This window comes from Ahaetulla prasina, chromosome 7 (assembly GCF_028640845.1).
Source record: "Ahaetulla prasina isolate Xishuangbanna chromosome 7, ASM2864084v1, whole genome shotgun sequence".
Classification (NCBI taxonomy): domain Eukaryota; kingdom Metazoa; phylum Chordata; class Lepidosauria; order Squamata; family Colubridae; genus Ahaetulla; species Ahaetulla prasina.
This window is the reverse complement of record NC_080545.1, coordinates 48,873,919-48,930,431: the sequence shown is the minus strand read 5'-3', so window position 1 is coordinate 48,930,431 and position 56,513 is coordinate 48,873,919. Positions and strand designations below refer to the sequence as shown.

General features: G+C 39.4%; 1 protein-coding gene across 7 annotated transcripts; it reads right to left on the bottom strand.

The window, feature by feature from the left end:
- Positions 1–2,292: 2,292 nt before the first annotated feature.
- On the bottom strand, positions 2,293–50,237 carry RAP1B (RAP1B, member of RAS oncogene family). Of its 7 annotated transcripts, XM_058190077.1 has the most exons (9): positions 50,091–50,143; positions 46,920–47,012; positions 26,949–27,032; positions 16,214–16,282; positions 15,750–15,806; positions 13,977–14,117; positions 11,695–11,838; positions 10,716–10,831; positions 2,293–3,531 (listed from the first exon to the last, which is right to left on the bottom strand). In XM_058190077.1, the coding sequence occupies exons 3-8, from the start codon at positions 27,003–27,005 to the stop codon at positions 10,745–10,747; spliced, it is 555 nt and encodes a 184-aa protein (XP_058046060.1). In that variant the 5' UTR covers positions 27,006–27,032; positions 46,920–47,012; positions 50,091–50,143; the 3' UTR covers positions 2,293–3,531; positions 10,716–10,744. The 7 variants fall into 7 exon arrangements, with proteins under 7 accessions (XP_058046060.1, XP_058046059.1, XP_058046063.1 ...); XM_058190076.1 differs by lacking the exon at positions 46,920–47,012 and having other exon boundaries at positions 50,091–50,235; XM_058190080.1 differs by lacking the exon at positions 16,214–16,282 and having other exon boundaries at positions 50,091–50,150.
- Between the last annotated feature and the right edge of the window lie 6,276 nt (positions 50,238–56,513).

The following is a 56,513-nucleotide window of genomic DNA, read 5'->3' as shown; positions in this document are numbered from 1 at the left end:
AGGTCCTGAGCAAGAAATCAAAGCACCTGGGATTTGTGCCAAAATTGTGAAAGTTGTTCACTTCTCTACAGCTTGATTAAATCTTGTCTCTACAGGTAAGCAATTAAAGTTTTTTCAAATTTCTAAGTGTTTTTATACTGTTCAGATTTCTAGCACAGCAGGAGTCAAAAAAAAAGGCATTTTTTCTTGCAATTTTGTAGAAAATCATATAGAGAAAGGCAAACCAAGTTACAGAGGAATGTGACATTTGCCATGGAAAAAAGTGGGTGGATACACAAGCAGATAAGCAGTATTCTGATAAACATGAATGTCTTACAATCAGTGATGTGCTACCTTCTTAATCCATTAGTTTCAAAAAAGCCTGGGAGCTAAGGATACTCCAAGAAAACAAAGCAGTCAGATAAGGCACAAAAGAAACAATTTAAGAGAAACAAAGTTATCTAGAATGAAAGAAGGGAAATGACTGGAAGGAATGAGGAGACAAATACGATAAAGGTCTTGTTATGCATTCTTTCCTTTCTGGGGCACAAGAGAAAATCAACCTATTATGTTGATTTCTTCAGTGCACTAGCCATGGAATATTCACATTTCTCAGTGGATTCAGATCAAACTCTGCAGAATTTCTATTGTAATTAATCATAGGTACCTTTAGTAGTATAAAGCCATGATTATCTTAGATATATAGACAATGGGAGATCCTTCAATATTTACACTACTCTTCCTACAATGTTTCACCACTGGCTATACTGGCTTGTGCTTATGGAGCAGAGATACTAGTTGGGGCTACCAATTGGGTCAATGGTAAAGAGGTTGGAGGTGTATAAATGTGACTTAGGCTTTTTATAGAATAAATTCTGCTCTTTGGATCATGTTAACATTTCATTAATGAGCTGATTAAAACGTTACACAAAACAATCTGTTACAGAACAGGTAGTTGTAATGCAAGCCCTTGCATGGCAATCCAAATTTATTGAACTACTGATGCTAAGTCATACAAAATTGCACCACTTTTAATTAAGGCTTTTAGTTTACATTTGGCCACCTCAAAGCATTGTAACATTTTGAATTGTCGTCTGTAAATATGGAAGAGTCAATATATCAGAAACTGTAGAATCATGGTTTATACCTTACGTTTTTTTCCCTTCCATTCAATTGTATCAGATTCTTGCAGACTGTCTGGACAAGTTCCTGCAGTTTTCTTGTCAAGATTTTTCAGGTTTGCCACTGCCTCTTTCCTAGGGCTCAGAGAAAGTGACTAGTCCAGTCACCTAGTTGGCTTTGTGACTAAGGTAGGACTAGAACTCAGTGTCTCTTGTGTTCTCTCTAGCCTGGTGCCTTAACCACTGCACTCTCACCCAGGTCCTGAGCAAGAAATCAAAGCACCTGGGATTTGTGCCAAAATTGTGAAAGTTGTTCACTTCTCTACAGCTTGATTAAATCTTGTCTCTACAGGTAAGCAATTAAAGTTTTTTCAAATTTCTAAGTGTTTTTATACTGTTCAGATTTCTAGCACAGCAGGAGTCAAAAAAAAAGGCATTTTTTCTTGCAATTTTGTAGAAAATCATATAGAAAGGCAAACCAAGTTACAGAGGAATGTGACATTTGCCATGGAAAAAAGTGGGTGGATACACAAGCAGATAAGCAGTATTCTGATAAACATGAATGTCTTACAATCAGTGATGTGCTACCTTCTTAATCCATTAGTTTCAAAAAAGCCTGGGAGCTAAGGATACTCCAAGAAAACAAAGCAGTCAGATAAGGCACAAAAGAAACAATTTAAGAGAAACAAAGTTATCTAGAATGAAAGAAGGGAAATGACTGGAAGGAATGAGGAGACAAATACGATAAAGGTCTTGTTATGCATTCTTTCCTTTCTGGGGCACAAGAGAAAATCAACCTATTATGTTGATTTCTTCAGTGCACTAGCCATGGAATATTCACATTTCTCAGTGGATTCAGATCAAACTCTGCAGAATTTCTATTGTAATTAATCATAGGTACCTTTAGTAGTATAAAGCCATGATTATCTTAGATATATAGACAATGGGAGATCCTTCAAATATTTACACTACTCTTCCTACAATGTTTCACCACTGGCTATACTGGCTTGTGCTTATGGAGCAGAGATACTAGTTGGGGGCTACCAATTGGGTCAATGGTAAAAGAGGTTGGAGGTGTATAAATGTGATTTAGGCTTTTTATAGAATAAATTCTGCTCTTTGGATCATGTTAACATTTCATTAATGAGCTGATTAAAACGTTACACAAAACAATCTGTTACAGAACAGGTAGTTGTAATGCAAGCCCTTGCATGGCAATCCAAATTTATTGAACTACTGATGCTAAGTCATACAAAATTGCACCACTTTTAATTAAGGCTTTTAGTTTACATTTGGCCACCTCAAAGCATTGTAACATTAGGTTGTCAATTTAAATACTGTGGCTCCCTGTTGGATTTTACACGCAATCTTTACACCCAAACAATGCATACAAAGCAACAAGGCATTGTTAAATAAATCTGCAAAAAGGTAATTACTGCAACTTAGGCCTTGGGACCAATTACACATGATTAAAATTACTTCCCACATTCACATCCACAGTACTCGTCCACCATTTAACATCTCAACCAAAACGTTACACATGTAAAACAATCACTAACAGGCAAAAGTACTAAACCTGTATATTTGGTATTGCAAATACACTTATGCATGAGCAAGCAAGGAATTCAGTGAGAATCTACAGCTGCAGAAGCCCAAAAATGATTTACAAAAAATTGTTAAATCATTAAAAAATTGTTTTAAAATATACACTTCTTGTTGTAGACCCCCACTGTACACACAACTATAAACATTGTTCCCTATGTAAACAAGGAAAAGGAAACATACGATAAAAGGTTGAAAAATCTGGACATTTCCTTCCCAACAGATATTAAAGGCAATGTCTTTAGGCAGACATTATACTGAAAGGACTCGTGTTAAAGACACTAATTCACTGTCTCCACAGGTTTTTTTTTATCCTAAAATTAAAAAACTATATAGCTGTTGTGTTAATCAAAGCGCTTTTGTACAATACAATGATGATCCTGTATTTTTTTAAAAAAGTTACAATAAGCTACAAATACCAATGAAGCAAAGTTATCTGGAGTAGTCTATATAGGAGCTCTTTGGACTTTCTTTTATTATGCTAAAATAGTGGTGCTTTTATGATTTACATTATTGTACTCTCCAATAGGAAGTATGGGGTTTGTTGCAGTATACAGTACAGATTTCATACATGTACAACATTGGTAGATGAACAATGTCTCTCACTGGTAATACTGGATGTAGGCTCTGGTTTTACCAGTTGCATACACTTAGATTATGTATACGTAAAAATCTCTTGTGACACTGGAAAGTGATTAGAATGTGCAAACTGATGTAGCTGTCATCCATTTTATAAGGGTACCACCACAGGAAAGTCCATTTAAGATGTTGGTAGTTTTAATAAAGTTGGAATGCTGGCACTGTTGTAGTCGGCAACAGTTCTTCAGACCTGCGACAAAGGCAAACAGAAAATTAGCTGCTACATTTACCTAAATAGTTAAAGAGAACTCTTGCTCTTAAATTTTCAAAAGCATTAGTTTTATCTTCAATTAAACACAATTCAATCACTCAAGCATGTGATCCACAATAATCATGAAATTGCAGGAGCTCCTTGCAGGAAACAGATTTTATGAAAAAGTACACTTAAAATTCTTTTTATTTACATTATCCTTTTTATTTAAATTAAACAAGTAGATATTTTGCCTAGTCAAAACTGAAGAACTACATCTAATATCGCATTCACCCTCTATAGGATTCTCTTTGTCCCCTACCCTTTTTTTTAACCCCCCAGATCTTCTAACATATATCTATAGTCAGGAAATGAGGATTCTATTCTTCCACTGGCTGGTGGACACCAACAGATAGAAGTTCAAACACCAGTTCTACAAATACCAACCTAAGCAAATGAACAGGAAGATAGTAATGAAATTTATTTAACTAACTGAAGAATAAAAGTGCATAAAACGTACGCACTTCCATGTTTAATAAGCCCAGATAAAGAACTGAACACCAAATGAGAATATTGTGCTGTAACTATAAGAGCAAACAACTGTTGGTTAAATTAGAAGATGTTATTATTTCAAGATAACATAGCAAGCACAGTACAGTAATATTTATTCAACTTTGAAAACTTCACGAGATAATTATAAAACCTAGGAATTATGAGCTGCTTTGAAATATTTTAACTGCTAGGTAAAATATGATTTAAAATAAAATGCTGCTTTACTTCAATCAACAAAAATAATTTGTCAAATGAGGCAGGAAGGGGGATACTCCACATCTTACATTATTAATAGCTGTTCTAGAGAGTTTGTTTTTTTGGGGGGGGAGGGCAGAAAGACAGAGAGGGGAGAAAATACAGTACTTCTGTTCCAGTGAAGTCCACTAGTATGATAGTAGATACTACCCAGTTGAGTGTTTTAATTCTTTTACAGCTGCTAAATCTTCTAGTAATAAGAAACTAACTTCATTTTCTGAGAATTAGTCTCTGCTCTTCTTATTGAAGCCTAATTTCAAAACGGTATCACTCTCATCATATAAGCAGTGCTCACAAGGGTAAGCAAATTATTTTAGTGAAAATGCTTATGATTCATTGAACATCAAATAGATGGCTTTTTTAAAAAAGGATGAAATTAAAGAAATGGGCACATGAAAATTCCCAAAGTATTTAAATCCAAGTGGTTTTACCATTAGATATGTGTATAAAATGGAAATAACATCAACATGAGATTCACTTCAAATTATACTTTTTAGTACTGTATTTTCACCAAGCTTTAGTATACTTTTAAAGATATTTTGAAGCATTCAAAACAGGTAGTATAATTCATGAGCATAATTCTTAGGCTGCACTTTATTCATTATGATCAATAAAAATGAACTGATCAATAAAAATGAATTAATTAGAAATGGACGTTTTAAACTAATCTAATTATGAAAAAAAAATCAGCTTGGTCCCATAATCTAGAAACCCACAGCTTGTAAGTATTGCTTGTGGTTTGGTATAACTTTGGTGGAGTGTTCCTTAACAGATTATTCCAGCACTAAAATGAGACATTCTGAAGATTCTGAGTTTACAGCAGGCCTGTTTCCAAACCAGTGTGTTTCTAGAAGGCTAATCTGTGAGCCAAAACCTTTTGTGATTATGAGAATATCCTTATTTTGGAGGTGCCGTTATTCACTGGGGAAAACTAGTAGTACCCACAAGATTTCAATGGTCCAGCATTTGGAAAATGGAACAATAATCTGATTTAGAGAATACTGAAATGAATTACAAGACAAGAATATCTTTAAAATCTTATAGCTCAATGCACTTCTTTTGTGCTAGCTTGCCAGCATAAGGAAATAGGACAGGTTCTGAATATAACTTAATCTACTGAAGTGAGCTTAGCTCACTTAGTGCTGGAATTAGACAATTTTTTAAAACAAAAATATATTTTTAATATATTTTATATTTTAAACTATACATTTATACAAATACAATCACTTTGGCTGATAAAAAAAATTGGCAGTTACCAAGTTTACCCCCCTTGTTCTCACCCAGAACCTACCCATTTTTCAAACATGGCCTTCTGAATACCACACAATGTGAGATTCTACTCAAAAGTGATTATTCCTTTTTTTTTTTAATTTACTTAAATATTTATTTATACTTATAGACAGTATCTGTACTGGTATTTAAACATTTATGACTATAGATATGGTGATCATGTGAATGCATTCCAAAACAGATTTTATTTTTCACTGTTGTTGATTATTAGATACTAGAATACAAGATATGCCATCTTGCTAATTCTACATATTTGCAAGAAAAAGTATGTGAACCCCTTGAGATTACGTGGAGTTTTGCATGAATTGGTCATAAAATGTGCTCTGAACGTCATCTAAGTCACAACAATAGAAGAACAAAGTCTGCTGAACATAATACTACACAAACATTAGATGTTGCCATGGTTTTGTTATTTGTTATTGTTATTTTATTAAATTTTTATACCGCCCTTCTCCCAAAGGACTCAGGGCGGTGTACAGCCGGAATAAAATACAAAATATATACAATTAAAAAAATTTAAAATAAACTATTACTAAACGGCCGGTAATTTAAAAGATTTAAAAATTTAAAATATTACTAAAACCCCAATTTAAAATCAACTATTTATGCCAGTCCTGCTTGAATGAATAAATATGTTTTTAGCTCACGACGAAAGGTCCGAAGATCAGGCACTTGACGTAAGCCAGGGGGGAGTTCGTTCCAGAGCGTCGGTGCTCCCACAGAGAAGGCCCTACTCCTGGGGGCCACCAGCCGACATGTTTGGCGGACGGCACCCTGAGAAGGCCCTCTCTGTGAGAGCGTACGGGTCGATGGGAGGCATAAGGTAACAGCAGGCGGTCTCGTAAGTACCCGGGTCCTAAGCCATGGAGCGCTTTAAAGGTGGTAACCTTGAAGCGCACCCGAAAGACTACAGGAAGCCAGTGCAGACTACGGAGCAGTGGTGTTACATGGGAGCCACGAGTGGCTCCCATTACCACTTGCGCAGCTGCATTCTGGACTAACTGCAGCCTCCGGGTGCACCTCAAGGGCAGCCCCATGTAGAGAGCATTGCAATAATCCAGCCGAGACGTAACCAGAGCATGAGTGACTGTGCATAAGGCCTCCCGGTCAAGGAAGGGACGCAACTGGCGAACCAAGCGAACTTGGTAAAAGGCCCTCCTGGTGACGGCCGCCAGATGTTCATCAAAGGACAGCCGTCCATCCAGGAGGAAAGCCCAAGTTGCGAACCACCTCCTTTGGGGCCACTAACTCGCCCCCAACAGTCAGCTGCAGGAGCAGCTGACTGTACCGGGGTGCCAGCATCCACAGCCACTCCGTCTTGGAGGGATTGTGCTTGAGTCTGTTTCTCCCCATCCAGACCCGTACGGCTTCCAGGCACCGGGACAGCACTTCGACCGCTTCGTTGGGGTGGTCCGGGGTGGAAAGTACAGCTGAGTATCATCAGCATACAGATGATAACTCACCCCGAAACCACTGATGACCTCACCCAGCGGCTTCATGTAGAAGTTGAACAGGATAGGCGAGAGAATCGACCCCTGAGGTACCCCACAAGTGAGGCCCCTCGAGGACGACCTCTGCCCCCCTGTCAACACCGTCTGCGACCGGTCGGAGAGATAGGAGGAGAACCACCGTTAAACGGTGCCTCCCACTCCCAATCCCTCCAACCGGCGCAGCAGGATACCATGGTCGATGGTATCAAAAGCCGCTGAGAGATCTAATAGGACCAAGGCAGAGGAACAACCCCTGTCCCTGGCTCTCTAGAGGTCATCCACCAACGCGACCAAAGCCATCTCTGTGCTGTAACCGGGTCGGAAGCCGGACTGGAACGGGTCTAGATAGACAGCTTCCTCCAGGTGCCGGGGAAGCTGCCATGCAACCACTCTCTCTACAACCTTCGCTAAAAAGCGAAGGTTGGAGACTGGACGATAATTTCCCAAAATAGCTGGGTCCAGGGAAGGCTTCTTCAGGAGAGGTCTCACCACCGCCTCCTTCAAGGCGGCGGGGAACACCCCTTCAACCAAAGAAGCATTTATAATCCCCTGGAGCCAGCCTCGTGTCACTTCCTGAGCAGCCAGTACTAACCAGGAAGGACACGGGTCCAGTAAACACATAGTTGCATGCAACCTCCCCAGCAACCTGTCCACGTCCTCGAGAGCCACAGACTCAAACTCATCCCAAATAACCTCAACAAGACGAGTCTCTGCCACCTCGGCTGAATTAATTGCACATAACATGTAAACATTCACAGTGCAGGGAGGAAAAAGTATGTGAGACCCTAGACTAATGACTTCTCCCAGAGCTAATTGGAGCCAGGAGTAAGCCAACCTTGACTCCAATCAGTGTGATGATATTGGATGTGTTGCTGACAGCTGACCTGCCCTTTAAAAACACACACCTGTTTTGGGTTTACTGGTTTCAAGAAGCACTGTCTGATGTGAACCATGCCTCGCAGAAAAGAGCTCTCAGAAGACCTACGATCAAGAATTGTTGACTTACATGAAGCTGGAAAGGGTTACAAAAGTATCTCCAAAAGCCTTGATGTTCATGTGTCCACAGTAAGACAGACTGTCTACAAATGGAGAAAGTGTTGCTACAAATGTTGCTACTCTCCCTAGGCATGGTCATCCTGTAAAAATGACTGCAAGAGCACAGCGCAGAATGCTGCATGAGATAAAGAAGAATCCTAGAGTGTCAGCTAAAGACCTACAGAAATCTCTGGCACATGCTGACATTTTTGTTGATACATCTACAATAAGGAAAACATTAAACAAGAATGGAGTACATGGGAGGACACCACGGAGGAAGCCATTGCTGTCCAAAAAGAATATTGCAGCACGTTTGAAGTTTGCAAAAGAGCACCTGGATGTTCCACAGCACTATTGGCAAAATATACTGTGGACAGATGAAACCAAAATTGAGTTGTTTGGGAAGAACACACAACACTATGTGTGGAGAAAAAAAGGCACAGCACACCAACATCAAAACCTCATCCCCACTGTAAAACATAGCGGAGGGAGCATCATGGTTTGGGGCTGCTTTGCTGCCTCAGGGCCTGGACGGATTGTTGTCATTGATGGGAAAATGAATTCCAGAGCTAATCAAGACATTTTGCAGGAAAACGTATGACCATCTGTCCGCCAACTGAAGCTCCGCAGAGGATGGGTGATGCAACAGGACAATGAACCAAAGCATACAAGTAATTCAACAAAACAGTGGCTTCAACAGCACAAAATATGCCTTCTGGAGTGGCCCAGTCAGAGTCCTGACCTCAACCTGATTGAAATCCTGTGGCATGACCTTAAGAGAGCGATTCACACCAGACATCCCAAGAATATTGCTACACTGAAAGAGTTTTGTGAAGAGGAGTGGTCCAAAAACGTTTGGTTTCAGTGTTATTACTACCACAGGAGGGTCAACCAGTTATTAAGTCCAAAGGTTCACATACTTTTTCCTCCCTGCACTGTGAATGTTTACATGTTATGTGCAATTAAACCATGGCAACATCTAATGTTTGTGTAGTATTATGTTCAGCAGACTGTGTTCTTCTATTGTTGTGACTTAGATGACGTTCAGAGCACATTTTATGACCAATTCATGCAAAACTCCACGTAATCCCAAGGGGTTCACATACTTTTTCTTACAACTGTACATGGTTTGTGCAGGCAGCCAAATGTTCAGATTGGATTTGGCATTTTCATCCACCTATCAAATCCTTCCTAAGGACATAAGTTAGGCAGATGTTCATGTCTGATGAAGTTAGAGGTACCATTGCAATGCAAGCTGTTCCGAGTAAAGCTCCCTTTGGCAATTGACTGATGGTGAATTTGTCAATGCCAGTGGTATTCAAATGATGCTCCAGCTGTTTTGGAATTGCAATGAAGGCGCCTATTATTACAGGTACTACCTTTGCTTTCTTTTGCCAGAGTCGTTCTATTTCTGGACATTGTATTGTATTGTCTTCTCCAGTTCTTTCTCTTTATTCTGCTGTCTCCAGGTGCTGCCATGTTCCTCTATCCAGATTTACCATATTTTTCAGAGTATAAGACACACTTCCCCCCCACCCAAGAGGCTGAAAATTTGGGTGTGTCTTACACTCTGAAAGTAACTTTTTTGAAGCTTTTTTTCAGCCCTAATGAGGTGCTAGTGAATGAAGCATCTCAGCTGTGCTTTAGAAGTTTTTCAGCCCTAACGAGGCGCTAGCGAGTGAAGTCTGCTTTTCTCATTGGTTCTCTCTCCAAAGATCAGCTGTGCTTTAGAAGCTGTTTTTTAATCCCCAAGCAGGGGATAAAACACATGCGCTTGCGCGTTCAAAACCAGCAAACTAATGTGCTAAAGTTGACCAGACTAAGGACGCTAGCCAAATGAATACCTGGTAGGCAGATTTTTTTTCTATTTTCCTCCCCAAAAACTAAGCTGCATCTTATACTCCAGGATGTCTTATACTCTGAAAATTATGGTATTTGTCCTTCTTATCAACAATTGTTAAGTCAGGGGTATTATGTGGCAGTTGCCTGTCAGTTTGAATTCTAAAGTCCCAGAGCACTTTATCTTCTTTATCTTCTATGACTGCATTTTATGTCCCACCAGTTCTTGCTTGCAAGCAAATGGTATTTCTTACAGATCTTCAAATGCCCCATTATTGCTACTTTGTTATGCTGTTGTTTGTAATAAGCCTGTGCAATCTTCTTGCAGCAATTAACCAGTTTATTATTATTATTATTTCAGTTCTCTTTCCAGACAGTTATTGAAATGTAATAAGACTTTTATAGCCCACATATCAAAGCATAATTCTCTCTTATTGAAAAACTGCTCCAAGGACCTAACAGAGCATGGAGCTCTATCAAGATTCTGCTGCATAAAGGACATTATAATAATTAAAGCTTTTCTTTTGTATTTGAATTTGCAGGACATTTGGATCCAAGATCTATTCTATAAACAGTGTACAATTTCTACTATATGTAAGGGATTCATATTATTTAAATGATCACAAATACTTCAAAAAGGACTTAAAGAAATCGATAGAATATTTTATAATTTACCACTAGAAGTAACTTTTATAGTAGGCTATGCTCCACTTGCAATCTTACCTGGCTCAGTGCTACAGTACATACATGTATTAAAGTAACTGACATGATGACTTTTTGCGTGCTTTTCCAGGCACAGGAGTTTTTCTGTTAATTTGTCGCACAAGGTCATAAAAGATCTGTAAACAAGAATTCATTTCATTTCATTTAATATAGACATTAAATCCTGCTATACATATCTTGTAATGCAGGGGACCCCAATCTGTGGGCCACGGTTCTCTACCAAGACGTGGCCTATTCACAACCAGGCCACATTAGTGGTTGGTCGGTGTGCACATGCACAGCCTGACTCATGCAAATAAGCACCGGCGCTTTCCCCTCTTCCCCACCTCCCATGCCGGGCATTAAACTGAATCCTGATTAACCTTAGCAGCAGTCCCATTTCGCTTATGTAATATTTTAAAATTTCTGTTATAGTGAAATAGGGCCATACGGTCTTCCTCATTTATTCTCCTTATTTATTATGAAAATACACTGCAGTGCATCACTTGCACAACTATGTGCTGCACAAGGGAATAAACCTACTATAAAATTATATAGCACTGTATTACGATGATAATACTTATTTGAGAAATTTATTTTCAAGATATTTAGTCATCAATTGTATTCTTTTCAAATATTCCTCCCAGCTAAAACAGACTAGGCAAAAGTGATTTCTCTCTCATTCATTCATTCATAAACGCAGGCTACATAATCCCAAGTCTTTATTTTAAATTTCTAAAACGGGCATGCACTAAAAGCACGGTATTAAATAATATGTACTTCATTGTGCTGTTTAACCAGAATGCCCAGTCTTCACTTAAGTACTACTAAATTTAATGATTAACATAGCTCACTGAATTAGCCATCATTTTGAAACAAAAAAGTTTTACATTTTAAATTAGAAAGGAATATACGACCATTAACACTCACAAATACTGTTAATGATGAAGAGGTGGACCTTGGACAAATAAAAATATTATAAATACGTTATTCTTTTTACCTCATTAACATTTATCTTTGATTTTGCAGAAGATTCTAAAAATGCACAATTATTCCACTGCCTTGCTAAATTTTGTCCTTGTTCCTTTCCCACAACTCGTTCATCTTCCAAGTCGCACTTATTGCCAACCAGAATCATTGGAACCTAAAATGGTAAAACAATGTATATGCATTAAAATGATACATGATTTACTGAATGGCTACTAGAAATTGGGCATTATAAAGCAATTAAATATATTTTAAAAATAAATTGAGAATTAAATAGTAAAGATTATAGTAGATGTTAGGTTCTTGAACCATCACAATAATGCTCACAGTAATGGCAATTAAAGTTATCTCTTATTTTTCTTTCAATGAAGTTGAAAAGTTTTCATAAGAAAATTGTGCTTTCAATTTTCTTGATTTTAATGTATGTCATTGGACATATTTATTAACTGTAGCAATGGAAAGAGTATGAGTGAATATATCCTATTGTGACCTCAGTTTGATTGTTATTACTTAATACTTCCTGGCAAATTTGTGCTTTTACTGCAATAGGAATTTTTTGACATTTCAAGCAATTTAATGCATTTTGACATATTTGGATCTTAACGGGAAAAGAAATTAAAGTTTGATTATCCAAATAATGAGAAATTTGGAACAATTTCTTATTTAAAAATGGTGGGAAATCATGGGTTGAAAGGAGGGTATAAACAAGAGTCAAGAATGAATGAAGCTGGATGGGGCCTGAACACAAAGGTGAGCAACTAGTAGTAACTAGTACAACTATTCAGACAGAATGGGTGACAACTGAATCTCAAAACAAACAAACGTATGTTATGCAAGTTATGTAAACCCAAATTTATTCAGCAACCATTTTATGCATTTAATCAGAGATGCAGAAAAACAAGCATTCATACAGGATTTTGGAACTACTTGCACAACCCAGGATGATTATGAAGGGATTGCAAGGAAAAGAATACCAAGAAACATTGATGGAGTGGATGAGATTCTCAAAATAGATTAGAATTATAAAGAACAAAAGAAAAATTATGAAATGATAAATACTCGTGCTGGAAGCAAGGATAAAAAATTGTAGTTAAATATTTGAATTAGGTATAAAATACAATATTTCCTTTTCTTATTTGATACTTTTAATTTCTTGCTATTTCTTACTCACTTTCTGTGCTTTGCATATGGATATGTTTATGCATGCATGTAAGGTACCTACTCCACCAAATTACAAATCAAAGGTATTACAGAACTTTCCACTGTAGTTTTCAAGTTTTAGATTTTGTTTTCTCTTTTTATGGTAATTAATGTTCAAGATAAATAGATGCATTTGTTCAATGAATGGTGTTACAGAAAAATGCAATTTGCTACAATTATTCAATTTTTATGATTTATATTCTAGGCTATTTTAGTCATTTTAAGATTCATTTGAAATTTCTGATGCAATGTAATTTTAAAACATTTGTAATATCTTTCTGCAAAGAATGTTAATTGTTATATGGAGGTTTTAATAACCCAGCATATAATTTTTGGTAACCTCCGACATAAGATTGAAGACTACCTGCAAACTCAAACAGGTAGCAGTGAGTAGTTCTGAGTGTCCAACTGTTTATCTAGGTTACACAATTGCTGTGCAAGCTGTACTGACTTCTAGTTGCTTTCTGAATACAATTCAAGGTGCATCTTTAAAGCATCATATGGCACAAGATCACTGCCTCTCCCTGAGGATGCCCACTCCAACAAGTTAGATAGGGTGAAAATGCTCAGGTCTCTTCCCTGATATGCTGTTATTTGGTGGGATCGCTAAGGTGCATTCAAGAACTGGAGGGAGCACTACACTTTAAATTTTCTTGAATGCCTTGAAGACCTTGTTCTTCCCCAAGAATTAGGTTAGATGAGAATGAGCCAGTGAGTATGGGTTATCAGTTATATTGGCACAATGTTTTATTGATTGTGTTATGAGCCAAGTAAGATTACTGAATAAGACTGCTATAAGATGTCTTATAAATAATAGATAAGACATTAAATAAATAGAATACCAGCTAATAGCCCGAATCTGCAAGAATAAAGTCAGAAAAACTAAGGTTCAGAATAAACTAAGACCTGCAACAAATGCCAAAAATAGTTTTAAAAGTTTCTTTCCACATATATAAAACAAGAAAAAAGTCAAGGAAACAATCAGTCCACCAATGAGAGAAATCAGCAAGCTGACAGGTAGCAGGGAAAAAGGGAACTACTTAATACATTCTTTACATCCATCTTCATGCAAAAGGAAAAAAATACGTTACTTACATCATCAGTGTCTTTGACTCGAAGAATTTGTTCTCGTAGATCCTGCAAATCATTAAATGTGGATTGTGCTGTGATGGAATAAACTAAAGCAAATCCTTGACCATTTTTCATGTAGAGGTCTCTCATTGCTGTAAATTGTTCCTGTAATACAAAAAGAAATGGAGAAATCAAAACTGGCCTGTTTGGAAAGTCAAACGGACTTGTTGTGAGTATTTTCCTTTTATATCAAAATTATAAACATAAGCAACTATTGTTCAAATACAGATACCTTTTTACAGGTAATCCTTGTCTAAATTCACTTAGTGACTGTTCAAAGTTACAACAACTGAAAAGATAACTTATGACCATTTTTCACACTTACAAACCATTGCACCCTCCCATGATAAAAATTTGTATGCTTGGCAACTGATTCATATTTATGATGACTACAGTGTTCCAGGGTCACGTGTCTCAACACTGCAAACGGGTGAAATGCTACCGGTTCGCTCCGGTTCAGGCGAACTGGTAGCGATAAAAACTACTGGTTCAGGCAAACCAGTAGTAAAAAATGCTTTAAAAAGTTTTTAAAAAGGTTCCAATGATCACAGCTGTGCTCTGCAATTATCGGAAGCTTTTTTTTAAACTTTTTTAAAGCATTTTTTTAACTACCCGTCTGGTAGTAAAAAATGCTTTAAAAGGTAAAAAGAAAAATTGGCCACACCCACCAGTTTACATGACCCATCACCAAACCATGCCCACAGAACCAAAACTTTTTTTGCATTTCATCATTCACTGCAACATAAAGCATAGCCATTCCAAGAAGCCCTAGACCTGCAGCATGAAATGCAGTCGCTCCAGGAGCATGGTGCAAACCTGCAGTCACCTTAGGAAGCCAAGCCCTGCAGGATGAAGCAGTCACCCAGGAGTGTGGGGCAAAGCTGCAGCTGCCCTATAAAGTCCCAGCTCAGGTCCTTAGCATGATGCACGGCCATCCTAGGAAACCCTAGCAGCACGATACAAAGCTGCAATTGCCTCAGGAAGCCCCAGTCTAGCACTGTAGTGCAAAGTCCCAGATATCCCAAATGACCTTCACTGCGGCCTGGCTCTTTGTGAGTCACCCGCTGGCTGCAGCAGGCCTTCTTCCTGAGACTGCACCTACCCCTTGTACAAACTGCACATGGCCTTTCTTTCAAATCATTCAACTTTTGAATGCTTTTTCTTCAAAGATAATTATTTCTTAAGAATGTATTATAAAATGATGAAATGACATTAAATGAACTCCAGTTGCCTAACTAGATAGAAACAATACCAAATTTAACATCATTGCTATACTGTACATAGATAACACTTATGTGTATCCAGGAATATACAAATAATATATTAAGCTGTTGCCAGTTGTACCAAGGATTTCTCCAATTCCTTGGACCAGTCTGGGAAACATGACTGATGCAAAGGATAGTAATCAAATACTAACATTCTATGTAATATCTGAACTCTTTAAATGGATACCAAGTATCAAAACACTAGTGCAACTGAAGTTTTACATGCCAATCATCTTTCTAAACTGAAAATATAATTTGCTATAGCTTACACCTCACATTTTCTCTTTCCTTCTGAAATTAGTCTTATTTTCCAGGAATGTTGTTTGTATGCTTCTAACTAAATAACAGGGATAAAAATAATGTTTGTTTTCTTAAGTTACATGCTATCTGAAATCAGAAATAGTGGCAAATCTTATTATGAAAGTCTCCCATTTTCTTTCATAAAGTTGTACAGTAGCATCCTTTTACATACCGTTCCCGCTGTGTCTAGGATTTCAAGCATACATTGTTGTGCGTCTACTTCAACTTGCTGTCAAAAGAACAGAAGCAAATTTTTACTGAAGCATAAATAGTTGCTTGCCTTTATTAAATATATCCACAATGCATGGAGGTTTGCTCTTGGCATGTTCAAAGAAGTTGGCAAACGGTTAAAAGTGTAAAGGTTTATATAATACGACAGCAAAATTACTGCTACTGTAAACAAGTTCATTCCTCCTGTTGCAGATTCTCTTATTCTTCTCTTTTCTTATAGTTTGTCCAGCATTATGAATTTCTAATAGCAATTTCCTAGTTTTTCTTGAACTCCCATTTCTTTACACCCAATTCTTTCAATCAAAAGCCTTTGAATTCTTTATTACTCCATCATGCTTACTTCTTTTAAGTGCTAAGACTATTTTTCTTAAGTAAATTTATAATTTTTAAAAAAACCGCACATACCTTTCTGTAGGAATCTTCTATCGTTGGGTCATATTTTTCAACAAATATTCCTTGAACGAACTGTACAGTCTATAATAAAAGGCAGTGTGTACAGATACACAGAGTTTGTTTGAAATTTCTTTAACAATACCTCAAAGACAGGAAACTTCATAAAAAATTCAGGACAAATAAAGCCCTAAGTTACTGTCAGTTGTTTTAAGCAGTTGACTTGGAACACTATGTCACTAATTTAAACTCAGACTGAATTATAAGCAATGATTCAAAGGACTCCTCAGCTTTAAATAATTTGTCCTGCTAAAATCACCTATATTATAATCACATTTCTATTTAAAATTCAGGGAATACCAAACTTCACATACCTACAAATTATAAAATTAACATATTCAAAAAGATACTGAAACTGAATTCTTTATTCAAGCATTGTAAAAAAGGAAGAAAATCTAAGCAAATGTTAATATTTAAGTAAGTGAAAAGAAAATTCAGAATTTCAATTATGTCATTTATGCTTTTACCCCCCCCCCCACTTCTAAGTCAGTGAATTTCTAGTGTTGCAGTTGTTTGTACATTCAGTTTTACAATTGTTCACTATGACACGGTGGACCTCCTGTTAAAGCCACCATTTATTCAAAGCTGTCATAACTTCGGTCAAAGAATTGTCATTAAACAAGGAGTAGAAGATAGAAGATCTATATGCCCCTGTAAAAATGCCAGGTTTTTGAGATGTAAAAAAATCTGACCAAGATAAATCACTTCAGAATTTTTTCCACCTTTCATGTAACTTTTAAGCTGTACAATTTCAATTGAAAAATAAACTGAATTCTTTTAGGGGTTAAAATACGAATCAAAAACATACAATAACGTAGTTGCATAAGTGTGCACACTCTCGTGTTCAGAATTAACCAATCACATTCAAACTGATGTTAAATAGTACTCAGTACACATTTGTCATCAATTAAAGTGACTGTGATCAAGCCCATATAAAGTTCAGCTACTGTAGTGGCATTTACAGCAAAAGCCATGGTCTGCAAAGAACTTACAAAACATCAAAGGGATCTCATTATTGGAAGGTATCAGTCAGGAGAAGGGTACACATTTTTTTTCCAGGGCATTGGATATAGCATGGAACACAATGAAGACAATCATTAACAAGTGGAGAAAATATGGCACAACAGTGACATTATCAAGAACTGGATGTTCCTCTAAAAACTAGAAGAAAACTGGTCTCCGAGGTTGCCAAGACGCCTACATCAACATTGAAATAGTTGCAGGGATTTCTGGTTATATACTACATGACAACTATCTCCTGTATTCTTCAGGTGTCTGGGGTGTGGGATAGAGTGGCATGATGGAAGCCTTTTCTTACAAAGAAAAACATCCAAGCCTGGCTACATTTTACAAAATCTACATCAAGTCTGACGAAACAATGTGGGAAAGTGTGTTATGGTTTGATGAGACCAAGATTGAACTTTTTGGTCATTAATTGCAAAAAATATGTTTGCTGCAAAAACAAGACTACACATCACCAAAAGTATACCACAGGGAAGTACGTTAGTGGCAGCATTATGCTTTGGGTCTGCTTTTCTTCAGCTGGAACTGAGGCTTTATTAGTCAAGGTGAAAGGAATTATGAACAGTGTCAAATATCAGTGAATTTTGACACTGTTTTCAGACCTCTGCTAAAATGCTAATTTCTCCTTTCAACACGATGACCCAAAGCATACCTTCAAATCAACAAAAAAATGGTTTCATTAGAAGATCATTGTTTTGGAATGGTTCAGCCAGAGACTGGATCTGAATCCAACTGAAAATCTGTGGGGTGACCTGAAGAGAGCTGTGCACAGGAAATGCCCTTGACAGATTTAGAGTGCTTTTGCAAAGATTCCCAAGGCAAGATGTGCTCTGCTCATAGGCTCCTACTTCAAAAAACTGAATGTTGTCATAGAATCAAAAGGTACTTCAACAAATCATTAGTTTATGGGTGGGCACTCTTAGACAATCACATTATTGTTTTTTTATTGTTATTTCCCCACTAAAAGATTATAGTTTGTTTTTTAACTAAATAAAAGCTGAAAAAAATCTGAAGTGGTTTAAATTGGTCTGACATTTTTACATCTCACAAACATGGCATTTTAAAGGGGGCATATAGACCTTCTGTAACCAATTTATAGACATTTGTTTCTTAATGATCATTCATTGACTGAATGACAGCATTGAAAAAATGGTACTTACGACAAGTCCTCAAAGTTATGGCTACTGCAGTGCCCCCAGTCATGGGATCAAAATTTGGGCATTTGGTAACCCGCCTTCATCTACAATTGCAGTAATATGCTTCAACTCCCCCACCCACCTATCTCCTCCCATCTTTACTCTTTTTGTTCTCCCTGCCCACCTCTACCCTCTGCCACCTTGCTTCCACCAACTTTCACTATCACCTTCTTCCCAATGCTGATAAGGCAAGCCCAGCTTGGTGTTTCATGAGAAAGCTGCTGGCCATACCAGGTCTTCTGCATAAGGCAGGAGAAGCACGAGGTCCTTGCCTAAAAATAATGTGGGTGTAGTTCCACAAGTAAGACTAACAAAGCTGCCATCACTATGTGTGCAGTTATATTTTGCCTATCAACCTTACAACTTAGCAATGGAAATTCTGGTCCCAATTAGTGACATTAAGGAAGGACTACCTGCAATAGCACTTAGACTTATATACCGCTTCATAATGCTTTTACAGCCCTCTCTAAGCGGTTTACATGTCAGCATATTTCCCCCAACAATCTGGGTTCTCATTTTACCGACCTCAGAAGGATGGAAGGCTAAGTCAACCTTGAGCCTGGTGAGATTCGATCTGCCAAACTGCTGGTAGCCGGTGATCAGCAGAAGTAGCCTATAGTACGGCACTCTAACCGCATTCAGACAATGTAACTCGCATTGCTTTAGTCTAGGACATTTTAAGTTTCTGCATACACTCCTTTCCTTCAACCACTACTGAGCCCCAAATTTACAATGCCAAGCAAGACAGTTTTAATTTTCTGCAACATCAAATGACTGTACATTGTGAAATATTAAAACCCCATTTTGCAACACATAATAGATTACCAGATTTCCACTGACTTCATCAGCACCTTGCAATCTAAGGTAACCTTCCAAACTAATTAAACAATGCAACAAGGTGCCTTTATACGCCTAAGAGAATCCATCATCAATAGCCAAAGTTCTTTGTGTTGTTTGCTTTTTAAAATAAGTAATCTTTAAATTTACAAAGCTAATATTGGTCTTTCTTCTTTCATCAACCTCAGACAGTAAGTTTTCTTTCACTCTATAGAAGATACTTTTAAAAAGTTTATTTATTTATTTATTTATTTAATCGCATTTTTATACTGCCCTATCTCCCAAGGGACTCAGGGTGGTTTACAGCCTAATAAAAACATACATATAAATACAAAATAAAACACCAATTAAAAAACTTATTAAATAAGGCCGAATATTAAAAAATTGCGATAAAAATAATAAAACCCTGTTAAAACCAAATTTAAAATTTAAAATTCTAGTCCAGTCCTGCGCAAATAAATAGATGTGTCTTAAGCTCGCGGCGAAAGGTTCGAAGGTCAGGAAGTTGGCGAAGTCCTGGGGGAAGTTTGTTCCAGAGGGTGGGAGCCCCCACAGAAAAAATCCTTCCCCTGGGTGTCGCCAGTCGGCACTGCCTGGCTGACGGCACCCTGAGGAGTCCCTCCCTGTGAGAGGGCACGGGTCGGTGGGAGGCAATCGGTGGCAGCAGACGGTCCCGTAGGTAACCCGGCCCTATGCCATGGAGCGCTTTAAAGATAGTTACCAAAATCTTGAAGCGCACCCGAAAGGACACAGGTAGCCAGTGCAGTCTGCGCAGAAGAGGTGTCACATGGGAGCTACGAGGGGCTCCCTCTATCACCTGCACAGTCGTATTCTGGACCAACTGGAGCCTCCAGGTGCTCTTCAAGGGGAGCCCCATGTAGAGAGCATTGCAGTAATCCAGATGAGATGTCACAGGAGCATGAGTGACTGTGCATAGGGCATCCCGGTCTAGAAAGGGGCGCAACTGGCGAACCAAGCGAACCTGGTAAAAAGCTCTCCTGGAGACGGCCGTCAAATGGTCTTCAAAAGACAGCCGTCCATCCAGGAGAACGCCCAAGTTGCGCACCCTCTCCATTGGGGCCAATGACTCGCCCCCAACAGTCAGCTGTGGCTGCAGCTGACTGTACCGGGGTGCCGGCATCCACAGCCACTCTGTCTTGGAGGGATTGAGCTTGAGCCTGTTTCTCCCCATCCAGACCTGTACGGCCTCCAGACACCGGGACAGCACTTCGATAGCTTCGTTGGGGTGGCCCGATGTGGAAAAGTACAGCTGAGTATCATCAGCGTACAGTTGGTACCTCACACCGAAACCACTGATGATCTCACCCAGCGGCTTCATATAGATGTTGAACAGGAGGGGCGAGAGAATCGACCCCTGCGGTACCCCATAAGTGAGGTGCCTCGGGGTCGACCTCTGCCCTCCCATCAACACCGTCTGTGACCGATCAGAGAGATAGGAGGAGAACCACCGATAAACGGTGCCTCCCACTCCCAATCCCTCCAACCGGTGCAGCAAGATACCATGGTTGATGGTATCAAAAGCCACTGAGAGGTCTAATAGGACCAAGGGAGAGGAATAACCCCTATCCCTGGCCCTCCAGAGATCATCAACCAATGCGACCAAAGCCGTCTCAGTGCTGTATCCAGGCCGAAAGCCGGACTGGAACGGGTCTAGATAGACAGTTTCATCCAGGTACTGGGGTAATTGACATGCCACCACACTCTCTACAACCTTCGCCGTGAAGCGAAGGTTGGAGACCGGACGATAATTACCTAATACAGCTGGGTCCAGGGAAGGCTTCTTGAGGAGAGGTCTCACCACCGCCTCTTTCAAGGCGGCCAGAAAGATCCCCTACAACAAAGAAGCATTTGTAATCCCCTGGAGCCAGCCTCGTGTCGCCTCCTGCGTGGCCAGTACCAACCAGGAGGGGCACGGGTCCAGTAAACATGTGGTGGCATTCAACCTCCTCAGTAACCTGTCCATGTCCTCGGGAGCCACAGGGTCAGACTCATCCCAAACAATCTCAACAAGACAGCTCTCCGACATCTCACCTGGATCCACCCAATTTTGATCCAGACCATCCCGAAGCTGAACGATTTTATCGTATAGATAACCACTAAACTCCTCGGCACGTCCCTGTAACGGGTCATCCCACTCCCCTTGTTGAAGGAGAGAGCGAGTCACCCGAAACAGGGCGGCCGGGCGGTTATCTGCCGACACAATGAGGGAGGAGACGTAACAACGTCTCGCTTCCCTCAATGCCACTAGGTAGGTCCTATTATATGACCTAACTAGTGTCCGATCAGCCTCCGAACGACTGGACCTCCAAGAACTCTCTAGGCGTCTTCTCCGACGTTTCATCTCCCTCAGCTCCTCGGAGAACCAAGGAGTTGAGACCTACCCCGGGTCAGAGGCCGCAAAGGCACGACACGGTCTAAAGCCCCAGTCGCGGCCAGTTCCCAAGCCGTGACTAGTTCCTCAGCCGTGCTGTGAGCCAGACCCTCAGGAAACGGCCCAAGCTCCGTCCGGAACCTCTCCGGGTCCATCAGGCGCCTGGGACGGAACCAACGTATTGGACTTTCCCTGCAGAAAGTCCAGGCGAAGGAGGGAGTGATCTGACCATGACAAAGGTTCAGTGACTAAATCCCTCAAGTCCAGATCCTTCAACCACTGACCAGAGATAAAAATCAGGTCCAGCGTGCCTCCCCCAATGTGAGTAGGGCCATCAACTACTTGAGTCAGGTCCAAGGCCGTCATGGAAGCCATGAACTCCCGAGCTGCTGTTGATGACATGCCAGTCGATGGCAAGTTAAAGTCCCCCATGACCATAAGTCTGGGGGTCTCAACTGCCACTCCAGCAAGTACCTCCAGGAGCTCGGGCAGGGCTGCTGTCACGCAGCAAGGAGCCAGGTACGTGACAAACAAGCCCATCTGACACCTATGACCCCACCTCACAAAGAGGGATTCACAGCCGGCAATCTGAGGTACAGTGGTCTCCCTCGGCTCTAGACTCTCCTTAATGACAACCGCCACCCCCCCACCCCTACCCTGGGCCCTCAGCTGATGGAATGCTCGGAAACCCGGTGGGCACATTTCAACAAGGGGCACGCCCCCTTCTGTGCCCAACCAGGTTTCCGTAACGCCCATAAGGTCCGCGGAACCCCCCTGGATAAGATCATATATTAGGGGGGCCTTGTTAACCACGGACCGTGTGTTGCACAACATCAGCTGGAGGCCCAGGCTCTGAGGGTCTTGACCATCCAGGGAACGGGAGAAGTCTGAGGGATCGGGGCGCCCGATCGCCTTCAAACATCGAGCGCGCCCCCCCAAAAAACAATGCGAGCCCTCACTTCCGCCATATCTGCCCCTCACACTTACCGTACAAATAGGACCACCCTCACCAGAAGGAACGCAAGTTCTCTGAATTAAATGCTATAGTTTCACTCTTTGTTGCATATCTCCAAGGGGTTTTTTTTTGGTTTTTTTTACTTCAACTGACTGCCTGGATAGTCCTGCACTTTTCTTAGCAAGATTTTGGAAGTGGTTTGCCACTGTCTGCTTCCTTGGGGGGGGTGTGTGTGTGTGTCATTGGTCCAAGGTCACTCTATTGGCTTATGCCTAAAATGGGACTAAAACTCATGACCACCCAGTTTCTTTCCCGATGCATTAACCACCAACAAAACGGAATCTCGACTTCCGGGTGGCTCTGCTTCGTTAATGACGGGCTATCTCAGTCCGCCAGTTCTGTGTGATTCTGTAGAGCTGTTTAGACAGCGTTAATCTGGTGTCAACAGCTCGTAAATCTCTGCCCTCGGGCAAAGAGGGGGAGGTGAGCATTCGGGCTGAAGTAGAGCCCCCAAGGAAAGCCCCAGAATGATTTCTGGTGGTTTGTTGGGAATGCTCCTTCTGTAGCTCGAAAAAAGCTCCAGAATCCAGAACGCTTCTGCAAATGCAGAACAAAATGCAGCGTCCATCTCCGTGACTGAAAAGGATTATTGATAGATTGCCAACACGGAACGAGCCGAAAACAGGAGGGCTGGCATTTGATTGTAAGATGATTTTAACTCCCTGACAGAGAAGGTATTCGTATTCAAGAGTGGAGATGATGAAAGATGGCGTTTTGTGTCTTGAAAGTGAAAGCCAAGATAAGCGAAAGCTAAGGAAATGCTGATTACAATTGCTGGCGTGGAACCTTTAAGAAGAATATAACAAGATATATTTTTTTAAATGGAATTCTTTTTTAAAAAAATCTCTTCTTTTTTTTAATTATCTTTTTCTTACAGTGTTTAAGAAGAAAAGTTTATTGAATTTTTTTTTCTTTTTATTCCTTTTTTTTTCTTCTTCTTGGTATTATTTAGTTTAAAAATGCCCTTTAAGCAAAGAGATTTAACCACTTCTAAAATATTGGAAATTTCTTCACTTCAGGTACGGAAATTGAGAGAGGATATTAAAGAAAGTCTAAGGAATTTTTTACAGGAGCTTATGGAGGCTCATCTTTCAGAAATAGATCAAAAATTTAATGAAATGGAGAAAGAAATACTGGATTTTAAAGATTTGGTGGAAGAGCAGAGGAGGGAGATGAAAAAATTAAAGGAATCAATTACCCCATTATTGTTATCTAGTACACAGACAGAAGAAAGACTGGATGAATTTAACCAAATTAATTTAGATTTGCAAAGGAAAATAGATGAAGTTCAAATTAATCTGAATTTAGAAAATAAAATAGATGATATTCAGGTTAAGGTTGATAAGGCAGATGAAGAAAGGGTTATATTACAATATAAATTAATGGAATATGCTATAAGGGTGAGAGGATTAAAAGAGTGTAAGGAAGAAAATTTGAAAGAGTTTTTATTCAGGCCTTTGCTCAGATAGAGGGAGTGGAACCAGAAGATTTTGAAGTTAATATTGAAAAAATTTATCGTGTTAATTCTTGGTGGGCAAGGCAGAAGTGTTTACCGAGAGATGTGGTTATTTATTTTACAAATAAGAAGATTAGGTATGGAATTTTGCAAGCATTTTATAAAAATAAATTTCAAATATTAGGACAAGATATAATAATGATGAAGGAAATTCCTCCTAAAATGTTAAGAAAGAGAAAAGAATTTGCCTTTTTAGTGGATGAGTTTAAGAAACATCAGATATATTTTAGATGGGAGGTTCCAGCTGGTTTAACAGTGAATTATAAAGGAAGAAAGTATTTTCTCAATACAATTTGTAAAGCACGAGATTTTTACACTAATGTATTAAAGATTGGGAATTCTTTATTAATAGATGTTAAGTTGAATGGTGAATAGATGGTGGAAAATGTAAGACAGAAGAAGGAGAGGGAGAATGTTTAACTCTATTATATATGATTATGGTTAATTTTTGTAAATGATTTATTTTGGATATAAATGTGTAATTTTAGGGGTACTATTTGATATATTTGAGGTATAAAGGAATAGGAAGATGGAATATTGTTTAACTTTGGAGGATAGATAGTAAAATTTAGGAATTTGGATTAAATATTATATTTAAGAGATGGATGTAATGTTGTTATATGGCTAATTAGAATGTAATTGTTATAATAGATATATTTTGGATAAGTTATAGGTGTAATTTTAATAATGTTATTTGATATAAGTAAGGTAAAGTGAAGATTTTAATTATTACAATTGATATATTGGATATTTGTAATATTATTTGTTGTATATAAATGTTAAAGATGTGAAAAGATGGACTATTGTTTACCCTTGAAGGTTGGACAGAAAAATTAAAGAAATTAAGTTGGAAATATGAACTATTCTTGAGAGACTGCTTAAGGAAGAAAGACATTTTAGAAGAACCCTTGGTGAATATTGGAAGATGGAACGTTGTTTTGATACTGACTGATGAAGGTTGGATATTAAAAACTATGTACTTTATTCAAGAACAAACACTAACTCAATCGGAAATTTCTGAGAACTCTAGAAGTGGAATGGTCTGATATATAATGGATTGGAAGAAAAGCATCTTCTTTGTCTCTGGAAGGGGAGTGGAGGTTTTAAGGAGTGATTATGGATTATGATTTGTGCTATATTTTAATTTTTGTTGTTAGTTGTTAGTTTTATACCCTGTATTCGGTTCTCGGAAGTCCCGGGGAGTGGGGGGAGGAAGGGGAAGGATGAGGGTAGAAAATGGATTGATAGTTAATGTACAAAGATGATTGAAGATGTATAATTAATGTAAGATCGGAGCTGCCTGGCTACCACTTCAGAATGATGGGAAAGAAGGAAGTAGAAGAGAGAAGGAGGTAGGAAAGAGAAGAGGAGGAAGAGGAAAGGAAGGAAGAGGGATAGAAGAAGGAGAAGAAAGGAGTAGGGAGGAAGGAGGAGAGGATGTAGATAAGAGAGGGGGAGGATGGTTGTGGAAAGTAGAAGAAGGTAGAGAAGGGAAGAGAGTTAAAGAATAGAATAGAATAGAATAGAATTTTATTGGCCAAGTGTGATTGGACACACAAGGAATTTGTCTTGGTGCATATGCTCTCAGTGTACATAAAAGAAAAGATACGTTCATCAAGGTACAACATTTACAACACAATTGATGATCAATATATCAATATAAATCATAAGGATTGCCAGCAACAAGTTATAGTCATACAGTCAAAGGAAGGGGGTGGTGACCGGGCAGGTCCGATTAATTGTATATGATGGTACATTAAATATGTTATTGGATATGTTATTGGATAAGAATGTTAAAATAAAACCTTTTTTAAATAAACAAAACGGAATCTCTACTCTGCCTTTAGATCAGATTAAATTCTTCCAAAGATCTGATTTTTAGGAAGTATTACTAACTAATAAATGCTTGCAGTAGCTCAGATGACTGGATTTTTAAAATGCAAGATAAATAGGCATTTCCAATTAATATGGAGTTTGACAAAGAATACGTGTACCAAAAGAGGGCCCCAGCACCCCTTTCACTTGATTTTACTATGTGCATGCTCATACGAATAAAGTACTTATAGCCATTTATTTATAGTATCATTCTAGGGTTGTCAAAGATCTAAATCAAGTTTGAGGAAAAAACTTTTAATTGTTTGCGTTCTAAACAAGTGGCAAGCTTCTGAAGCCTTCAAATTTTCCATTTGCTTGGAAGGAACTTAAGAATTCCTATATTCCCTTGCTAACAATACTTGAGTTGTTTCAACACTAAATGTAAGAATAAAAGTATTTTAGATCACTTTGCTGTCAGACTTGCAAGGTAATCCAAACAAGAAGCATACCAACAAGAATTAACTTTAACTTTACTGTAAGATCATGGTCTGAAAGTACCATACATCTCTTCTCCCTGCCTTTACAGTCCAAAATTCTAGAAAGGTTCCCTTTTGAGACATCTTCTATGCCCGCATGGCTTCTCTGGACTATGTTGCCTTTTAACTGACTGTTATCCAGTTCTTTCTCCTGTCTGCCAAGGTTATTCCCACATATCTTCACTTCGCTTGTTGTTATATTTTCTAAAAATCAATTTGATTCTAGAAATTGAATTTCACAATAGAATACAATATTCTTCTGCATAGAAGTCATCTAAAGTTTAGCCACCCTGAACTGTAGATGCAACATTTAATTTCCTATGCTTATAAATCAATAAGATAGATGTGAATACTACTTACCAACGCAGACTTCCCAACACCTCCCGAACCAAGAACTACTAGTTTATATTCACGCATGATGTAAATCTTAAATCACCTTAAAACCTGCAATACAAAGAAATAGGTTGCAAATATACATGTGTCAAGTTAAAGGCAAGTCAAATCTGGGGGGAAAAACTATTTTACTGTACAAGCTGAACACTGGAGATAATTCTTAGGAATACAATTGGAAAAGACATTGGCTGTACTCATGCAACATACTCACTATATTTTTAAGGTTTGCTGTGAAGATGCATGATATACATATATCATTGCTAACTGCTACCCTCTCTGAGATAGCAGCTCTTGAGTGAGATGCACTGAAGAGCAAGGAGATGCAAAATCAACCCCTCACAGAAACACTGGTCAAATACTGGTTTAGTAAACTATTAATCAGTTTTGTAATAATTAGAATATATATTTAAACTACCACTTAAGCAATGCAACACATAAAAGGTACATGTTTCTTTAGCCATACTATTAAAAAAACTAAATATTTTAGTACTAGTGTATTTATGTGCGCATTTACACACCGTAAATTAATGTTATGGATTGTTTTAGATAATTCCTGAAAATAGACTAATTTTCCAAAATGTTAATACAGTAAATAATAACTCTGGGGTCGAGTCACCTGCTATCTGTTAATCTTATTAAACAAGGGAAGAATGAATTAGACTTTTCACATTTTAAAACTGCATATTGCACATTGACATTAATCCATTGACATTAATCAGTCAAAATGTATGCATATATATAATCCGGGAAAATTGCTTGTTAATATTTTGCTTCATCTACATATGGTTACTAGCAATTGGATTCATAGTAATCATTTTATTCTCATAGGATATTGCGCTGTCAACAGAAAAATCAGTTATGATGAAATACTATGATGAAATATCTTTTTATTTCCAGCATACTATATTAATGGGTCAAAGTAATGTCCATATATGCTAAGGTTTTTCTTAATTTACCTCAGCTTGAATGACCTAAACAAAATTAAAGTAATCATATTGGAATTCATGTCTGCCTTTTATTTTAGCTTATTGTTTATTCAAACATTTGAAAAAAATCACAGTATTTCAAAATTAATTGACTTCTAAAACTCAAATACCGAAAGCTATTCTAGTAAGTGGCAGGAAAACTGTTATAACTGCTTAAGTGAGCAACAGAACAGCATTGTATAAAAACAGTTGTGTGATAAGAAAAATAAAGAGTGACAAGTTGAAAGAGGACTCAGATAAACTTCACAAAAATCACAATCACTTGTGATTCCACCATATGTTTAGACTTACATAAATATAAAAAATATCATATTATCATGAAGTATAGAATATATGTTCATTACCGTGCTTATTTACATACACAGATTTTTTATTCCTTCCAACCCAATAGAATATTGGAAAAAATATGTAAAGGAGTCTATTCATTCCACAGTAGTTCTCCAAAAACAATAGCTTGGTGGTAGTAGTGGGGAGCGAACAAAATAAAGAGATGAGTTTAAAATGAACTAAGCTCCAGTTGAGAGCTAGAGAATAGAAATTCAAAAAGCTTTCCACTATCTCTCTACCCCAGAGAGAGAGTTGGCCAGTGGCTCAGAATGTTGCTATGTCAATTCTAAGCTTGCTTTTGCCTCCTTCCAATCATATAAGCCTGGAAAAGTGGGCAGTAAAAGTGCTCGTTGCTCTTTATAATGCTCACTATTTTTCTCCTGCAAATAACCAGTGGAGAAAAAGTATAACTAGATCTAGATAATATCTAGAATGCAAAGATTCTTAGAAGCACGTAGGGGTGTGGAAATTATCCCAAAGTTAAAATCTTCCACTCTCATTGCAGAGTAATACCATCATCTAAGTCTGTATTTTAAAATCATTTTTTTAAAAAAAGTTTATTAAATAAACATTTAAACCATTTTGATGTCCTGCAATCATATCTTAATTTTTGTTAACCATGGAAACTTGGAAAGTGCTTTTATAAATAAAACCTTGGGAAGATCCATCATACTTGTCTTTGGCTAAAGATAGTTAAAGAGAGGCAGAAGAATCAATAAAACACACGTTCAGAGATTAAGGAGCACTATTGGCTTCCATAAGGATTCATGATGAACTAGACACCCCTGAAGCAAATTCTGGCCAGGAGACTGTCCGAAAGAGCAGAGATTGTGAGATTAAGGACTACATTAAACATAGGAAAATAATAATCCCAGAGGCTCATATACTTTTACCACAAACTATGCAATTTTGGATCATTTCCCTCATTAAATAAATGAACAGATACAATGTTTTTGACTCATTTAATTGGGTTCTCTTTATCTAGTTTTAAGGATTTGTGTGCAGAACAGATCATGTTTTAGGTCATATTTATGCACAAATATTGAAAATTATATATATATATATATATATATATATATATATATATATATATATATATATATATATATATATATATATATATATATATATATAAACTTTTAAGCACCACTGTATATATTTTGTACACTGCATTGAAATGTCTCCTTAAATTCCTGTTGCTCTTTTGCTGGACTCAGAATTTTGTGGCTGTTTCTGCAAACACTGATGCGTTTACTTCTTACATTGCTTTGTTTTAAATAATTTTAGTAATCAATTTTATGTGTGCTGAGTTGTACATAGCACTCACAGTGAACTACCATTTATATTGACAAGAAATGAGGAAACAAAGATCTCATGGTAGAACATTTTAAAAGTTTCAAGTTCTGCTTTAATACAGAACACTAATATTCCATTGGAATATCCTAGATCTGATCATTTTGTACTGAGTGCCAAAACAAGCCACATATATTCTAGTAACAAGCCATTAGATTCAGTAAGTAAAGTTTGTGTGAAAAGAATTCTATTCAGATATATTAAGTGTTAGATAGTATAGGTGTGATTTCATAAAGATAACTGAAAAAACCCCACCCACCCAAAATCTTCATTCCTCTTACAAAAAAGGTATTTATTTTATTTATTTATTTATTTTATTTTATTAAATTTTTATACCGCCCTTCTCCCGAAGGACTCAGGGCGGTGTACAGCCAAAGTAAAAACAAAGATATATACAGTTTAAAACAACAATTAAAAAGAGCAAATTTTAAAGGCCGATTATTAAAATTTAAATTAAAAAGTTAAAAAATATTAAAACCCCAATTAAAATACATCACTAATTATGCCAGTCCCGCTTTAATGAATAAATATGTTTTGAGCTCACGACGGAAGGTCCAAGATCGGGCACTTGACGAGACCGGGGAAGTTCATTCCAGAGCGTCACTGCCCCACAGAGAAGGCCCTACTCCTGGGGCCGCCAGCCGACACTGTTTGGCGGACGGCACTGAGGAGACCCTCTCTGCGAGCGTGACGGGTCGGTGGGAGGCAAAGGTAACAGCAGGCGGTCTCGTAAGTACCGGGTCCTAAGCCATGGAGCGCTTTAAAGATAGTTACCAAAATCTTGAAGCGCACCGAAAGACCACAGGAAGCCAGTGCAAGCTACGGAGCAGCGATGTCACGTGGGAGCCACGAGCGGCTCACATTACCGGAGCCGCATTCTGGACTAACTGCAGCCTCCGGGTGCACCTCAAGGCAGCCCCATGTAGAGAGCATTGCAATAATCCAGCCTAGACGTAACCAGAGCGTGAGTGACCGTGCATAAGGCATCCCGATCAAGGAAGGACGAATTGGCGAACCAGGCGAACCTGGTAAAGGCCCTCCTGGCGACGGCCGCCAGGTGTTCATCAAAAGACAGCCGTCCATCCAGGAGGACACCCAAGTTGCGAACCGCCTCCTTTGGGGCCACTAACTGCTTCAACAGTCAGCTGCGGATGCAGCTGACTGTACCGGGATGCCGGCATCCACAGCCACTCCGTCTTGGAGGATTGAGCTGAGTCTGTTTCTCCCCATCCAGACCCGTACAGCTTCCAGGCACCGGGACAGCACTTCGACCGCTGCTGGGGTGGTCCGGTGGAAAAGTACAGCTGAGTATCATCAGCGTACAGATGATAACTCACCCGAAACCACTGATGACCTCACCCAGCGGCTTCATATAGATGTTGAACAGGGTGGGCGAGAGAATCGACCCTGAGGCACCCCACAAGTGAGGCGCCTGAGACACCTCTGCCCCCTGTCAACACTGCTCATGACTCAGAGAGATAGGAGGAGAACCACCGATAAACGGTGCCCCCACTCCCAATCCTCCAACCGCGCAGCAGGATACCATGGTCGATGGTATCGAAAGCCGCTGAGAGATCTAATAGGACCAAGGCAGAGGAGCAACCCTGTCCCTGGCCCTCCAGAGGTCATCCACCAACGCGACCAAAGCCGCTTGCTATAACCGGGTCGGAAGCCGGACTGGAACGGGTCCAGATAGACAGTTTCCTCCAGGTGCCGGGGAGCTGCCATGCAACCATTTCAACAACCTTCGCCACAAAGCGAAGGTTGGAGACTGGACGATAATTACTCAAAATAGCTGGGTCCAGGGAAGGCTTCTTGAGGAGAGGTCTCACCACCGCCTCCTTCAAGGCGGCGGGGAAAACCCCTTCCATCAAAGAAGCATTTATAATCCCCTGGAGCCAGCCTCGTGTCACTTCCTGAGCAGCCAGCACTAACCAGGAAGGGCACGGGTCCAGTAAACATGTAGTTGCATGTAACCTCCCCAGCATGTAGAAATGAACAAAAGATACCAACGGAGTCTATCATAAAAGTTGATCAGGAATGACACAACAGAACTGACAATGCCACTTTGATTATGGGGGCGTGGAGAATAACATTTGTTTCTCATCAAGAACATATCCCAGGTGTCCAGCTATATGCTCCAGTTGAAGCATGTTATATTTATATATAGTATTGTTACTGCAGGACCCAGGCATTGGTGAATAACCTTATGCACCTTTATACAAAACTGTATACTAATCAGTGGCGGAATTCAATTTTTTTTACTACCAGTTCTGTGGGCTTTTACTTCCTCCTGGGGGAAGGATATTGCAAAATCTCCATTCCCACCCACTCTGGGACCAACCAGAGGTAGTATTTGCCGATTCTCTGAACTACTCAAAATTTCAGCAACCAATTCTCCAGAACCTGTCAGAACCTGCTGAATAGAACCCCTGGTACTAATCTACGCTTCAGGTTAATACACATAGTTCATAGTTTAAGAGAAAAATCCCAAAATCAATACTCTTCTAAGTGTGTTATTTTGGTGTGGGTTTTTTTTTTGTCATGTTCATGTATTAAAATTTAAAAACAGACAGGTGAGCCAGAGGGAGAGAATGTACTGCTTTCTCCACCCCCTAAAATTGGCAATGGAACATTCAGGTTGTTTCGATTTTTGTTCCATCAGAATGCAGCCTACTTAAAACCAACATTTGGCTCATATTTAAATGGCTGTCCACTAGGATTCAAAGATCCCTCTCACAGTTACTACTATTGAGCAAGGTACCACATACAGTATACTGTATCTGTGCATTTTGTTTTTCTTGCAGAAATGTAGAACCTTACTTTTTTCTCCATTGAATTTCATTTTGTTACATAGCGCCCAATGTTCAGTTCTGTCAAGATCCTTCTGTATCTTGAGCCTATCTTCTGTAGTGTTGGCTATTCCTGCCAGTTTGGTGTCATCTGTAAATTTGATGAGTTCCCCATCTATCCCCTCATCCAAGTCATTGATGAAGATGTTGAAGAGTACTGGACCTAAAACAGAGCCTGGGGGTACTCCACTGCATACTTCCCTCCATGTAGATGCAGTTCCATTGAGGACTACACGTTGAATGCGGTTGATCAGCCAGTTACAAATCCACCTGGTGGTGGTGCTGTCTAACCCACATTTTTCTACTTTTTCTAGTAGTAGGTTATGATCTACTTTGTCAAATGCCTTACTGAAGTCCAAGTAAATTATATCGACAGTATTCCTCTGGTCCGCTAATTTTATCACTTTGTCAAAGAATGCAATAAGATTAGTCCGGCATGATCTGTTTTTGACAAACCCATGTTGGCTTTTGGTTATTACTTTGTTTGCTTCTAGGTGTTCACTGATTCGTTGCTTGCCTTTTCCAGAATCTTCCCTGGTATTGAGGTCAGGCTGATAAGTCTCTAGTTTCCTGGATCTATTTTTTTTCCTTTTTTGAAGATGGGAACTACATCAACTCTTTTCCAGTCCTCTGGCAGTTCCCCGGTGCTCTAGGATTTTTGCAAGATATAGTTCAGTGGATCTGAAATCTCGTCTGCCAGTTCCTTCAAAACCTTGGGGTGTAATCCATCCGGTCCTGGTGATTTTAATTCGTCTAGGGTAGACAGGTGTTCATGTACCATTTTCTTCCCTATTTTAACATGTATTCCTAATCTGTTTTTTGTGGTGCTGTTTTTGATAGGTTGGACTGTTTTTTCCTATTGTGTAAAGACAGATGCAAAAAATGAGTTAAGTAGATCTGCTTTCTTCCTGTTGCTTGTCACCTTCTTGCCACTTTCTCCCAATAATGGACCAACTGTTTCCTTGACTTTTTTCTTGTTGTTAACATGCTGGAAGAAGCTTTTTTTTGTTGTTATTTTTTAACTTTTGTTACAAGCCTTTGTTCATTGTGAGCCTTAGCTTTCCTCACTTCATCTTTACAGGCTCGGGCTGTTTGCTGACATTCTGCCTTAGTTATTTGCCCCTTTCCACTTTTTATACTTGTCCTTTTTGTCTTTCAAATTGTCAAAGAGTTCTTTATGCAGCCATGCTGGTTTCTTTTTAGAGCTATTATTTTTCTTCTTCATTGGTATTCTGCTAGACTGGGTTTATATAATTTCACTTTTCATAATTTCCCCAAGCTTCTTGAGTTGTTTTCCCCTTGAAGATTCTCATCCATAGAATCCTTCCCAAGCTCTCCCAAAGTTTATTGAAATTAGCTCTCTTAAAGTCCAAGACTTTAGTTCAGAGGTCCTCAAACTTTTTAAACGGGGCCAATTCACAGTCCCTCAGACTGTTTGGGGGGCCAGACCGGCTGGGTGGGCATGGCTAATGGCCATGTGACTGGGTGGGCATGGCTAGGTCATGTGACTAAGTGGGTATGGCCAATTTAACAGTCCATTAAACAATGCACATAAATTAAATTTTAATTTGTTTTGCTCCTGGGGGTGTTTTATTTGCTTTTGTTTGCATGTTGCTCTTTTGGTTGACTTTTCTTTTTACTGGATCATTTTTTCAGTTGTTTAGGAGTCTAATGGCTCACTTTAGAAAACTCAGTTTTGCAGCAATTCTTCTCACCTCCAAGGAGCTTACAATCAAATCTCTCTGTGTGTGTCTCTTGTCTCTCTCCATCTTTCTCTCTCTCTCTCTGTCTCTTTCTCTATCTTCTGGAGGCGGGGAGCTTAAAAACAGGCAGTTTTTGCCATTTTTTTGCCTCTTGGGGCATCTGTGCACCCCATTTTTCACCTCTCCCACCTCCAGCAGCATTCTGCAGGCTGAAAACAGGCAAAAATGGCCTGTTTTTGTTTTTTGCCTTCTGGGGCGTCTGTGCACCCCATTTTTCACCTCCCTCACCTCCAGCACTCTGAAGGAAAAATTGTTGGCTTTACCTTTCAGTTCCAACCTGTGGGACTCGTGAAGGCAAGTGCTCGGCTGAAGGGTGGGCGGGGCAGCCTTGTGGTCCTGTGTGGGCCGGATTAATGGCGTTGGCGGGGTGCATGTGGCCCGCGGGCCATAGTTTCAGGACCCATGCTCTAGTTTGACTTTGTTCTTCTACTTGTTTTTGCATAATATTGAATTCCAATATTGCATGATCATTTCATCTCTGTTAGTGAGAATTAAGTCCAATATGGTTGATCCCCCGGTTCCCTTCTCTACTTTGTTTCCCAAAACAAAGAACCTGTTGGATTTTCCACTTGGTGCAGAGTTTGTCTCCCAGTTGATGTCAGGGTAGTTAAAATCCCCCATTACTATTGTGATGTGCTTCCTACATACCTTAGTTAGCTGACTAGCAAAAAGTTTATTTACTTCCTTTGTTTAGTTCGATGGCCTATAGTATAGACCTATGGCAATGTCATTTTTTCCTCTTTTAATATTGACCCAAATGCATTCAAGATAATTTTCATAATTGTTGTGCTCTATTTCTGTAGAGATGTAGTTATTTCTTATATATAGTGCATTTCCACCTCCTCTTTTATTTGGCCTATTTCTTTTAAATAATTTAAATCCCTCTAGCTGTATGTTCCATTTGTGGGTTTCATCCCACCATGTTTCCATAATGGCAACAATATATTTGCCCTCATTTACTTGAATTTTTAATTCACCCTGCATATTCCTCATACTCTGTGTATTGGTGTATAGACATTTGAGTCCATTTTGATTGACCCTGTGTTTACGGTCTACATAACCTGTGTTGTGCCTGACTGCCCCTATTTTCTTGCCACCTGTTTGATTAGTGCACATGGTATGGCACTCACTATTAAATGCTTGATTTTGCTTGACAGCAGAGCTGGTAATCTTACCCACACAGGCATCTATGTTACATGCACTGATAACCCTATTAATTTTAGATTGCTGGGGCAGAAATGTTCTGTATCAATTAATTCTCTGTCCCCGCTGTTCAGTTTAAATGTTTATCCAGAAAAATCTGTGAATTTAATGCCAGGTAACTCAGTCTTTCTTTGATGGATGCAAACCAGGGGTGAAATGCTCCCGGATCGGACGGGATCGCGCGATCCGGTAGCGATGGCGGCTGCTGGTTCAGAGGACGGGTAGCAAAAATCCCTGGCCCCGCCCCCCTGCCTCTGCTGAGTCGCACCATCTGCAGAGGTTTTTTTTTTTTACTTTTAAAAGCCGGTTTTGCTTCAGCCGAAACAGGCCTTTAAAAGTAAAAAACAGCAGAACCTTACTTGTACTCTTACTTGTAGAAAACATGTTTTCTACAAGTAAGAGTAGAGATTCAAAGGCACTTACCTGATTACTGATGAACGCATGGCCACAGTCCGAAAGCAGTTTCAGTTTCAGCTAGACAGAATCAATCGCTCAACTAATCTATTTCCCCGGTGATCAACTGGCTGGCTGAGGAACTCTGGGATTTGAAGTCCACAATAAAATAAAATAAAATAAAATAATAAAGTAAAATATTTGTGCAGCTTTCTGAGATTTGGTGTGTTTCTGTAGTGTTTCACGCTAACTACACAAACACACAAAATCTCAGAAAGCTGTATGTGGCATATTTTGTGTGTGTGTGTGTGTGTTAGTTGTGTGTGTGTAAAGTGTGAAAGTTGGTTTTGAGCTTTTTGTGGCTGTGTGAAGTGTGAAGTGTAGCTGCTTTTACATTGTGTGTGAGTCAGTTGTGTTGTGTTGTGTTGTGTGTGTGTGTACAGTGTGAAAGTTGGTTTTTGAGCTTTCTGTGGCTATGTGAAGTGTGAAGTGCAGCTGCTTTTACATTGTGTGTGAGTCAGTTGTGTTGTGTTGTGTGTGTGTGTACAGTGTGAAAGTTGCTTTTGAGCTTTTTGTGACTGTGAAGTATGAAGTGCAGCTGCTTTTACATTGTGTGTGAGTCAGTTGTGTTGTGTTGTGTGTGTGTAAAGTGTGAAAGTTGGTTTTTGGGCTTTTTGTGGCTATGTGAAGTGTGAAGTGCAGCTGCTTTTACATTGTATGTGAGTCAGTTGTGTTGTGTTGTGTTGTGTGTGTGTATACAGTGTGAAAGTTGGTTTTTGAGCTTTCTGTGGCTATGTGAAGTGTGAAGTGCAGCTGCTTTTACATTGTGTGAGTCAGTTGTGTTGTGTTGTGTGTGTGTGTACAGTGTGAAAGTTGCTTTTGAGCTTTTTGTGACTGTGAAGTATGAAGTGCAGCTGCTTTTACATTGTGTGTGAGTCAGTTGTGTTGTGTTGTGTATGTGTAAAGTGTGAAAGTTGGTTTTTGAGCTTTTTGTGGCTATGTGAAGTGTGAAGTGTAGCTGCTTTTACATTGTGTGCGAGTCAGTTGTGTTGCGTGTGTGTGTGTGTAAAGTGTGAAAGTTGGGTTTTGGTACCTCTTATTGTTTTTTTATACTTTGTTTATTATTTTTATTATTTATTGTTATTGGCCACGCCCACCCAGCCATCTGACCACCAAGCCACGCCCACTAATAAAGCCACAACCACAGAACCGGTAGGGAAAATTTTTAGATTTCACCCCTGATGCAAACCATCTCTTTTCTACAGTTTTTCATTGGGCCAGCTGCAGACATCATGACTAATAAAACCAAAGCTTTCCCTTTTACACCATCCTTTAGCCACATACTCACATAAACCTCTCATATAGCCACATAAAACCTCTGAAAAGATAAGCCTACAATCTATACTACTAAATTCATATCCCAAGCTCTGGAAATCATTCTGCACAGAAAGTACATCTTTTTGGGACAGATCATTTGTGCCAAGATGTATAATAGCATCAACATCACAGTCCTTACTGGCATTCTTGACTATCTTAAGAATACGCCTCTTTGTCTCTGCTGGCAGTAGCATCTGGCAGACACCTGACCTCTTTCAAAACCTCCATATCCTTTCCTAAATTTACATCCCTTACAATTGAATCACCAACCAGAAGGTGGCTTCTCTTTTTGGATACCGTGCTCTTCTTTTGTGACCGATGTGTAATACCTGATTCACACTTTTCCCTTTCCAAAGTAAGTTCTTCATCTCGGACCACGATCACCTGCTTATTTGAGTTATCATTACCACAGCTACTGTGACCAGTCACTTTAGTGTCCCTATTAAGGTCAGCAAGAGCACTATATCTGTTGTACTGGGACTCAACAAAAGGTTTGTATTTATGATTCACAGCTCTCACCCTGCCAGATCCCATGGTTGTCCATACTGCCCTTCTCCTGCAGGATCTTTGTGGTAGAGGGGGCTGATAGCACAGCAGCTCAATAGAGTGGAGTGGCTGAATTGGGCACCTAATTTCTGATTAGAGAAGTCAGCAGAGAAGACTGCAAATGGCAATCTCATGATTGCAGGAGCTTGGCAACCAATCATAAGTTACAGCATATTGCCAAGTACCTAGATCACAATCATATGACCTCAGGGAAGCAATGTTTTATGATGTCCAGAAGTGCTTTACAGAGTGTAAAGGAGAGTAGGTAGCTCTCCTCCATGCATGGAAGGGAACTCCTGAGGTGGGTACAGAGTTGTAAAGAACTCTTTCTGAGCTGTTGTAACTTCAAACTGTCTTTAAAGAACCAGATGTAAGGCAAAAATTACCTGTCCATATATTTAAAACTACTGGAAATGTTAATTCAGATCCCTGCTAATTTAGGGTACAAAAATATGTCCCTCTTTAGAGAAATTTTAGCATATAACTAATTATATCATATACATATTCTGAATAAAGATTTTTTCCCCTACTTTAAGGAAAATAGTACTCTACTGCCTCCCCAAGATATTTCTGTTGTAATTACCAATAGTCATTCTCCGGGATATTGATATTCATAACATGTTGCTGAAGCACCATGAGGAAAAGGGTGCCTGTTATAGCAGAATTTAAGTGAAATTTAAACAAAATTTTATGCAGTTATATTTTATAAAATGTATACATGCATATAACAGGAATAAAATTTTATGCATGTCAATTTTATTATAAATCAATAAAGGCAACTTTACACATGTGTAGAAAGTATATGAATAACTACTAGACTTACTGTATTTTGCATGTGTGCTCAGATGTAGGAGTTTGAAGCTGCATAACTCTGAGTCTTGAGAACAAAAGACATAAATTGCTTTTTTCATCTACATTCTTTATTTAGAGAAGTCAGAACTCTATTTGCTTTGTTTCTTCACTCATTTGCAGAAGAACTTGTGATCATCTACCTATAATTTGTCAGGGGTCACCAACCTTTCAGACCTCAGGGACCACTACATTCATAATTTTAAATCCTGCAGACCACTAATACAAATCCAGTGCTCCGCTCGCTGAAGCGCCTGGACTCACAGTGACGGGATGGGGTTCTTCAGGCACTTAGTTTGGCCTCCTGTTTCTGCAACCTTAGACACTCGAAGAGCCTTTGGACCAGTTTCCAACAGAAAAAAACACATCAGGATCTCTCATTTCTCTTTGTCTGCCTGTCTCTCTTTCTCATCTCTTTCTTCCCCCCCCCCCGTCTCTCTCCCTCTCTCATCTTTATTTCTGTCTCTCCCCTCTGACTCTCTCATCTCTCTCCCCCTTCTCTCTCATCTCTCTCCCCCCCCCCGTGTCTCTCATCTTTCTCCTCTCATCTCTCTCTCACCCCTTTGTCTCTCTCTCTCATCTCTTTCTCTCTCCCCCATCTCTCTCTCTCATCTCATTCTCCCCTTCGCCCACCCTCTCTCTCTCTCTTTTTCTGATTCTCTGGTGCTCTCTGGGTCTCACGGGTGCTTCTTCGGACTTTGTTGGTGCTAGACACACCTCAGTCGCTCGGAAAGACACACGACCTGTTCTCTGCGATGAGACACTCACCTGACCGGATACAGCTGATGCTGTGTTGTAATGGGCTCCAAGAGGAGAAGGGGATGCCATCTTCCCCATTGTGAAATGCACTAAATTTAACTGCGCTGCAAGACCAGCAGGCAGGCCATGGAGGCACCAACAGCAGCAGCAGAGAGAAATGGCTGGGCTGGGCCAGTGTCTCAGGGCTGAGAGGAAGTCGTGCGTGTCCCTGAGAGACCAAGGTGTGTGGCGCACCAATAAGGGCTGGAAGAAACGCCTGTGTCGTGTCCCACTCCTCCGCTGACGGCCGGGTCAGGGAAATCCGAATCAGGCTTGCCTCTGCAGCTCTGCCCAAAGTCCTAGCAAAGTCCTCAGAGCAGGCAGGAGACCAGTAAGTGACTTCAGCAAGATAAGTTCGACTTTTGCCTGACTCAGAGACTGCCAGAAAGCAGATCCTTTATATAGGCCATGGGGTGTGGCTCCATGACTCAGCACTCATTAAGGCCTGCCCCTCCCTTCCTTCTGTTGCCTCCGCCTATCCAGCCTTCTGATGCGAGGGTCACACCAATCAGCAGCTGTTGCGAATAAACCCTCCTCAGGCTCACACGCTGTGGAGGAGGGGGAGGGGTCTAGCTGCTCTGTTTGCCTGGGCATGGAGTCAGGGCTGGGGCCGGGAGCTGCTCCTTCTTCTGCAGTTTGTGTGGGCATGGAGCCAGGACTTGGGCCGGGAGGCATACATTCCTGTGTTCGGGAGCAGGTAAGAAGGCCCCGGCTGCTCTGAGGGCGGGCAAGACACAACAGCCTGCAAGACCCAGCAAGAGATGAAGCTTTGCTCCCACTCTGGATTATGGAACAAATCTTCATTTCCCCCCCCCCCGCTTCTCTTTTCAGGCCAGGTGAGGAGTGATGGGGAGGGTGAGGGGCGAGGCCAGCCACTGGTGGATTCAGCTGACAGGAAGCCACAGCAGAGGGAATAAAGAACGGTGGGTTGCCACCACCCATTGCTTTGGCCCGCCTGCACCGCCACCCCCCTTGCACCATTACCTCATTCAGCCAGCGAGGGCTGTGCTACTCCTTGCACGCTGCACCACCTGCAAAGTTGCAAGTTGCACGTACCTGCCTCTGCAGCGGCGATTTCCAGCCCCACCATGAGCTGCCTGGCCAGTCTCATATTCCAGAGCTGTAGTCATAGGGCTGGCCATTGGTCATGCCGGAGTAGCTCCTCAACCTGGGTATGCTGCGGACCACCAAAATTTTCTCACGGACCACCAGTGGTCCATTGACCACCGGTTGGTGACCTCTGATTTAAGTAATCATTTTGCTTTAGTGTACCCTGCTATGTTCAAATATAATATAGCTTTGTTGGATATAAATATATGCTTTAAATAAAGTATAACAGCTATTTTTTCAATAAAACAAATTTGAAGCCATCCAAAGTCTAAAAGCAAAATATGTATTGGCTTGGATGTTTTTGATGAACTGTTGATTATTTAACCCTAATGCTTTTATATATAAACTCACATTTGGAAATATAAATTATAACCAACTGCCATAAGGAAAGCTGAGCTATATCAAAAACTAACAATAATTAGACCCTTTAATCCAAATTTCACATAAGTCAGGGAAAAAACACAGTATTTGTTAAATAGACTTTAACAACATAATCAGTATGAAAGAAACAGGCATGATTTTTATGAAAAGCGGACCAGTTTAGTCTTTTCCTAAAGAAAACGTGCATGCTTCGTATTGTCTGCTGAAACAAACAAGGTCTCTTCTCTAAATCAAGCATGCTGCTTCATTTAATTGCCTGTTCTAGCTTGTGATATTGATTCCCTGCTTTGGAAGAAAGCTTTTGTGTTCAATTCCCTTGATGTGAATGGCCTTTATTGACATTAAATGATGCTCCATTCAGTTTAGGAATTCTGATGGTATTTTATTTTATTTTGATTTTTTTAAATGTATGCAAAATAATCAGATGTCATTTACTGCCAAGCACTACTGTGCTTCCCTACCCAACAATGAGCTAACAATCTGCCATCCCATGTATTTCCTCTTATTTCTAACTATATATCATAGTCCAATATTATAAATGACTCTATCAACTATAAGTCTTAACAGCAAAGCCTTGAATCAGTGTGTTATCTATAGAAAGGCCTAATGAAACAGAATAGGCCTTCACCTTCAAAATTAAATATGGAAGAATGCAATTCTTGAAGCAGACTAGTTGTGGGCCAATTACTGTAGGTTTTTAAAAGCTAGACATTATAAACTGAATCTATAGGCAAACTGATTCCCAAAGTTAATGTCATCCAATCTGCAAAGTTCAGGAAAAAACCAAGCAGCTTTATATTGAAAAAACTTGCAGTTTTTCCCATGTCTTCCAATTAGCTCTAGGGTGCTTCATTGTAACTATTTTATTACAGTAAATTAAAATAAAAATACTTTATCCTGAAAAATAAATTTAACATGTTTTATAACACGTTTATTTTATTAAAAAATGCACAATGAAGCAAGTACAAATGCCCACCTGTCAACTTTAAATGCTCCCAATATCTCCAAATTGTAAAGATCACAAAATGATAAAAACATTTATATATAGAATCATTTAAATAGTACTGTCTTTTCTAATAACTGATCTAGCAATACTATTGGCCTGGTTTCAAAATTGAATAGGGAGCAGAATTGGCAATATCTATTATTTTGTTATTTGGTTCCACAATACACAAGCTACTTTCTCCATGATTTGGTATAATCAAGTTATCACTGACCCTGGGTTATAAATACTACACAAGATTTCCTATAGTTTATAATCAGTATGATTTTTCCCTAAAATATATAATATTTGTTAATTTTACACATTTAAAGTTTGGGCTTAAAACTGTCAGGCTTTGCCTTATGTAAAGGTAAAATATATATGATTGAAGAACAATATGCTAGACTAATTTTTGGATTAAAAACTATGGATATATAACATACGTATTAAGAAATCTTTTGAAGACCTAGTAATTATTGTAAGAAACCCCTTGATTTTAAAACTGATTATGTATTTGAGTCAAAATGCATTCTTTTAAAAAGATACTTGTCTTTGGGAAAGAGTTAAAGATGTGTGTCTTTATGACTGCAGAAGACAAAGTATGTTGCAGAAAAGTTTGACAAGCATTTTTCTAAATATTCAATGTGACTAGTAAGCCAATGGCATAGCTAAGAGTGGCACTATTATTTTTTTAATATTGATTACTAGATCAAGCAATAGTGCAATCAACAAGTCAGGCACAAATCACAGTCATACTGTGTTTTCTCTAAAATAAGACCCAGTCTTATTTTCTTTTGGGCTTGAAAATAAGCACTTGGACTTAGTTTTGGGGAGGTCTTATTTTTTAAATGCAGGAGGCAGTGAGCGAAGGGGCCGATGGGAGTGGGAGCGCAGCTACTACTGGCCCCGCCCTCTCTGTTCCACTGTCTGCTTGCCCGCAGCTGCAAGGTGCCAAGCTCTCGGCATGCCCTGGCCTTCACCCGCCCTGCTTGCTGGCTCAGCTGCTGCCGGGACACTTCTTGGCCACGGCGGGCGCTGTGCTGGCTGCCAAGTGGCTGCCCATGCTGCTGATGGCCTCACAAGGGTTCTTCACCCTCCTGGCAGGGTGGGTGGGGGCTGGGGTGTGCTGAGAGCTTGGCTCCAATTGAGGCCAAGGGCAAGCAGACAGTGGGATGGAGAGGGCAGGGCCCGTAGTAGCTGCCCAAATGCTTTTCGTCCAGAGGGAAAGAAGTAATTGCTACCAGTAATTGCTCCGTTTCAAACCGTCCCCTTTGCAAGCAGACAAAGCTTCATTTCCCTCTGGGCAAAAAGTGTTCAGCAGAGCCAGGCAAAGATGATCCCAATGCGCCGCCCACCCTGTCCCACTGTCTCTTGGCTTGCCAGTGGCTGCGCCGAAAAATTACTCGCACAGGGCGTCAGGATCATCTGCCTCCCCCATCCCCCTGCCTGCTGCAGCCACGCAAGCCTCCTGTGAGTCAGGGAGCCGCGCAAGTATATCCGGAGCGTCTGTCTTCTCCCCCCCCCCCTGCCTCCATGCTCAGACTTATCAGTATTTGTGCTGCGCCAAGAGGCTGGCGGGCTGTGTCTGCTGCCAGACATCATTGGTCCCCGTGAGTTCGCTACCTTTCATGCTGACCCAGCCCCCCCGGGGCTTATTTTTGGGGTAGGGCTAGGCAGGGCTTATATTAGGCCACCCCAAAAAAATCAGGCTAGAGCTTGTTTTTGGGGTAGGTCTTATTTTCAGGGAAACATGGTATTTACTGGGAATGGGATGTAATAATTGTATTATTTACTTACAGTGGTATAACCTAAACAGCATTCCAGACAGTTAACAAATAGACATTATTCTAAAATGCAAAAATATTAAAACAACTACAAAAACAATAGGAATGAAAAACATTAATACTAAAGGTAGCACTTGTTAAAAACATCAAAAAAATATGCTGAAAAATATAGGAAAAGGATCTACTGTAGCCTGACTTTTCATGGTACTTATGAAAATACAGTATTAATAAACAATTCCTTATTTTAGCAATATGATTAGCATATTGCCGATGATACTCAGCTGTACATTTCCATCCCGAACCACCCCAATGAAGCCATCGATGTGATGACTCGGTGTCTTGAAGCCATTCGGGTCTGGATGGGGACGAACAGGCTTCGACTCAACCCATCCAAGACGGAGTGGCTGTGGATGCCGGCGTCCCGGCACTGTCAGCTTACCCCATTGCTGACTGTGGGGGGCAAATCGTTGACCCCCAAGGAATCGGTGCGCAATTTAGGCATTCTCCTGGACGCACGGCTGTTTTTAGAAGACCATTTGACGGCCGTCGCCAGGGGAGCTTTTTATCAGGTCCGCCTGATTCACCAATTGCGCCCTTTCCTGGACTGGGACTCGTTATGCACAGTCACTCATGCCCTCATCACTTCCCGCCTGGATTACTGCAATGCTCTCTACATGGGGCTCCCCTTGAAGAGCATCCGGAAGCTCCAACTGGTACAGAATGCAGCCGCGCGGGGGATTGAGGGAGTTTCTCATAGCTCCCATGTAACACCTCTCCTGCGTGAGCTGCATTGGTTGCCGGTGATCTTCCGGGTGCGCTTAAAGGTGTTGGTTATCACCTTTAAAGCGCTCCATGGCATCGGACCGGGATATTTATGGGACCACCTGCTGCCGCCAGTTACCTCCCATTGTCCGGTGCGTCCAGTGCGCTCTCACAGGGAGGGCCTCCTTAGGGTGCCGTCAGCTAACCAATGTCGGCTGGCGACCCCCAGGGGAAGAGCATTCTCTGTGGGGGCCCCAGCTCTGTGGAACGAGCTGCCGGTGGAACTCCGTCTTCTCCCTGATCTTCGGACCTTTAAACGCGAGCTCAAGACTTTCTTCTTTCACCAAGCGGGGCTAGCCTGATTGATTGATTTTAATATTTGGGGATTTTAGCAGGTTTCTTAACAGGGGTTTTTATCTTTTGTAATTTTTACCTAATATTTTTAAGTATACAGCGGTTTAATTAGATTTTTAATTTTGTTATGGTATTTTAAATTGTTTTGGATTATTGTCGTTTTACTTGCTGTACACCCCCTTTAGTCTTCGGAGAAGGGCGGTATAAAAATGTGAATAAATAAATAAATAAATAAATAAATAAATACTGAGTATTTGACCCAAGAAAATGAAACTAATGTGATTAAATATTAATAGAAAGAGTTAGATGACATTATATGAAAAACTGACAGCACTTTACATTTTCATTCCTTTGGGAACCATTTATAGTAACAAAGTTTTCATATGCAGGACCCTTACCTACCTACTGAGTCAGCTTTCTTTTTTTAAAAAAACACGCACTATAGCTATTTTTTCTGAGTGAAATAAAATGCATTCCTCTAAAAATTACATTCCACTACAAAATTCCAAGACAGAAGCTCCCCAAATTGCATGCATTAAGATAATAAAGCCATGCTTACAAAAGAAACCATTCTATATTCTGAATAACATATAAGCAAACCAAATTTATTGAAGTATTTTCCCAATGTACTGAATTCAATGGTTTTCAAATGTGCTCCATTTAATGTCCATTCTGCAACTGTCACAGAACTTACGCACCATTCACCTTCTCATTCTAGCACAGTTTCACTTTTTTCCCCCTACTGTACACACTTCACTTTTTTTTTATTTTTTGTCACAACAGTATACACAAACGTCATAGATAAAACAGCATATCTTGAAGAAAATATATATATAATTAAAATTATGCATCAACTATATTAATTGGATATAATGAAGGGAACAATAGGACAGGAACGGTAGGCACATTTGTGCTCTTATGCACGCCCCTTATACTCCTCTCAGGAATGGGGTGAGGTCAATAGTAGACAGCTTTTGGTTGACACTTGTAGCACTTGTAGATTGTAGACACTTGTAGATTGTAGACACTTGTAGCACTCCTTTAATTTTAATGTCCTCCTACCTCTAACTCATTACTTCCATGTTGTTGTTTTTCTTCAAGTACCTTTCTACAACACATCAGATCTATTTCTCAGGTTTTGCTTGTTTTTCTTCTCCCAGTTAGAGGCAGACAACAATGTTAAGCACTTCAAAAAGTCTAATCTATTTCAAGGATTTTTTCCTAATGTAAAAGTGTTTGAAGGCAAGGCTACGATATGCTTCCAGTAACCATGTTAAAAAATAAAAATGAAAAGATTAGTTACTTTTTTAAAGGTTGCAGAGGAAGATTATTTGAATTACTAATCAATATTCCAGAGCTCTTTTTTCACAGACCAGTTTATTTAGTTAGTTAAAAACTACAGAACAGATAAGGATAGAGGTAGCTGGTGGTTAATTTTTTCTAACTGTATAATAGAAACATTTTAACCAGATCCAGTTAGCTGAATAGATTAACAAAACAGCTTTTCCACTGAATTAGAAAAGAAGTAGGTTTTAAAACATTAGTTCATTTAGTTCAGCATGTGTCCTCCAATGTATTCATCTCTGTTTGATTAAATCTTTAAATTTTATTTAAGAAACTCTGTACTAGGGAGTATTACTGAAGAGTTTTTGAATTTATAATCTGCAAAGTATAAATTCCCTAATTATGGTAACAACAGCATATTATTGCTAACAATATCCTTCGGGAGAAGGGCGGTATAGAAATTTAAATAATAAATAAATAAATAAATAAAATAAATATTAGAATGTTATTGCTAACATTGCTGCTTCTTTCCAATTACCTTTAATATACTATCTATTTTAAACAAATGAAATACAAAGTTGTATTTCATTATCTTATGTTTATAGCGTTTATTAAATAGCAAATGCATTATAACATTATTGCCACTAATTATCCCTAAAAAGTTTTTTGTTTCCAAACATGTTTCATTTAAGAGTTCAGTGTATGAACACTTCAATTTCTAATTTATAATATTAATAAGCTGCCTTAACTGCAAGATTTTGGCTAGCTGAAATATAGAAATCTCAAAATCATGATAAATCATAAATGGTTATATACAAAATAGTCAACTCTAACCTTAAAATATAATCACTAAAGATAGCGTGCTGCAACAATAGTTCCTATCAATCTGTTCTCCAAAAACTGGAAGAAAGGATGGTTTTGACTTATCTGGAACCAAAAATAAACAATACTATATAAAATAGTCATCACATATTGATTACAGGTGGTTTTATAATCCTTATAAATTATATAGTTTTTAGATATACAGGAATTTTATTTTTCTATATTTTTAAAACTTAAATAACACATTTAAACTTGGAAATATTCCAAGCTATTGCAGCACAACAAAGCAAAACATGTAGAATTGACACACATAAAAAATTGACAACTGTTTGAAAAATATTTTTCTATGCTGCAACTATGTGCTGAAGCAAAAATTCTTGAGTAGATATTCAATGAATCAATTCATTAGGGTACCATCCAAATTAAAAAAGAGATAGCTAAATGTAGCCTGTTCATCAAAAACAAAACAGATTACATTGTTGTTAGTTTTTTTCCCTTTGAACATTAGATGACCAGCCTTTCTTTTGCTTTCCATTAGTTCAGCTCCAATCTGTCCTAGCATTAGAACTGGTTTCAATAAAATATGAAGAAGCATGAAAAGTCAAGGGGGATTCACATATCTATGCAACGATTTATTTTCACTGATTGCCAATATAGGTAGTCCTTGACTTACAACCACAACTGAGCCCCAAATTTCCATTACTAAGCAAGACAATTAAATGAGTTGGGTCCCTTTTAGAACCTTTTTGCCAGTTAAGCGAATCATGCAATTGTTAAATGAATCTGGCTTCCCCCATTGACTTTGCTTGTTGGAAGCCAGTGAGAAGTTTACAAAAATGAATATATAACCCTGGGACACTGCAACTGTCATAAATACATGCCAGTTGCAAAAAGTCCAAAATTTGATCGTGTGACTATGGGAATGCTGCAACAGTTGTAAGTGTGAAAATTGGCCAGTAGTCTTTCTTCAGTGCTGTTGTAACTTTGAATGGTCACTAAATGAATGGTTGTAAGCCAAGGACTACCTGTATATATAAATAGATCAGAGATAGATAGGCAAATTTTTAATGTTTTTTAATTTATATAAAAAACAAATTTATATCAACATATGCCAAAAAAACATGCATATTATTTCAGAAGCTTACAAACTGTATTTGATAATCAAAAGAGTATATACAAAGTACTTTTTCCAGAGAAAAACAAGGAAATTTAAATATTATATTTCCATAATTAAAATTAGCAATGTTAATAATAAACTATATTTTGTAATTAACTTTATTCCCTGCTCAATTCTCTTGCCTCAAGATAGTTCATATTCACAGTATAGTAAAATGTTACTTTAGTGAATTACATTACAGCATTTTTAATGTTCTACATTCATTTTATTCTTTTTGGAGTTTATACTTTTCAAAGTCTGTTCCCATAATACTTTAGCATTACAGTTCTTAAAAACTGGTTGAGAGAAGTTAGCATTAATTCACAACTATTTTGTTTTTATCACTTTATAACCAAGCAAGGCCAACCTAGGCAGTACATCCAGAAAGATAAATAAAGTCTATCTGCTAAACAGATAGACTAAATGTGTTCCATATGTGCAAGGACTTCCAACACGCTGGCAGGAAATTATGAGAGTTGTAATTCAACTCATCTGTAGGGTGCTACACTGAAGATGACTGATAATATCTTTAGTTATATTTGTATTGAATAAAAGGTTTATAATGCCTCTATATTTTATACCAGCTGATTTTACAGAAAGACTAGTTACTCAGCATTTTAGCAATTAAGCATCAAAACTATTATTTGGACACAAAAATGAATGGCATTTCCACTAAAACCTACTTCTAGACTTTGACAGATGTTAGATTCAAGAGCATCTCAAGGCCACAATATTATTCAGAGAATCACTCTAACATGAGGTTAAGCAATCATTACTTCAGCCATATCTAGATTTAATTCAAGACCATGAATTAGTTAAATAATGAATTGGTTTAAGCTAATTAGAAACTATCATTCAATTAACTAAGAAATATGGAGAACTTGAAAGTTTTACCATACTATTTCTAAAACAGCATTTAAAAATAATGATTTAGAAAAATGTAGTATATTCAGACATTTTTTTAAAAAACCCAAAACTAAATACACCATTAACTTTGTCTGCATTCTTAAATATAATTAAAATGAATGTCAACTGATGTAATGTTTCTAGAAAGCACTGCTTATAGAACTAAGGCATGAGCTAGCCAATCTATATTAGGAATATCATAAAGCAAAGTACCACAGGTTGCCTTCATCTTTCTATCCAAATGCCTCTACTCCAGTGATTTTGTAATGGCGAAAATAGCACTAACAGAACTATAGCCAATACAGTATTCTCTAATTATCTTTCTTCGTGCGGGTGCTGTTTCTCCCTCTTTAAGAGTCTGAATTCTATCCAGCTCTTAAAGACCAAGGATCGGTCCGAAAACAGCTCTTCTTTAAACTGGGGATCTGGTTGAATAGGATCTCCGCTGCTGCTGCAATCCACCCTTTAAAAGCTGAAAACGGATTCTGGCAAGAGAATGGGAAGCGGAAGCAGCTTATCGCAGCCTGAGGAGCGGCCGCCCAGCTTCCCGCTGGGGTAGAGAATGGAAACAGTGAGCTGCTTCAGCTCAGCCCGACTAGGCGGGGCTGCGGCTCCCAGCTGAGGCCGCTGCCGCCGTTGCCAGCCAAGTCCGGCCGGCAAGAACTTTTTTTCCCCCCGCAGCGACAAGTAAGGCGCGAGTTACTTCCTCCTCCGTGCCCACGTCGCCTTCTTCGCCCAACAGTCCCAAGTAGGGGCGGCCTCGGACGAGGGGCTCTAACTTTCCCCTTCCGCTCCAACTTATCTTGGCGAGGCAGCCATAACCGAGAGAGGGAAGAGTGAGGACCGGAGCAGCGTTTGCCTTGCTTCTCTCCCGCTGCAGGGAGCGGCGGGGTCGGTTCCGCCTCCGCCATGTTCTCTCTCAAGAGCCTTGTCCCGCCCGCAAAGCGCCGCCGCCGCCACCGCCCCCTTCCTAGCCAGCCCTCAGCTGCTTCGCAAGCACCCGTTGCCGGCCCATTTGTATCAGACCCGCGCGGCGCCGCACATACCGCGTTCACACAACCCCCCGTACTTCCCCCGCGCGTCCCTTCTCCCGCCCCCCTCCCATAACGGCTTCTACCTACCGGACGGCGTTCCAGCTCCCCGCGTCTGCCGCCGCCTCCCTGACCAAACCCTCTCTGCCTGCGCGCGCCCTCCCTCCTCTCTGTCTCTAGCTGGGCGAGGCTTCCAGCCGTCGCCGTGACGCTGCACGCCCAGCTTCTCTCTGATTTCCCTGGCCCAGTCCAGTGATGCTTAAGGGGGGGGGGAGCAGCGCGTGGGGGGGGGCGAGAATGACCTCTCGGCTCTACTGGGAACGCGCACGCGCACAGCTCAGCCTGGAAACACCGCAACCCTCCCCCATCCTTCCTTTCTCTCCTCCCTCTTCCCCATAACCTTACGCAGGGCCCCATCCTGTCGCAGCTTCTGAGATAGAGAAGTCGTTCGAAGCGCGTGTCCTGTAGACGCGGAGCTGAGACTAGAGAGGAATAACTTCCTCCCCCCCCCCCCCGTCGCCTATATAACTCCCTTCACTACAAAGCTCCTAAAGGTGTGGGAGGAAGTGATGTGCAAGGAACAAACGCAGCCACCGTGTGCTGGGCGAGGCGAGGGCAGGTTCGGTCGGGCAGCCTTCTTGGGCAAGGGGAAGAGCTAGAAAAACTCACTAATACTAAGTACGTTCAACTTGGCAGAGGCAACTTCCGAGAAATCGTGTACCAAATGGTCAGTTTTTCATCATGGCCGCTTAAATAATCGCAATTAATATAAAGACCGTTCCTGATAGAGAGCCATGCTGTTCTTGAATCCCCGCCCAGTTTGGTAACCATGTCAGTTTCCGTTTTGCGGCTGAAATTATTTCTATAAGCTTCAACGTGAGACGGCAGCCTAGTTGCAGGCAGAAATAGTTGGTGAAGTCTTCTTAAAGTGGATGAAAAAAGATCTGTCTGCATGGTAGTTAAAGAACGTTGTGCTTCTTAGTTCTTCAGAATCTGAGTAAACCAATATCTGACACTGATGGGGATGGCTGTTAAGAACTACTTTCCCTTCCTCTGCAAGAAGTCACCCTTGTTCCTCCTCTCTTAATGCAACAAAAATTAACTATGAGTAATATCACTGACTTATGCATGTTACTGAAAAGTAAATCTGCTGTAAGACTTACTGCCAGGTAAATATGCAGACAGTGCTGCTAGTTGGAATTAATTACATACAATTTAACTGTGCATTTCTGAGTAGCAATGCATATGAGAAGACTATAAAGATTGTCACAACTAATTTATTATTAATAGAACTGGATCTTATATCAAATTTACTGGAAGTTGCAGTATTGTAAGAACCTTACCAGAAAATGGAAAAGGGTGGAAAAAATTGCTAGCATAGGAGAAGGCAAATTGTATGCATCTTCAGTAGATGTATCTTCAAAATATATTCCTATTTTTAATATTTTAGCCATATGGTGGTTTTTACTAGCCCTAATCAATTCTCAGGTCTGAGGCAGGGAAATTGTTGCTTCTCTTTCTCCACTTAAGTACCTCATTCTGAAGGTCTTTCATCACATCAAAACTTTGCAAGGGCTGAAGCTAGAAGAGTGACATGAGTGACTCTGAGGCCAGTCAGAACCATTATGCAAATATTGAGCAGATGTGGGAGAAAAAAGTATAATATTTAAATCCTGAAACAGATGTATATCTACTGATTTCCATACTCTGCAGTTGGCAGATCTTATGCATGTATATAAGTTATTTTCTACCCAAAAGTGTAACTTACTCAGTCATGTCCTGATTGTGACTCTTCTGCTAAGGGTAAATTATGTTACAATTTAGTGTCTAGAGGGTTAAAATGTACTGCTGTGCCTGGTGTGAAGCCTGACACCATACATGCTGCCGTAACACCTGTAGTGCCTCACTTCGAAGCTACCGGTAATATCTGGTGCAGCTCCAGAAGTATTGGCAGATGATATGGCTCTTGGTCGAACTGATTCATCCTTAGACTTTCTCAAAATGATAAGTCAGGTTAGCCATGGTGGAAGTGCCTGTATCTGGCATTATAGGACTTTGATCTACAGTAGTTCTCCCTGGTGTTCAGTCTAACAAAATAATACATTAAGCTGAGCAGACATCCTGGAGATAGATATGAAAATAAATGAACCAACTTCCACCTCTCTGAATCTGTTACCTCATTTTACTTTACCTCATACTAAAATCAGTCCTATACTTTTTAAAAAAAATATTTGTTTTATTTATATAACATTCAATTTTCATCAAACTGTGTGTGGTCTGGGTACAGTTATTTTTAAACAATCATATCATGATATCATCAGTCCGATACTTAAGCACTCATCTGTAGTTACAAAAAAATAAGCATAAGGCACTGGTTTTCTTCTAAATCTAGCTCCAATCCTCATTCCTGGACACTAGGAACACTGGGAATGATAAGAGGACTTAAAAAACCCACCAGGTTACGGTATGGAATAGATTTTTAAAAACGTATTTTTAATACATCATAACTGTAACATTATATAACAGATGGTATGATGGGGGAAACTGCATGTGTCGAGAATATGCACAGCCTAGCTTTAAAAGCTTTAGATAGCTATTAGAAATGGCTTAAACTGTCTTAAGAAATTTTAAATTCTTTGTTGTATTCGCTGCAAGAGACTAATATGATTATTCATTTTCCCCTTTTCTTTGGAATTAAAAAGGCTCTTCAGAAATATTATATAAGGCTATACAATATAAATATGTAAAATTGGTTCCATCCAGATGAAATTAATTTGTGTATATACTCTAATAGTTAGAACATGCCCATTGTTTGCCTCAAATATTTGATTTTTCTGAATGATAAAAATTTATTAATATAATAGGTAAGCTTTATTAGGGCTGGGCAAAGATTTGGAGTCAAAAGATTGGATTGTGATTCAGGAAAAACGTATCATAGATAAATCACCTGTTGGAACCAGGTGAAAAGCAACTCCAGCTTTTCAGAGGATTGTAGCTGTTTTCTGCAGCTGGCATGCAATTCTGGAAGAAGACACCATAGGTTTAACATATTCTTAACAGATGTTCATATATACCGTGATCCAAATCACATTTTGCCCTTGAATCTGGATCATACTGCAGTTTTAATGTTCACCGTTCCTTATTGCTGACAATAACTATCAGTTGTTCGTTTCAAGTATTTACACAATTTTATGAAATCAGAATATGTAAATGTCAACATATTCATAGCATGTTTTGTTATAGACAAAAGATATTTATTTATTACTGCTCTGTCCATGAACTGCCACTGTATTTTATTTCTTAGTTTCTGTCGTATCTCCCTGAGGTACTAGTAATGAGAATACAAGTCTAAAGGAAAGGTGTACCTGTAAATCAAATATGAGAAGAACTTTCTTTTAAATGCTCCAGGATATTCTTGGATTCAAAGAAAGACGTTTTCATTTGAAGTCATAATCCATTTTTCAAGTAGTGAGGAAGAATTGAAATAAGAAAGAGTTAAAAGTTTGAATTTTTATATTAGTTTTGAATAATATTGAAACTGCATGAAATTAAGCCCTGGATAAATCTCACAGAGCCTTATGGTTGCAAAAATATATTCTGGGTCCAATACTTTATTTATTTGTTTGTTTGTTTTTGTCAAGCATGTATTTTATGACACATACAAGTGTAAACATAATTATAAATACATGTAAAGGGTATGAATAAGAAAACATTAGGACAGGAACGGTAGGCATGCTGGTGCGCTTATGCATGCCCCTTATTAATATTAAACAGATCCAAATAATTCACAGTTAAAGCATAATTATTGGCTTAGAAAATTGCAGAAATAGACAACTGGCAGTAAAGTTTTTCCTAGAAAGAATCTTTTTAATTCAATTATGAATTGATATTTTATTTATTAGAATTTATCCTATACATTTGAAAGATTGAAATACATTGTTGATGAGTAGTGTGCTCACAAAATACATTTTGAAAGGACATTTCCTGAATATTTCTGTTTTAAAATAAAGTTCTGCTTTTTTTTAAAAAAAAATATCAACCCAGCTCAATGTTATTATGCTGTGCTCTGCTATGTCATGCCATGCTATTTAGAGTCCCCTATCTCAAAAAAGGGGGGAGATATTGGTTTGGAATTGCAGAGTGGAGGAGGGGTGGGAAAACAGCAGTGCACACAAGCAGCCTTCCTCTTGCATAAGCCTGGATATAAGCCAAGGACATTCAAATCTTTGGTTCTCAAATACAGAAAAAAAGCTTTTAAAGATATACTTCTCTGTTTTGTATCCTTTTTTGGATATCATTACAGTTCATTTGCTTTCACTGTTGAGCAGGAAATAAATAGTGCCAGTATGTGTAATATCTAGTTTTCAAGGCAGATTTCAACAATCTGGATAGATCCAGTTTTCCTTATACCTGAGATTGCGAATGAAAATGATAACTTTGGTATTCAGGTGGTTTAGAAAGGTGTACAGAATTTTTTTGGATAGAGTAAGATTTCAGTTGGTCTTGGACTAATATATTGGTGGTTACACTTCAAAAACTAATTGAGAAAGCAGGCTAAACATTTATTTAAATTCATGGTGTTTATAATAAATGTAGTTAATATATTTTTCTGGTGGTTATGTACTTATTTTTTTTTAATGGCATGCTGTTACCATTATGTATTAATTCACGAAGGTTCTAGAACTCTACAAAAGTCTTGCAGAATTGAGTAACTACAAGAGGCTCTTGGCCTCAGGTTTTTATGTAGTCCTGATTTAGAATGGAAAATCTTTCCCAGATGAATCCTTCCAGAAATTTGGGAGTACTGTCAGTTTTCATAATCTCTACCTGTTCATCTTGCTATCTGGAGCTGATTTAAAATACATAAAGGATAAAAAGTTGTCTCCGCTTGCTAGAGAACAATGTTATAATTTCATTCCTACAGAAATTGTGATTGTTTAATACAATTTAATGCCTAATCTACTATTACAATCAAACCACACTCTCTTTGTTTTGTATTTATGCCTGATAATAAAATGGCAGATGTTGCTTGTATGTCAGTCTTATAAATAATATTGGGAAACAAAAGGACTCTGAATTTAAAATGACTCCCCTCCAAGAAAACAACAGATATAAAAACAACGATAAAGAGACAAACATTTTACACAATGTACTTATCAATTCCAATTCAATGAGCTCAATCCTGGGGATTTTCCCCCTCCATAAAAATATATATATAGTATGTGATGTACAGTGTATGGCTGTGTACAGTATTGGATAGAGGACACATTGAAATAAAAATCAGGGATAGAACAAAAGAATATAGAGCCGTGATGACGAACCTATGGCACACATGCCACAGGTGGCAAATGTAGTTCTATCAGTGGGCATGTGAACACAGCTCTGGCGCGTATGCGCATGTTGGCCAGCTGATTTTTGGGCTTTCTGGGCCCACCAGAAATAGGGAAACAGGCTGTTTCTGGCATCCGGAGGACCTCGGGGGAGGGGAGGCCGTGTTTGCCCTAGAGAAGCCCTGGAGGCTGGGGACAGCAAAAAACGGGCTTCCAGGTCCCACCGGAAGTTGGCAAACGGGCCGTTTTCAGCATCCAGAGGACCTCCGGGGGATGGGGAAGGCCATTTTCACACACACCCCAGACTCCTAGAAAGGCTCTGGAGCCAGGTGAGAGAAAAACTGGGCCTACCGGGCCATTGCGTGCCAGGAGCGGGGGAGGGGGGGTCATGCATGCATGTGTGGGGCAGGCCACATAGAATTATGGGTGTGGGCACGCGCCCGCCACCCCCCCTTCCTGGCATAAGATAGCAAAAAGGTTAGCCATCACTGATATAATGACTGAAAATCAAATTTAATCTGATTTATTAAATTAATTGATCCCTCATCTGCATGTAACAATTCTCTTATTAAAAGTATTCATACCCAAATACTGTACCCATATTTACTTTCCTCCTTCCAGCCAACACAGTTAAAGCAAAGCTGGAAGAAAATGAAGATGTGGCAATAAGGTGCTACACTGGAAAAGGAAGAGACACAGGAAACAAAACTGAATAGAGATGAAACAAGGAGAAGGACAAAAATAAAGACAGGAATCTGGTAGCACCTTTTCAATCTAACACAGAACATAAACTAATAGAGTTCCTGCAAAGTTCCTAGAACTTCAATTCTATTATTTCACCTCCATTATTAAAAATGAAATCCATTATAGCTGATCTTATAGTTCCCTACTTTAAAAGTTGTCAGCTAGGCCCATTGGGAACCTGTTTGAGCTCCCACTTGCTACAGAGTTTGCTTCCCAGTTGATGTTGAGATAATTAAAGTCCTCCATTACTGCTGTGATACATTTCCTGCACACCTTAGCTAGCAAAATGTTCTATTTCCTCTGCATAGCTAGGTGGCCTATAGTATACCCCTATGGCAATGTCACTGTTTTTTTCTTTTTATAGTAACCCATGTGCATTCAAGGCTTGCTTTCTTGGTTTTATGCATTTCTGTAGATGTGCAGTGATTTCTTACATATA

Excerpts from the sequence above, each read along its gene's own strand:
- RAP1B (XM_058190076.1), bottom strand. The coding sequence starts at position 27,005 with ATGCGTGAATATAAACTAGTAGTTCTTGGTTCGGGAGGTGTTGGGAAG. Across the intron at positions 16,283-26,948 it reads GTGTTGGGAAGTCTGCGTTG|ACTGTACAGTTCGTTCAAGG; the intron begins GTAAGTAGTATT and ends CTTTTATTATAG. Across the intron at positions 11,839-13,976 it reads GAGTCAAAGACACTGATGAT|GTTCCAATGATTCTGGTTGG; the intron begins GTAAGTAACGTA and ends TTACCATTTTAG.